Genomic DNA, 67,526 nt, shown 5'->3' with positions numbered 1-67,526 from the left:
AGTGGACAACTGTAAAGAAACACTTTAAGTTTTAAAACTTTTGCAGTATTGATAAAGAAGGGTACTGGACAGCAAAGAAACACTTTTAAGTTTTAACACTTTTGCTTGTATAATGCCACGGCCCACGATAAGAAAGAGATTTTTATTATTTATTTTATATACATATTAGAGATTTTTATTACTTATTTTATATACATATTATATATATATTCTTAACGGGTTAACGGATTATCCGTTAAGAAAATTGAATAATCCGTCCCCAAACCGATAAGCCGTTAATAAAAATATTTCAATCCGTTCCCCATCCGTTAAACCGTTAACCCGATACCAATAAGTCATTAAGCCATTTTTGCGGTTCGGTTTTCGGTTTTCGGTTTCGGTTCGGTTTTGAACACCCCTACTTACCACATGTATCTCGAATTTTTAATTATAAAAATTATTTGGAGAAGAAAAGTACACGTGAATTGCGCGCCTACCTTTATTTACAATTAAATTTAAGTTGCTATTGCTTCTTTTCTTTTTATTCAGTTATTTCGAAGAAATGCTTTACCTCAAAAATGAGATAGGGTGGACAGGAGCGGAACTAATCAACTAAAGCATTAAGGAGTGCGTGATCACGGCCCTCGACTTGAATTATACGTATGTGTATGAAATTATTTAAGATGTTAATAAATATATAAATATATTCAAAATTCATTGGCTCGATTAATTTAGATTCGTACCGGATAAATTTACTAAAAAATGTAAGACGCTTTCTATCAAAAAGTTTTTCTTTCTCAAGACTCAATCAATTCACCACCTCTTTGCAGTAAAATTGTATCTTTTATGTCAATCAAGTCGTAGATTTTTCAATCTACTAACTTTGTAATTTTTTTTATATTCATCTCAAGAGTAGGAAATAAAAAAAATTGCACTGAGTTTACCCATTTGTCAAGATCTCAAGATATCAATATAATGATCCACATATTATACTAACCAAAGCATTGAAATCGTTTTGGGCAAGCACCGTCTCCTTCATATGGACGGCAACAAAGATAATTAAAGCTAAAATCATTCTGATTAATTAATTAATTAATCCACTTTAGGCATTGTCAAGGAAACACGAAAACGATCTATGTCTAATAAATTATTCGCAAATTAAGATCTAAATGATTGGCAATTTGACAGATACTGCAACCACATATCCAAGCAAGAACAACTAAGCACGCACTATTTAATTTGAACACTATAAATCCTAGCTACTTCAATCTATAACAATCAATATCGTTGACTTTTTGCAAAAATTTTGGGGCTAATTTTTTTTATTATGGATAATTAACAGTCAGCGAAAAAAATCAAATTACGGTTGATTCTCTAAATACTGATTGGTATAAGAATACAGAATACTATCATATATAACCAATATCACCTAATACATAATTGAGGCAAAGTTAATTGATCGATAATAATAATTATAGTGAATAACTCAACAAATGTCTACTTGTATTAAAGTTATTAATTTTCGTCGAGCTTGTTTACCCTAAAAACGGATAACAATTAAATTTATATGTTGTTTTAAGGATACGTGAATTAATTCAATACAAACGATAAATTGCGTTAGGTTAAACAGATAAATGACGTAATAGATTGTCAAACCGCTTAAGGAGAGTGATTCCAGACTCAATGACAGCCTTAATGAGATGTCTGCCCTCAATCCCGGACTCGCAATAACGAAGCACTGGTGAAAAAGAATAAAAACTTTGAATAATAGAGAAAATAAAAGTATATTGCCTTGATATGCGTGTTATATTGTCTTTGATGAATAATCATACCCCCTCCTTATATAGTAGGGGAGTTTTACCCTAAGTACAATTATATAAAAGGTAAAAAAAATCTTATGTTTAACCAATCATCGGTTCTCTGCCGATACGTGTCGAGATTCAGGTCGTGATATCCGGCTGGTCACAGACATCACGACCTTTTGTTGGTCGTGCTCGATTACCTGGTAGTGCTCTCAGAGGCCTTTGGGGTTCGAATCGAACTCGGGGTCATGGCCCCAATACTCTCGAGGCCGGGTGTTTTGCCTGGACCCCGGCTCGAGGGGCTCCTTGTCTCGATTTTGGTTCCTTGTTGTCACGTCTCTTTCTTTGTTTGCTTCATCGGAAGCCGAGGCGTCTCATGGGAAGAGACAACAACTTATACAGTGATACGAACATTTTAAGAGCAAAATATAAAATTGGTTGGTAGGTTGAAACTAATGTTATTCGCTAGCTAAAAGTGTATAACATATTTGTATTATATATATATCTTAATTATCGGTTATTATTTTTCAAAACGACTAAAAATACATAATTAATCTTCTAAAATTGGTGGAAAATTGATATAATATCTAGAAAGTGTCAAATGAATGAAGCGTATGGAATTGACTTATTAGCTGTGAAACAAGTGCGTGTGAATAGGGCCAATGGAATGTGAACACAGAGATTAATTCAACCTTCGGTTTTGACTAACTATATAAAATGTGTCTGATAATTAAATTAAATTAATGGGTTAAAATATATAAACATCACTTTCACGTGTCGTCGCACTCATTGATATCTACTTGACTTCTAGATTATTTCACGTGATATAATTTTGTTTGCTTTACATACTCCTAATGCTTTAATTTTTCTCCTATTTTTCGCACATTATCGATTAATTATGCTGTAAAACAATTTAAACAAGATCTTAAAATTGAATATGTAAATTAATTCTTTGTATGCAAAAAAAAAAAAAAAAAATAAATATATATATATATATATATAGCTAGATTGTTGCTGCATGCATCAGTTATTTGCATTTTGCTTGTCATAAAAAAAGGGGATATATGCATTTTGCTTTCTCACTGTATGCACTTTAAACAAATTATTGAAACATAAATCTCCAAACAATTTCTAGATATCTTTTTTCATCAAAATGACTCGTTTTTTATTCACGCATTAGCAAAACAAAAGAATCGTAAATTTCTCTTGAATAATAAATTGTTGCTGTAATTATGAACAATACAATCAAAATATAAATGTCGTGAGTTTTGAATAAAAAAAGTTATAATATAAATATTTTTTCATACGCATGTATAAAATTTGATCTTGAAGATGCATTTTCAAAAAATTCCAAAAAGCTATTTTTCAAAATTTTACTAACTCACTCACAAAATTTCAAAAACAATCCAAAATTATTTTTCTCCCATTTTTATTTGGTTTGGACGATTTTGGAGAGCTTCAAGGGGAGATTTTCATCGAGCAATTCTAGGTAAGTGGTTTCTTCCCATTGTGAGTTAAATACATGAATTATACATGGATTGGAACATGAAAATTAGTATAAATTATGGGATTTTGGTAGAAGACCTAGAATTTGGTATTTTAGAATTTTGACCACGAAAATGGGCATGGAATTGAGAATAAACTATATATTTGAGTTCGTGAGGTTATGGGTAAAGTTATCTTCGAAATTTCTTTTTGGAATCCGGGCACGTGGGCCCGAGGGTGATTTTTATCGACTTTTCGATCGGGGTTAGAAATTATTATAAATTGGATTATATTGAGTATTTGAGTATATATTAATGGGTTTCCATAATTATTGGCTAGTTTTGGAGCATTGTGCATCGATTCAAGTTGTTTGAAGGGCTCGGAAGCCGGTTATGGAACTTCAGAGCGAGGTAAGTCTCCTTTCTAAACTTGTAAGAGGGAATTTACACTATAGGTGAAATAAATCAATATGTGCTCCTATTTGTGGGGGGCTATGTACGCACGAGGTGACGAGAGTCCGTGCATAGCTACTAATATGCTTAAGTTCGGGTAGTCTAGGACCCAAAAATATGCTTTATTTGTAATACTAGCAATCTTATTGTCAATTTAAAGTGCTTAAATCATATCGAACTTTGTTAATAAATTTCTAAAAGGCTAGACATCGTTTTCTTGACTTTTTAAAGAGAAATTCGTCTTTTTCCTTGGATAATTGCCCCTTGATGAATTCTTGATTGATTATTTGAATGTGTTATCTTTTGTAGAACGGGCCGAACGCCTCGGTAGATTAAATAGATGCATTTATAGTTCGCGTCATTCGACCCTCTGGCAGTGCACAGTTTAAATAATTATTGGATCGGGCCGTACGACATCGGTATGACTTGAGCATGCTTGTATTGCTTGCCTTGAAATTTATAAATAACGATATTGCCTCCCTGGTCTAAGATAAACTAATAATTTGATATGGCCTCATTGGCCGGAGATATAATCGTTAATAGTGGGAGATAAAATTTGGAGATTCCTTAATTATGAAAGAACTGTTTACTTACTTCAGAATAATGGGCTTGCAACCGTATTAATTAATCCATGTCTAATTTACTTATATTATTCCATTTATTTATAGCCCATAGTAAATGTCGAAGTCGACTCCTCATCACTACTTCTTCGGGGTTAGGCGGGATACTTACTGGGTACACATTGATGTATGTACTCATACTACACTTGCTGCATATTTTTTTGCAGGTACACATATGTTTAGCGGCCTTGTGGGCGCAGAGGCGCGATTATGGTGGAGACTTAGGGGAGTTGCATTCTATGCGACGCTCCACAGCCAGCAGAGTCTCCTTCAGAGTATTGTACTTTCCTTCATGTCTAAATTTATATTCTGGACAATTACTGTATTTTATTTTAAATTTCTAGAAAAGGCTCATGCACTTGTGACACCGGGTTCTGGGATGATTATGGGATGTTCAGTGTTGAAATTAGAAAATATTGTTATTTATTTTATAAATACATCTTTTACTTGATAAATTGAAGTGAATTTACGATTTTAAAAATATTAAAATAAGAATTTAATTAACTATTTAGTGTTGGCTTGCCTGACAGTGATGTCCGGCGCCATCAAGACCTTTAATGAATTTTCGGTCGTGACAAGACTAAAACGTTTTATCCTAGGAGAAAATTCATCATATTAGGTTTTTTTTTATCTTAGGAGAAAGATTTATCAGACTAAGATTTTTATCCTAGGAGAAAATTCATCATACTAGGTTTTATTTATCTTAGGAGAAAGATTCATCAAACTAAGATTTCTATCCTAGGAGAAAATTCATCAAACTAGGTTTTCTTATCTTAGGAGAAAGATTCATCACATTAAGATTTCGATCCTAGGAGAAAATTCATCAGACTAGGTCTTTTTTTTTTGTTATCTTAGGATAAAAATTCATCATACTAAGATTTTTATCCTAGGAGAAAATTTATCAGACTATGTTTTATTTATCTTAGGAGAAAGATTCATCAGACTAAACCATTTTATTCTAAGAGAAAATTCATCAGATTAGGTTTTTTATTAATCTTAGGAGAAAGATTCATCAGACTAAGATTTCTATCCTAGGAGAAAATTCATTAGACTAGGTTTTCTTATCTTAGGAGAAAAATTCATCAGACTAGGATTTCGATCCTAGGAGAAAATTCATCAGACTATATATTTTTTAAAAAAAATTATCTTAGGATAAAGATTCATCAAACTAAGATTTCTATCTTAGGAGAAAATTCATCAGACTAGGTTTTCAATATCTTAGGAGAAAGATTCATCAGACTAAGACTTCAATCTTTTGTGCAACTGTATGGCTATCTCTTTTAGTCTCTATTGACTTTCTTTCTTTTCAGCTTGAAATCTCCTTGCATTTCTTTCATTCCATACATGGTAGACAATAGCAGCACATAGGAACTTCATGATCTCTGCTCGTGGCCTGTTGTTTCTCATCTTTTTGCTTATCCAATCAATCTTCTCCTCCGAGTTGCTAATTCTCCTATTCTCCCCTAGCCACCTGAGTAATGCACTCCAAATTTGGGATGAGTAGGGGCACTGGAAGAACAGATGTTGCAGGTTTTTCTCAGCTCTAGTGGTACACAAGACACAGTCAGTTTGGACATGTATGCCCCATTTATGCAATCGATCAACAGTAGCCAATCGACCCAGTAGTGCCAGCCAAATAATGAACTTATGTTTTGGTATAGTAGTTGGTCCCAACACTAGCCCTTTCCATTGAACTTTCTGAAGATGTGGAAGAAAGAGTAAGTAAGTTTTTTTAATGCTAAACTTGTCTTTATCACAACAACTCTGTAATGTCACATTGTAGTCCATGTTCAGGAACCATTTCTTTGCATCCAATATTTTCCTTACCAGCCAGCAGGCCTGCGTATGTGTATTTAGTTGCTGCAATTCTTTCCCTTTGATATAGAAGGTATGAATCCAGTTTATCCAGAGTGCATCATTCTTGGTTGTTACAGCCCATAGTAATTTACTGATAGCTTCCATATTCCATGTATGAAACTCTATGAAGTTCAGACCACCTACTAAGTGTGGTTTACATAATGTCTCCCATGTAACCAAGGCTCTCCTTGAGCTCCTATGACTGCCTGTCCATAGGAAGATTCTGCAAACTCTAGTTATGAGTTCCATTACCTTCTTAGGAATTAGAAACACCTCAGCCCAATAGGTTTGCATCTCAAATATCATACTTTTAATAAGTTGCACCCGTCCACTATATGATAGGAATTTAGTTGACCGTCATCTTATTCTTGCAACCATTTTCTCAACCAGTGGTAGGCATTGTTGAACTGTGATCTTCTTTGAGAAAAGAGGAACTCCCAAGTACTTGAATGGGATATCTCCCTATGAAAATTGAATTTCATTCAATAGTTGTTCCTTAAGCTATTGACCGATCCCTGCCACATACAGTGAACTCTTTTCCAAATTTACCTTGAGACCAGATACTGCAAAGAAGTGATGGAACTGTTGAAGCATCAACTTTACAGATTTTGGATCATCTCTGCAACACATAATTAAATCATCAGCAAAGCATATATGGACTATCTCCAACTTGCTGCATCTTGGGTGATAGTTGAAGTCTGGATTGTGTCTCAACTGCTTGAGGGATCTATTCAAATACTCCATCACAAGAACAAATAAATATGGAGACATTGGGTCTTCCTGCCTTAGACCTCTCTTAGCTTGAAATCTGGGTGTAAGGCCACCATTGAATAATAAAGAATAGCTCATTGTGCTGACACACTCCATAATTAGGTTTACAAACTTCCTAGGCATCCCATATTCTAGTAGGACCATTCCGAGGAAACTCCACACAACTGAATCATAGGTTTTTCTAATGTCTACCTTTACTAGGCATCTAGGAGACACTCATTTTTGTGTGTAACCCTTAACCATTTCATGCGCCACAATCACATTATCTAGAATGTTTCTTCCCTCAATGAATGCTGATTGTGAATGCCCCACCAAGTAGTCAACTACTAATTTTAACCTATCAGTAATGACTTTAGCTATTAGTTTGTACAGTGTAGTGCAACAGGCTATGAGTCTGAATTCCTTCACAAAGGTGGGGTTTTTTACTTTCGGAACTAAAGTCACAATAGTGCAATTTACTTTCTTAAGTAGTTTACCAGTTTGAAAGAACTGTATTGTAGCCTTTGTTACCTTCTTCCCTATCAAATGCCAGTACTATTTGAAGAATTCAGCTAGGAATCCATCAATGCTAGGAGCTTTATCAGTTGAGAGGTCTTTCAGAGCCTGAAGCACTTCTATTTCTGTTACTTCATGTATAAGGTCCAGTTTTTGTTCATTAGTGAGACAAGGTCCATCTCTTGCTATGGTTTGGTCTAGGCAAGGCATTTCTGCTGCAGCTGTTCCCAGTAAGTTCTGGAAGAAACCTATAAATTCTTTTTGAATTAGAGTAGGTTCATGCAGTTGTATTCCATGTTCTGTGCAAATAGAGGAGATTTTATTTCTAGCTTGTCTAGCTTTCAGTGTTGTATGAAAGAATTTTGTGTTTGAGTCTCCATAAACTAGCCATGTTGCTCTAGATTTCTGTCGAAGCACTTTCTCGTGTATAGTTATCCATTTTTCTAGTTGTAACAAAGTATCCTTTTCAGTTATAATGAGTTGTTCATTGAATAGATCTACACTTAGTTCCAACTGTGTATGTTGCAACTTATCTTTCAGTTCATTCAGTTTCCTCTCCAATGTTGATATTTCTCTATTCATGTGGGAGGTTTCCAACTCTATCAACTTAAGTTTCCTCTAGATTGCATACATAGTATGTCCTTGTATATGTTGTCCCCAAGCTTTGTGTGATTCCTTGAAGTTCTCCCGAGTCAATAGTACATTGAAAAGTCTAAATGATCAAGGCAATTTCTGTTTGGCCACCTTTATTCTGATAATGATTGGTGAGTGATCTGAGCATTCTGGATGATGGTAGAATGCTTCCAGCTTTTCATACCTCATAAACCATAGATCATTACCAAATGCACAATCAATCAAACTGTATATTCTATCCTTGGTCTCAAAAGGCAATCCATTTACTCTATCTTGCACAGAGACGATTGTATTGAAGTCACCTAGGACAACCTAGGGATCAGACGTCAGGGTGCTAATTTGCTTTAGTTGTCTCCATAATTCTTTCCTCTAATTTTGTGTATTCTTTCCATATACAAAGATCATGTGGCAGGCAAATTGTGATTCCTTGTCCTCAACCTTACAATGTACCAGTTGCATATGCGATAGCAAAATAGTTACTGAAACATTGTGAGGTTTCCAACAAATTTATAGTTTGCCTTTAGGGGTGACTGTATAGTCTACATGTATCAGCCACTCAACTCCTAACTTTCTTTTTATTTTTTCTGCTCTGTTCTTCTTTATTTTAATTTCTAGACATCCCAGCAATACTACTTTATTTTTAAGCAAAAAAGATTTCAATTCCTTTTGCTTAAAGGGCTTGTTCAATCCTCTTATGTTATGAGCAAATGATCATGGGGGATCTTTGTTTACAGAATTATCCCCTTTTACCATACTGGTATTAGCTTTCTCAGGTTGTATCCTTAGCGCATTGAATCTGTTCTGGCGTAGGAATTTTTCAACATCTTCAGTTACTAATGGAGATCTCGACTTGGTATCATTATTTTCATCTATCTTCTGCTTACCCCTGTCATTGCATAATCTTTGAGTTTCATGGATTTCCTCCATAGCATTCACTTCCTTGTAGCTTTCCTTTGGTCCATCGTTTATCTTTTCAGTAGCATCAGCAGATGGCTCTGTTCTAGGCTTGGCTTTCCATTATTGTTGTTTTACTTTCTTATGTTGTCTCCTTGGTTGTTGCTTGTCAATTGTTACAGAGTGTGTCTTAGTTTGTGCTTTGCAGTTTGCTTTGTGCTTACCAATCTGCAAGCATTCCTGGCAGTACTCTGATTTCCATTCATACTCAATTGGTTGCAAAATGCAGCTACCATCAGGCTCTTCTAGTATTACTGATTCAGGGAGAGGCTGGGCCACATCCATTTTAATAAGCACCCTGGCATAGGATATTCTTTCTTTTTTTGCTATGAGCTTATCAGTACAGATTGGTTTCCCCGGGCAGCTAGCTATTCGTTCCAAGTTTTCTGTCGCCCAATACTGGATGGGTAGATTTGGGAACACTGCCCATACTGGTATTGCATTCAGTGGTTCTTCAGCTAATCTGAAGTTTGGTACCCATTGCTTCAGAATCATAGGCTTGTTGTTGTAAGTATAAGGGCCATTTTGTAGAATCTTTAGTTTACCTTCTTCATTGTCAAATCTAAATATGAAATAACCTTCATCATGGAGATAAACCTGAGGAGTTGTGACATCATTTTGTACCCCATAGACGAACTTAAGCATGTCTTTAAATGTAGGGTTACCCCTAATTACATAACTAATTAGGGTCGACCTCCATTTTTGATTTTTCAGTTCTATGGCATTGGCACTTAACTTGACAACTTTAATTCCATCCTTCAGTATAGGGGGAAAGTAATTAAGTTCCTTCCCTAAGTTCTGAGCTCGATTGCCTTTGACTATGTCCACCATGGTTGGCTTGACCGCACTGGAGTTCGCAGAGAAAGTTAGTTTCCTTGCTGCAGTGTTAGCTCCTAGTTGCTGGTCTTCTATCTCCACTTGTATCTTTTCTGGAATCTCCAGTTGATCTCGATTTTGGGCTTGTAATATCGTTGGAGCACTATCCATACCCATCACCCATTGCCCTAATTGAATTTGGGCTAAGTTTTGTGGTATGGACTATGTTAGGACACTTGCACAAGCATACACGTAGTTAAACACTCTTATCGGATAAGAGGTGTTCTTGATATTGTTGAGTATAGATGCACTCCCTTGTTTACTTGCCTTCTATGTGAGAATGGCTTTATTGGCACGTGAGCCATTAGTGTAGTTATGAGGTGTTATGAGGGCACAGGATGCCAAGTGTTAGGGTTCATGTATTGAGACCCGTGAGATTGTAAATTGTCCGAGGTTTGGTACCTCGTGTAGTTGTTGACTAAAACCTGATGTAAAAGCGGTTGTAGTTACTGAGTTATTACTTGTCCTTGTTGTATTTGTGATTCCGGATTTAGGTTGTGTTCCATTCACTTTGTCTGCGTCATTTTCATAATATTCCGCTGATACTTGTTGTTTCTTGCTTTAATGCCATTACTGTATTGTGAGTCATATTGCATAGTCTTTATGTAGACATCATACTTCTGTTATTCATGTACTTATATCTGTTTAGTTTATTAGACCAGTGGGTGTCTTGACTGTTCCTCGTCACTACTCCACCGAGGTTAGTCTTGATACTTATTGGGCACCGCCGTGGTGTGCTCATGCTACTCTTCTGCATATTTTTGTGCAGATCCAGGTACTTGTTCGTTAGCTAGCTGGGTGGATTGTTGTTATGAAAATTCAAGGTAAACCTGTCGCTGCGTTCGCAGGTTTCGGAGTCACCTTCTAGTTTTCGTTTTGATATACTAAAAAGAGAAACTTATACCTTTACAAATAGGTAGTGAGAATATGAAGGACTAGTTATAGAGTCAAATGTAACTAGTGGATATATATAATTATACTTGGCTGAAATAAAACTTTTAATTTTGACCAAAAAATAAAAAAGGTGCATTCAAGTGATAAGTACTAACAAAACAGTATTAATCAAGTCCAAGAAATGCCAGTTTGTGAAGTCTAAGACGCCTTTCTTGAGAAAAAACGTAGCACCTAATGTCAAATCATTTCTAAAACCGTCTTATATAATCTCCAACGACTGCAAATAGTGATGTGTCCTACAAAACATTCTATCTCAATCATATAAAAATTATTTCCTAAAAAATAAAATGATAGAAGATATTAGGACTTTTTATGTCTTGCAAATGGATATATTCTTGACAATATTTATGGGGGGTTTGCTCTTAAAGTAAAGGAATATGAATTGATTGGTGCTCAAATTTTTTGGTTCTTTTCATTCAAACACAACCGTATCTTCAAATTACTCCCACTTGATTGCGACTTAATATTTTCTTTTCACAAAGTTGCAAGGAAGGACGTATGAAGGCTCTGTCACACAGGGCTGAAGTGAATAGTAGAAGATGATAGTATCCTATGTATAGCGCACTATCTCATCAATATATATCGAAACACGCTTAGATACAATTAAACTAAAAAGTGATCAAAGGTATTGTAATTCTAACTCGTGACACTTTAATTAAAAAGTTAATAGGATCTTTTAAACTTAAGTATTCAAAAGCTTTTGCAATTGTGTTATCAATAAGTCACAATTATGAGACAGCTAGCATCTTTGGCTTGCACAACTAAAATTAAATGACTATAGTGCATTAGGCAATCTGCCAAAATAATAACTTTCAACATACACATCTTCTGTTTATTCTTGTCCTTTAACTTTCTCATCTTTATCCAAACCTAGAAGATAAGAAAACTTACTTATCTTGGTCTGAGTTTTTTCTTGCACTTATTGCTAACAACAAAACAATAATGCAGCACCATAAAAATCATTTGGTGCAAAAGTGACTACAAAAATCTTGGACTAGAACTCTAAAGAAAATTGCTAAAAGTGTCCCACTAGCAATAAATTATTTTAAAATCTAGACAAGAATGGTTACAATTGTCAATGGACCCACACCCACTACAAAATTTAACCTTGTCCATATAGTTGCTGACTCATTAATGACCAAACGCTATGATTTCTCATTACTATATTTCCTGGAATCTCCTAACTATGTATTCACCCCTTTTCTTTATATAATAATTCCAATTTTTTATATAACTATCATATATATATATATATATATATATATATATAAACGGATCTAAAATTTAAATTTTTTATTTCTAATTCAAAATTTATTACATTCTGATTCTATTTATTAGTTTCAAAATCTATTACTCTGTTGTAATGAGTTAACGAGTTCTTTTATAATATATATATATAAAATCTAAACTAAAGTTATTGAATATTGATGAACATATACTATCTTTTCACTAGATTTCCAGCCTTGATTAATTCAAATTTACGTTAAGTGAGTCAAATAAGAATATAGACTACTCCCTATCTAGAAGTTGTTCATTTTCAAGGCTAAACATATAGTTAACTATGAAGGAATCTTAACCATCCTATCAAGTCCGGTCAAATCCCAATTTTATTTTGTAAAAATAGCATGAGCTAGTTATTTTTCGAGTTGGTAATTATAAAATAGTCAGCGTTTGTAAAATCATTGAAAAATAGCCACTTATTTTGTTGCAACACGAAAAGTTTCAGCATAATATACTGAAGATTGATGTACCTGTGTATGGACCCAGCACACGAAAAGTTCAGCATAATATAACAAAGATTGGAACACCTGCGTATGAACTTCCAGCATATTATGCTAGAAGTTCACATGTAAAAAATACAAACTCCGATATGGAATATTTTTTAAATTTTGAACAATATTTTCATTCAAATTTACATTTACATCTAAATAATTAAATTTCGATTACTTTTGAATTTGACTATTTTTTAACTAACACAAATTCGACTATTTTTAATTTCACCCTTTTTGTCTACCTAAAGTTTATGCGCTTTCTGACGTGGCACAACATTTTCTTTTCCTTTATCCAATAACCTTTCACCACGTCATTTTCAACAACCCAAAAAATCATACTTTACTATCCCCTAACCTCTATTCTCCACTATTATATACCCCTCCTCTTACTCTTTTCCAAACCTCTCCAATTCCTCTTCTCTCCAAAAAAAAAAACGTTTCCTATCAAAAACTTCATTAACATCTTTCTCCTTCTTCTCATTATTTTGAAGGGTTCAAAAAATCCTAACATGGATTTCCCAGAGATTAACATGATCAGCGATTTTGAAGCAGGTGTGAAATGTCTACAAAACCCTTCTTTAATTTCTCGATTCTTTTCACTTTCAGAAGTAACCCAAATTTACGGTTTCTGGAAATGGGGCGCTTTAATTCTTGCAGTTGTAGCCACTTTTAGCAGCCTAATAAGAAAAATCAAAGTTTTGTTCGTTTACGTTTTTACCCTTAAACCTTCCGCTGAACCTCTCCTTCAATACCTCGGTGAAGACTTCGATATTTCAGACTCCGACGATGAAGACGATAAATGCTCAACGCCGCCGTCTTCCGACGATGAAGACCTCATCGATCGGCAAATTGATGAAGATTTTAGAGTTTCTGGTTCGAGTTTCTATTTTAAGGAGCAAGGTCAAAATTGTAATTTGAGACTCCGACGGCATCGCAATAGTTTTGAACGGTTCCCGTGGACGGAATTTTCTGCCGGAAAAAATGTCGTGAAGCTTTGGGATAGTTTAGCGTTAGGTTTAGATTATGAGTATGATGATTTATCTAAAAGTGTAGTATCGTTATGGGATTTGAATGCGGAACAGAAAATTAGCGATATTTTTAGCGGTTCTTCTCAGGTTCCAGCGGTGGCGACGGCGTCACCGTTGGTGGTTTTGTCATCGGAGGTGAAAAACGATTGCAACGGCGTCGTTTTAGCTGCGTACGATACGAGGATGAAGAGTCAGTCACCGGCGATATGTGCTGAGTGGAGGAAAGGTTCAGGAAAGGTCGTCGGAGTCAATGCCGCCGATGCTGGGAAAGTTTACCTGAAAAATGAAGCTGCCGGATTTTTAACGGTTGGTGACCTGAGGAACGTTAAGTCACCGTTAGTGATAACGGACGGTGACGATGACACGTGGTGGGACGCCGACGCCGTTATTATCGAGGAGAAGTTTGACGGTTCAAATTGAACGAGTTTCACTGACTCGGTGAATGAATGATTTAGAAAGGGTAAAATCGTAAATGATAAACGTTGTGGCGAAATGGGAAGGAAGGAACATTCGTCCGTGTTTGCCTGTAAATATATTTATTCCAATAATTATTGGAAATGATAATTTAATATTTGGTCAAGCTTACGTTTCTTCTACATTTAGTTTGTTATCTCTATATGAATATTTTAATCTGATTTTCTTCATTATTTATTGTTAATTTAAGTTTTAAAATTTGTCGGTTTTTGGTTTGCTTAGGCCTTAGCTGGGTGATTCTACCAAACTATTTGATTAGTTCGGATGCAGGAGTTCTTTTATCATTTTAAATATTTTCAGATCTATTATACAATTAAATAGCTCAGCTTGTTTAAATAATTGGATTATTTTAACTACCCTTTTATGAAATGGGTGGAGTAACAAATAGTAGCAATAGAATAGCTACTATAATTATTGGCATTTAATGGTATTTCTTCGATCCTGAAATAAATCACCTAAAATCACTTGGTGATCAGGTTATGATGTGATAGTTGAGGCTATTTACCTTTTACTAAAAAATCTACTTCTTTTGTTTCGGTTTACTTGATCTTATTTTCTTTTTTAAAACGATCATTTTTTAAACTTAAAAATAATTATGATTAAACTTATAATTTGGAGTAATAAAGAACGTTTTAACATTTATTGAGTTTATCCAATAAAAATTTGGATTAATCGAGAGCCAATAAACTTTTAATACATTATTGTTAAATAAAAGAAGTTGCTCGCAATGGTTGGCTGAGTGGTTTTTCATCTGGGAGATTTGAGATCGATTTTCCTCACTAGCAACCTCTTCAATTAGAACTGGTTGCACAATGCGATTTATATTTCTAGTGTGATTTGTGAGCTATTGTACAAAGTAGGTTATCAGTGTGTCATAAAGATAGCGATTGAGAATTTTTCAAAGATTTTTTTTATTTTTAAAAGAAATGAATTTCCAATAATTACAAATGTTATGTTGATGAGTGGGTACATGCTTTTCATACAAGAACCAAACACTTTCAGCTGTCATCCATAATTCAACAACATGAACCAGAAACACTTCAAATGTCTCAACTCACAATAAATTATATCTTTCTTACTCAGGTCCGACTCTAATGTTGTTTCAAATAAGGCTTTTGCCTTAGGGCCCTAAATTTTGGGGATCTCATTTTATAGAAATAATAGGTTTATAGGTCTTTAAAAAATAATTAGTACTTTTCATACAAAAAAGTAAAGTTTTTTATAACAGTTGTTTCATATTAACAATGTCTCAAAGATAGATCCAATGGGTTGACTGTATTATTAATTGAAAAAGAATTATTAGAGGAAATCGATTATAAAACAATTATTAACAACTTTGAATCTCGAAAAAATAGAAAAATATACTTCAAATAAAAATATATATCATAACTTTCTTTTAAAAATTTAGGCCCCACATTAAACTTTGACTTTAGGCCACACACGTGTTTGAGCCGTCCATATTCTTACTGTTTTCTTTTTCCAGATTTTAAACTATTTATGTGAATAAGATTTTAATCATTTTATTTGTTAATCCATCTAACATATTTTTTTTTACTTGATTTCGATAAAGGACGAAACATTTTCAAAAATTCGGTTATCACGTATTTATTTATGCATAAAATATTTTATAAAATGAATCGAATTAATTCAAAATAAAACAACAACAACAACAATAACATATCCAGTGTAATCTCACAAATGGGGTATGAGTAATTCAAAATAAAACTGAATCAAATTAATTCAAAGCAGAGCGAAGCGGCATATTGTACACCTTAATTTGATTTCCCCTAATTCGATTACCTGGATTAATGACAGGTTTGTATTAAATACAGTGACATTTATAACTATCAAATCCTGGATCCGCCTCGTATTATAATAACAAGTGACGACCACTTATTTTCTTCTTTGTGTCATGGTTGCATCATGCATGGTTGGGGAATCGTTTTAAAAAGACTTACGGGAAGGAAGAATTCAAAAAGAAAAAGAAAGCAAATAACAATAAATTATTTATTTCAAACTATCAATTTCACGAATAGAAAATCGAAAGTAGCTTGTTTTGAACAGACCAAAGATTAAATATGTTGACAGTGATCAAGGAGGTAATGAAACTAAAATAGAAGAATTAACCCAAACAGCCGTTCATCCAATTGCTTAAATTAAAAATAGCCGGCGGATGTATAATATATGCATAATTTATGTATTATATGTGTATAATTATGTATATTCAATGGATAATCTATGTATATGGCTAGAAAAAGTAAATAATAAATATGGCCGGCTATTTGTGTAAAGATTCCACTAATAAGCGAACAACGGAGTAAAACAAATCTTGAGCTTGTAGCACTTACCAGCTTTTGTACAAATTGTCCTTTGATTCCTTAATGAAATTTAAATAGTAGCCTTAAAAAAGGTCATTTCTGCAAATGCCCCAAGTATTGAGGAAATTTTGTGCCTCAAGGGCAAATGCCTGAATTAGTGGAAATGATACCAAGTAATCATTTTTAAATTAGTTTAAAATATATCAAATTTAAAGATTAACCAATTCGCTCAAATTTCAGGATATAGTGTCCTGAAGTTTAAAGCTCAAGGTTAAAATTTCAGGACATCGCGTCCTAAAGTTCGAAAACGTGTCCATAAATTCGAATGTTATGTCCTGAATTTCAAATTAATAGTTCAGAAATTCATGACACTTAGTCCTAAATTCAAAGTTAGTAGCTCAAAAGTTTAGGACACTAAGTCCTGAATTTCAAATTAGTAATTCAGAAAATTTATGACAAATCATATTAGCAGCTCAAAAATTCATGATAGTTAAACATGAATTTTAAATTAGCAGCTCAAAAAATTAGTATATTTAGCCCTGAAGTTTTAATGAATTGGCTAAATTTTAAATATATTACAAATTGTGGATATATTTTAAATAACGGGCTTAAAAACAGTTAGTAGTGCACTTCCCCCCTGAATTAAAGGAATATTGGATATGGACCTCCACTTATTTGTGATGAAGACATATCATATGTATTATCACTTTTAGCCCGTGTCAGAAATTATTTACATATGGTAGCCGAAAAAGTGTATAAAATTTATATATTTTTTGTATATAACAGACAATATATATATATATACAAAAATATACAAATTATATACATTTTGTCGATTATTATTTTTACAGCGGCTATACAATATCATTTTTTCAATAGCAAAGCCCACGAAACATTATTGATAGCCCTGAAGCTATCCCAGAGACTTAGCCCAAGGCTGTTAACTAGCACAGAATATTAGCCCGTATTCCAAAATTAAACTGTGATTATAGGGATGGCAAGCTGTGCGGGCGGGTGCGGAGCGGATTCTATTTCAACGCGCAAAATCTCAACCTGCCCCACATATCTCTTTTAACTCGCATCCACCTGCCCCGCTCCAAACCCGCGTCCACCCGCACCGCCCCACACCGCAATGTTTTTTCTTCTTTTCAATTTGTCTTATTTGTATTTTTGCTTATCAATTATAAGCATACATAACTTAAATGCTACAAGAGAATATGACAATAAGGACCATTTTACATGGAAATGCTTTCTTTATTCTAGTAACTGGTTGGGAAGGTTGAGAATTTTCTCGAATTTGTTTTTCCTCCAGATAACAATATTTTAAAGAAAAAATATTGACAATATTATTTACAAATAAAATGGTATTATCATGAAACTTTTGAGTATTAAAGATTGATAATACAGTACAAGTATTAGTTGGAGGGGTAATTTAACATTAAGATAGTTGTCAACAAAAGTGAGCAAAATTATCTTTTTGGTGAAAAATGTTTACCTTTAAAAAAAAGTTAACCAGCGAAACTAAAAAAATAACTTACTTTTTGAAAATATTTTGATCATATCAAACACTCAACGATGTTGGCCTTCAAAGTGAAATTTATTTTTCTTTCTAGTACTAAGACCTATACATATGTCATGATTTAAATCTCTAAAAATAATTTTGTGTCATGATATATATGGATCTATGTGAAAATCCAATAACAGCGCTTTTACATGTGTTGCTTCTTAAAACATAATTTGAAGAAGTATAATTTTATACAGAAAATTAAAAGAATATAAAATAGAATCAAATGAAGCATGTAGGAAGGCAAAAAAGCAAATTACAAAACCTGTGCACAAGGGAGATAATAACAACAAATTACAAAAGCTATTTACTAAAAGGGCAACTTGTCCGAAAAAATTAAAGCGTTTTGTTCATATTAGTAAAGATCCTATTAATTCATCCATCACAAACGAAGGAAAAGCGAGAATAAATTCCATAACAACAACTACAAGAACTTGAAAAGTTATAATTTCTTAAAAATTTAAACTCACACCCGCACCCGTACTGCACCCGCAAAAAAATAAATTTCTTTTATTTTAACCCGTCCCGTTTCGTCCCACACTCGCATATGTACAAACCTGCCTCGCCCCGCATATGTCTAAACCCGCCCCCGCCCCGCACCCGCACCGTCCCATTGTCATCTCTATCAGTGGCGGATCCAAGTGGTGGCTAGTGGGTTCAATTGAACCCGCTTCATAAAAAAATAATACTGTGTATATGCATAAATTAGGATTAAAGCTATTTAAATTTTGTATAAATATTTTATTTGAACTCACTTGACAACTACTATTTTACGACTAAATTTATATTCTTCTAAGATTGAATCCGCTTGCACAAAACTCTAGGTCCGTCACTTATCTCTATACTATGAAGTTGAAAAGGTAGCCAGTTCTTGGCTAAATCAAGGAAATTAGTAAACTAATCTTGTAACAAGCTGAGATTATCCCCTCATGTCGAATAGTCTTATAATCTACAGCTTTCTATGTTAGTTTTATCATTTATGAAGCGCTATATTTATTAGTAGGATCATTTCTTACTCGAAAAAAAAAAAGAGTCCTATGTTTCTCCAAAAATTGTTTTAATGGAGGTTGGTATAAGCTATAAAATGCGCAACAAATTAAACCCAAAAAATACTTTAATGGAGGTTGGTTAGTGGATAATTTCGTAATACTTGATAATTAGGCTAAAATTCCTTGTGGAGCAACTCTTTGGGACAATAGTATAGGGAAATTACTAGTTATATTAGTCCATAAGTAAGTTAGCACAAAAATTAGTCAATTCATAAAATATTAGCCAATTAGCTATTTGTAGCAAAAAAAAATTAAATATTTATTTTCTTTTGAGTGAGTGTTGTTGGAATAGATTGGATACATCTTAAAGGAGTTTAAATCTCAATTTTGGGATGATTTCGTAGAGTGTTTAGGTAGTTTGAATTGAAAATTCGAAGTAGAAGATGAACATGTAAAAAGAGGATATGTGTATCACACAGTGTATTATTTGTGTATTACATATGTATCAAATTTGTATCATATGTATATCCATGTATACATGTGTGTGAGATACATGCATAATACATGTTTGAAGTCGTAGATAAAAAAATTTGAACTCGATTTTAACTACGAATTGTGATACCAAATCAGTCCAAATCATCTCGAATCTTCCTCAAATTTTGTATATTGACTCATCTATACGTTTTCAATGAATTTCAACCATACCCATTGAAAAAGATCCCTTTTTGGTTAGATTTTTGAAATCTTGTATATATTCATAAAATTTTCTTTCCGTCTTGCATCTAATGTTGCTGATCACGGTTAAAAATATAGAAAAAAATCTTTGTATAGCATTTTTGGAGAGAAATAATCCTTATTTATTTGAATTTTTAATTTTTGTATGCACTTGACTAATTTTGGTAAGTTTATGATTAATAATGGCTAGAGGTTAATAAGTTTAGAATTTATTTAGCACATTTCCGTAAGATTCCCTTTTCCTTGTAGAGCAACTCCTTGGGACAATAGTATACAGGAAGCTTTTATGGGAATTTTTTCTTTCCTATGCAATATTTGAAACTTATTTATCAAAATTGTTCTAATTTTATATATTACCCGCCCTAAATAAGGATTACTTACAAATTATATACATTCCACCTTAAAAAGCTCTCAATCCATTATTAGTGCCTTCAATCAAGGGATTTAGTTACACCCCATTCCTTTTTTCTCTCCTCTCTCCCCTCTTCTCTCTAGATCGAAAATATTTAGCAATCAATTCCAGTAGCAGCTTTCATCACAAAAATTCAAGGATTACGACATAACAACTGGGTTAACAACAATTAACTTAAAAGAAAATAGATATTTTCATCCCAAAAATTTTAAACGGGAAAATTGATTCAATCATTAAAGTCGATTACTTCAATTGTCTCAGTATTGAAAGTCATTTTATTGGTGAAGTCGAGAAAGGAAACTAAAATTTGCAAAGTTTCAATTAAAAAATCTCAAAATATTCAATTTCAACTTTGAAATATGAAATTTGTTAGTTGTTTTTGAGTGGGTGTGGCTGAAATTTATCGAAAATACTTGGACAAAGTTATATACAAAAGTTGAGAAAAATTAAAAGTGATTTGGACTGGTTTGAATCAAAATTCGTTACTGAAATTGGTTGAAAAATGTCTTTACGACACATGTATCTCAAATGTATCTCAATATGTATCTTGTATGTATTTTGTATCTGATTTGTATATATTTTGTCTGTGGTGTGTGCTTCTTCCTCTCTAAAATTTCAATCAAAACTTACTCTCTTAATACAATTTTGATACATATCTACAACTTTATGTAAAAAGATAGTATTGATAACTTAAAGATAAATTTTATACAATCATTCATACATTATACAACTATTTTTCATCTTTCATACAACATTCAAATAGAAAAATATATGTAACTACAATAAAATACAATTTACATACTGTTATAATACTACTTTACTGTAATTTCGTAAGTATATTTGTCATGCGTTCTTCTTCTTCTTCTTCTTCGAGTTTTAATATGAAATTCGGCAAAAATCAAGTCTAATATTCACCAGAACACCCTCAAAAATTGAGATATAAACTCCAAACAATATTCCCAATTGTTTGCAATAATACCCATTCGAAACAAATAATGATTTTTGAAAATCTAAATTCGATTTCAAAGCTTCAAAGCTTTTTAATGTCTGTCAATGGTGGAGAGTCAAACACCTTAAAAATTTATTGATTGACAATTGCAATTTGAACACCAGTGTGCAACATGAAAGGAAATTGCTAAGTTAAAACGATGGAAATCCATTGATGAATTCCATTAAAACTCTATAAAACAAGAATTCATAAAATAACAAAGAACATCAAATGAAGAAAAAATTGGGGAAAAAACAGAGAAGGAGAGTAGAGAGACGAAGAGAGAGATAGATAGAGAGAGTGGGCAAGTATAAAGGGATAAGAAAATAATATTTGTACATAATTGATAAATTGTACATGATCATGTAATTAAATTGAAATTTGAGTAGGGAGGGTAATAAGGTTTCAACTAGTATATAGGAATATAAAAATCCTTATTAATTTTTGTTTACAAGTCTTGCAAACTAAGGTTTCTGCTTCTGAGAGAACTAGCAATTTCAGTACTATTATTTGTTGAGATTTTAAGCTTATGTAGCTTAAAGAGGGTGAATGAGAAATGGAGGAAAAATAAAATATTTGAGTTTCCCTCATTGGCAAAGGGACATTGTCCCATATTGGAGGAAGAAAAGGCTTTTGATGGGTATATATATAATTGCTCTTCTTCTAGCTCTTAAAGAGTTAAAAAGAAGGCAAGCCTCGTGCCGTCGTCGTCGTCGCTCGCTCGGCTTGGCTTCGGCTTCGGATTTGGTCAAAGATCGATTGATTGATTAATCTTTTTGGATAAAATTCCTTTTAATTATTTAATTAATTAATTAAATAATTAACGAAACAACAGCCATGGTTGTTTCTGAAAGGTTGCAAGCCTTTTCAGAAACAATGTCAGCAACTCTATAAATATACTTTGAATCCCAAAATCTTTCCTTACGAAATTTTCTGATCTTCTTCTTCTTCTTCTGCACAAAAATTCCAGTGTATTTTACAGCCTTCGAGTGGTTTGCTGTTCACCGGCGTTTTGGTACCAACACTCCGGTGAGTTAAATCGTTCTATCCTGGGAGACTGCTCCAAAAAGTAAGAAGAGAAAGAGGTCTTCTGGACAGACTAAGGAGCAGAACAAAAAGAAATTCAAGGGCAGCTGCTATAATTGTGGAAAAACCGATCACAAAACCCCTGATTGTCGTCTCCCAAAAAAATATAAGAAGAAGGGACATACCAACATAGTGGAGAAGAATGATGAGATTGATGATCTGTGTGCAATACTTTGAGAATGCAACCTAGTTGGAAATCCGAAGGAATGGTGGATTGACTCTGGAGCCACTCGACATGTTTGTGCTGTCAAGAAAGCATTTGCGACTTACTCTACTGCTGGTCCCGAAGAAGAGCTTTCCATGGAAAATACTGCAACAACCAAGATTGAAGGTTATGGGAAGATATTCTTGAAGATGACTTCCGGCAAAGTGTTAACGCTCAACAACGTTCTTCATGTTCCTACTATTAGGAAGAATTTAGTTTCTATTTCTTTACTTGTTAAGAATGGATTCAAATGTGTATTTATTTCTGATAAAGTTGTTGTAAGCAAGAATAAAATGAATGTTGGGAAGGGCTACCTCACTGAGGGCCTCTTCAAACTAAATGTAATGGTTGTTGACAGTATGAATAAAATTTCAACTTCTTATTTATTGGAGTTAAATGATTTATGGCATATTCGTTTAGGACATGTCAATTACAAAACCTTGCGGAAGTTAATTAATTTAGAAGTATTTCCTAAATTCGTGTGTAATAAATTAAAATGTCAAATATGTGTTGAGTCTAAGTTTGTAAAACATCCTTATAAGTCTATTGAAAGGAATTTTAATCCTTTAGACTTAATTCATACTGACATTTGTGATATGAAGTCGACACCATCTCGAGGTGGGAAAAAGTATTTTACTACTTTTATTGACGATTGCACTCGATATTGTTATGTTTATTTGCTTAATAGTAAGAATGAAGCAATTGAAGTATTTAAGCAATACAAGATTGAAGTGGAGAATCAATTGAATAAAAAGATCAAAATGATTAGAAGTGATAGGGGTGGAGAATATGAATTTTCGTTTGCAGAAATATGTTCGGAATATGGAATTATCCATCAAACTACTTTATCTTACACACCTCAATTCAATGGAATTACGGAAAGAAAAAATCAGACATTAAAGGAAATGATGAATTCTTTATTAATAAGTTCTGGATTACCACAGAGTTTTTGGGGCGAAGCTATCCTTACAGCTAACCGAATACTCAATAGAGTACCCCACAACAAAACGCAATCTATTCCATATAAAAAATTGGAAGGAAGAAAACCCAACTTGAAATATTTCAAAGTGTGGGGGTGTCTAGCAAATGTACAAGTTTCTTTACTTAAAAGGGTTAAAATCGGACCAAAAACTATTGATTGCATTTTCAATGGATATGTTACAAACAGTAAAGCATGTCGGTTTTTGGTTCATAAATTCGATAATCCCGAAATTCACGTTAATACGGTAATGGAATGTCACGACCCCAAATTATCCCTCCGTAAGGAGTCGTGATGGCACCTAGTCTTTACGACTAGGTAAGTCTAATATTGCAAAAAATATAAATAAACACAACATTTTAAAGATAAACAACATATTATAAATAGCCAAGAGTAGTACCACTCGGCATATACAAAATAATTTTTCAAGACCCGAAATATCACTAAGTCACAAGCTGCTATAATCTATGAAGCTTTATACAAAAGTCTGAAGATAATAAAGAAAGTAACTAGGCGAGGGAGTAGAAGGGGACTCTGAAGATCTGCGGACGCAAGCAGAAGTACCTTGAAGTCACCTAGAATCAGCAACACGTACTAACCCCGAGGTTGATGGCTCGCACCTGGATCTGCACATGAAAACATATGCAGGGAAGGGCATGAGTACACCACAATAGTACCCAGTAAGTGCCAAGCCTAACCTCGGTCGAGTAGTGACGAGGTCAGGTCAAGGCCCTACTGGAGTAAATATAATAAATTAAACAGTAAAAGATATAAGTAAAATTTACGGTAACATAGTTAAAGAAATTCTCAAAAATTTAACAGTTAAGGAAGCCCTCGGCTCAAAACAAGGTAAGCACAGTGGGAAAATCTCTCGGGATACTGTCCCGTAGTTTCAAATGAATATGCAGGACAGGGGGATCTTTCGGAATACGTCTGTAGTCCCAAAGTAAGTATGCAGTACAGGGGGATCTCCTGGAATACGTCCGTAGTCCCAAAATAAATATGCAGTCTATGGGGATCTCCCGGAATACGTCCGTAGTCCCAAAGTAAATATGCAGTGCTGGAGGATCTCTCGGAATACGTTAGTAGTCCCAAAGTAAATATGTAGTACAAGGGGATCTCCCGAAATACGCCCGTAGTCCCAAAGTAAATATGCAACGCAAGATGAAATGACAGGTATGCCATCGAGTTATACAGTTTATACTGGACCCAGATAAGGCAAATAAGGACTTAGCTAAATATGACGCACAGAGTGTCAATTAGGCAGTTAAAATACGTAAACATATTTTTCTAGTCTAAACTACACAATTAAACATATTAGTACGACTTAATAAGAGAAGCAATTTATGGTTTAAAAAGGTTAAACAGGATTTTTGCAATAATAGCCCATGTACGTACTTGTCACCTCACGTACACGGCGCCCACACACCAAATAATATCAAGATTTCCTAAGGAGTAAATCCCAAACACAAGGTTAGGCAAGCCACTTACCTCGAACCGCTCAAATCACCTCGATAACACGTTCTTGCCACGAGTATTCGACTCCAAATGGCCCAAATCTATTTAAATAAATTGCATAATGTAAATATAACTACGAGTAACTAATTTAGCTAATTAATTCGAAGCTAAAGCGTGAAATTAGGAAAATGCCCAAAAGGTCACCCCGGGATGACGTCTCGAAATCGGGTAAAAGTCGCAAAATACGAACACCCATTCACTCACGAGTTTACTCGTGCCAAAATTGCTCAAATCCGATACCAAAATCTCGATCAAAACCCTAAAATTCAGCCTAAGAATCTTTCTCAATTTTTCGCCCCAAATCCGAAATTAAATGATGAAATAAACCATAGATTAGTGGAATATAACCATAAAGGAGTTAGGAATCATTACCCAAAAACTTCCTCCAAAAATCTCTCCAAATTTCGCCTTCTACCGAGATCTCAATCAAATTTTTGTGTTATGAACTCAACCCTCGTTTTTGAACCTTAAATTCTGCCAAGGTGTGTTCTTCATCGCGAACGCGATGAACAATCTTCCACTGGCCCAAAATTTCTCCTTCGCGAACGCGAGGGGACTTTCGCGAATACGTACCTTCCACTGACGGACCCTTCGTAAAAGCGGGAACCTCTTCGCGAACGCGTAGGCTTAATGCCTGAAGCTTCCTCTGCCACGTTCCTCTACGCGAACGCGAGGACCATATTGCGAACGCGTAGGCTTAAGGTCCCACACCTTCACGAATGCGGGAACAACATCGCAAATGCGAAGAACAACTTCGCTGCCTTTCCCAGATGCACTACGCGATCGCGAGGCACCTCTCGCGAACGCGATGAAGGATTTTTCTCCAATAAAACACTAGAAATCTACCACTTCTCTAAGTCCAAAGATGACTCGTTGAGCATCCGAAACACACCCGAGGCCCCCGTGACCTCGACTAAACATACCAACCAATCCTAAAACACCATACGAACTTAGTCGAGCTCTCAAATCACATCAAACAACGTTAAAATCACGAATCACCCTCCAATTCAAACTTGAAACTTCAAAATTCTACAACCGATGCCGAAACCTATCAAATTACGTCTAATTGACCTCAAATTGTGCGTACAAGTCATAATCAATATTACGGACCTACTCCAACTTCCGAAATCGAAAAACAACCCCGATATCAAAAATTCCATTACCGGCCCAAAACTCAAAAAATTTGACTTTCGCCATTTCAAGCCTAAATAAGCTACGAATCTCCAAAATACAATCCGGACTCGCTCCTAAATCCAAAATCACCTAACGGAGATAACAGAACCGACAGAATTCCATTCTGGAGTCGTCTTCATACAGTTCTGACTATGGTCCAAATCCTAAGGCTTAAGCTCTCATTTACGGACTTAGTGTCCAAAAACACTCAGAAACTCAAAACCGATCATTCCGGCAAGTCACAATAGCAGAAAAAGATTTGGGGAAAGCAATTAATAGGGGATCAGGGCTATTACTCTCAAAATGACCAGCTTGGTCGTTACATCCTCCCCCTCTTAAAACAATCGTTCGTCCTCGAACGAGTATAAAGACATACCTAAAACTGTGAAAATATTAGGGTACTGGCTGCGTATATCCTACTCGGTCTCCCAAGTCGCCTCCTCGACCGGCTGACCCCTCCACTAGACCTTTATTGAAGCAATTTTCTTTGAACTGAGCTTTCTGATCTGCCTCTCCAAAATGGCTACTGGCTCCTCAACATAAGATAGATCTTTGTCCAACTGGACTGAGCTGAAATCCAATACATGAGTCAGATCACCGTGATACTTCCGAAGCATAGACACGTGAAATACCGGGTGAACTCCTGCTAGGCTAGGAGGCAAGGCAAGCTCATAAGCAACCTCCCCAACTCGCCGCAATATCTCAAAATGACCAATGAACCTCGGGCTCAGCTTGCCCTTCTTCTCGAACCTCATAACACCCTTCATAGGCGATACCAGAAGCAAGACCCACTCACCAACCATAAATGCCAAATCACGGAAAGTGAAAGCCGATGGCACTATTGACAAATATAAGGCAAGACTTGTTGTCAAAGGTTATAGACAAAAGAAAGGTCTTGATTACTTTGACATTTACTCGCCAGTAACGAGGATAACATCTATTAGGGTGTTAGTGGCACTAGCGGCCGTGTATGATCTTGAAATCCATCAAATGGATGTTAAAACAACTTTCTTAAATGGAGAATTAGAGGAAGAGATTTACATGGAATAACTTGAGGGTTTTGTGGTTCCTGGTAAAGAAAAAAAAGTGTGCAAACTTGTTAAGTCGCTTTATGGACTTAAACAAGCACCCAAATAATGGCATGTCAAATTTGACCAAACAATGTTGGCAAGTGGGTTTAAAATCAACGAGTGCGACTAATGTGTTTACATTAAAAACACTCCAGGTCATGAAGTCATTTTTTGTTTATATGTTGATGACATGTTGATAATGAGCAAAAACATGGCAGATATAAATGCTACTAAGCGCATATTGGCTAGCAAATTCGATATGAAAGACTTAGGAGTTGCTGATGTGATCTTAGGAATCAGAATTCACAAGACTCCACAAGGTCTAACATTATCAAAGTCTCACTACATTGAAAAGGTACTTGACAAGTTCAAGTATTTGGATTTAAAAATTGCCAAGACTCCAATTGGCGTGAGTTATACACTTCAAAAGAATGAAGGTGAAAGTGACTCACAACTGGACTATGCAAGAGTATTGGAAAGTTTGATGTATATCATAAATTATACGCGACCAGATATAGCATGTGCTATTAGTAAACTGAGTCTGTTTACAAGTAATCCCAATCACATACATTGGATGGCAATGAAACGAGTTTTGGGGTATCTCAAACATACCCAAAATTACGCTTTACATTATAACAGATATCCCTCCGTGATCGAGGGATATAGTGATGCAAATTGGATCACTGGATGATCTGAAGTTAAATCCACAAGTGGATATGTTTTTACAATTGGGGGTAGAGCAGTGTCTTGGAAATCATCCAAACAAACATGCATCGCCCATTCTATAATGGAATCTGAATTCATAGCTTTAGATAAGGCCGGTGAAGAAGCTGGATGGCTCCGAAATTTCTTTGAAGATATTTCATTTTGGCCCAAACCTCTGGCACTTATTTGTATACATTGTGATAGTCAAGTGGCAATAGGCAGGGCAAGGAGCGTTATGTATAACGTAAAATCTTGTATACGATGGAGACACAATACCGTTAGACAACTACTCTCTAGTGATGTTATCACAATTGACTACGTAAAGTCAAGAGATAACGTGTCAGATTCACTTACAAAAATCCTATCTAGAGAGGCAGTTGAAAGATCATCAAAGGGAATGAGGTTAAGGTCTAGGACAAGTCATCATGGCGGTAACTCTACCTAGAAGACTGGAGATCCCACGCGCTAGGTTCAAAGATATCAAACAAAGTTATGAATGACGGTTCAACATTGTCAAATAACTCAACCCATTCTCGTGACGAAGACAATGTTCAGAAATCGAGGTAAAGCATTAAGACTTTTTGATGAGTCAACAAAGCTTAAAGGTTTTTAATGATTTGCTAAGTCTGGCAGGATATGACCAGATAGTGTGTCTATAGGATTACACGTTTAGAAATCACCTATGTGAGTGTGAAATGTAAGTCGCTTCAAGGGGAATGAAAGTAAAGGCCCATTCTCTAAGCACTCATGAAACCAAGCAGTGTTCATGGCTGAAATGAACACAACCGTGAGAACCATAAATGGTTAAGGATTGATTGTGTGACTTATGTTGTCTAGGTATACAACAAAACTCGACAGTTCAAAGATATCAAATCTACCGATTGACCGAGTATATCCGATATAAGTTCACTATGGAAAGTTCAAAGGGAAACCTACTTATCTAGATGCAATTAATTCTTACATGTAAAACACACACGTGTCCGTGCATTCCTTTATTTTATAGCCATTCCCCATTCATGTGGGGGATTGTTGAGATTTTAAGTTTGTGTAGCTTAAAGAGGGTGAATGAGAAATGGAGGAAAAATAAAATATTTGAGTTTCCCTCCTTGGCAAAGGGACATTGTCCCATATTGGAGCAAGAAAAGGCTTTTGATGGGTATATATATAACTGCTCTTCTTCTAGCTCTTAAAGAGTTAAAAAGAAGACAAGCCTCGTGCCGTCGTCGCCGTCGCTCGCTCGGCTCGGCTTCGGCTTCGACTTCGGATTCGGATTTGGTCAAAGATCGATTGATTGATTAATCTTTTTGGATAAAATTCCTTTTAATTATTTAATTAATTAATTAATTAATTAATTAGCGAAAAATTCAATCCGCAATAACCCATGACCCGCGACCCGGTCCGTTCAGACCCGTTTTCTTCCCCGGATTATTTTAAATCTGTTTTCCTGCAATATTTCAAACAACCTGTTCCAACAGCCATGGTTGTTTCTGAAAGGTTGCAAACCTTTTCAGAAACAATGCCAACAACTCTATAAATATACTTTGAATCCCAGAATCTTTCCTTACCAAATTTTCTGATCTTCTTCTTCTTCTGCACAAAAATTATAGTGTATTTCACAACTTTCGAGTGGCTCGCTGTTCACCGACGTTTTGGTACCAACACTCCGGTGAGTTAAATCGTTCTATCCTGAGAGGATATATTCCAGCACCTCGGGTACTTGAGGGAAATAATTTCCTTAAGGACACACTGTGTATTCAGTGGGCTTGATTTATTCCTATACTGTTTTTCCAGAATTTATTTCGTTAAACAAGTATTACTAACTTTCTGTTTTGTTTATATATTTCAGAAAGTTTAATGGTTTAATTATTTAGTACAACAATACAGATTTATAACATTGTTAGGGCCCGTTTTGCCATCATTTTTTTTCACTATTTTTGATATTTTTTTCAAAATTAGTGTTTGGGAAAAATATCAAATTTCACTTGAAGTTGAATTTTAAAAAAATTCGGAATTTGAAAAACTCTAAAAAACTATTTTTCAAAATTTTCAATTCAAATCGCTCACAGTTAATATTTCGTAAGGGGTGTGTAAAATCGAAACATAATACATAATATAAATAATATAAGACAGAAGAGTAGTATTTATATAAATGTAGTTACGTGAGTTATAAAGCATACAGTCAAAATGCGTCACAGAATAAGAACAATGTGGATATTTTTAATTTTATTCATTTATCTTGGGGAAAGGAACATTACCAGTTGCAAGAATATTAAAATGCTGAGCATGCGCAACAAACATACCTCTGATCATTGTGCTTATAAACACAGTCATGATAGTAAAAACAATAGCACTTTGTTATGGGGGGAAACACTTCACGAGTCTAGAATATGAAGAGTTTAATTATGCACTAACAAGATATAAATATGACATAATCACGTCATTTATACAGTAATTAAGTAAATTTCTATGTTAACTATATTTGTTAAACGGAGATATATAAAGTTAAATTCGAATAGAAAATAGTACATGACTTAACATGGACGGATTTAGGGGGAGCGAAAGGGGGTTCACACGAACCTTCTTCGCCGGAAAATTACACTATACATATAAGGTAAAATTTTATTTGTACCTTTGTATATTATATTTTGAATTTTCTTGACATAATCTAAAAGCATAGCTTAATAGTAAGGTCGTTCAAAATATTTATCAGGTTGTTGGCTCAATTCCCAATAGACAAAGTCTCTTTTTTTTTTTTTTTTTGAATTTCTTAGCGAAAATTTTGACTCCACCACATTTGAGGCTTCCATTGGTTCAATAAATGATCATGCGCAAAAGGAACCGCACGCGAACTGACTCAAACCCACTTCACTATTTCTTCTTCTTTGCTTAGCCCAGTAGGCTCTTCATTTTCTATTCTTTGGTTTGGGTGATATAATATTAGCATTTCCAATTTTCAATTGTTGAGTAAACAAGAAAAGACTTCCAAGGTACTCATTCACTCTCTTCTCGATATTTTTGTCTTTCACTCTTTTTATTCTTCTAGGATCTCCCATTCTTCCACCATCATATCATCCAAGTGGCGGATTTAGGCGCAAATTATGATGCACGTGAATTTATGTTTTTTTGCTGGATTAGATATTTTATGTATATATTTTATAAAATTGATTTAATATTATTTGTTAAATTTTATGTCCCAAAAATATTAAATGTTATATTTGGCTGAATGTTAAGTTATTTATCTAAAAACGAGTAATCAATTCCCGCTAAATACTTTATTTTTTCTCATTTTTTAATAGTCACCCGTATTCTAGAAACCTTAATTTCGCTCTGGTCACCCCCTTATACGTCCTATTTTATTTCTTCACTATGATATTACTTAACACTAAAAAAATTTTACTTGTTGCATTTTGAGGGACAAATTAAGTGAAAATTGACTACCTATTTTATACTCTTCGCACCGTGTGTTATGAGACATCATTTTCTTCTTTAATCTGTTTTAAAAAAATGATATATACTTTTATATATAAAAATAATTTAACTTCAAATTTTTATTTTTAATTTCAATGATATACTTTTATAGCCGTAGAACTATCATGATATATTTAAAGACTATAAATTTCAAAATTCTTCCTTCATACTCATTTAAAATCCTGCATTTAAAGTGAATACTTTTCTTGTATAGTAGTTTCAGAATATCCAAATTTGACTTGGAATCAATTTCATATTTAATAAACGGAAAGTAACAAATAAATTATCGGATGAAAGAAGTAAAAGAAAATATTTATAAAAATATATATAGCAGGTTGGCTGGGGCATGCGCTGCTATTTTAGTCTAAATTTCATATAGTTGGTTTGTTCTTTACTACTGTAGCGAATATATTTAGGGACTGAATATTATGATTTCCTTAACTAGAGGTTACATGCATACCACTCTTGTTTGCCTTGACATGTTTTGATAATCTTAAACTATTTTATTAACACTAGCTCCACTAATTAATTCTGCATTGTGATTATCATAATCTGAAGTATTTTCTTTAACTTGCGAATAGACTTACCCACTATTGATATTATCCGCTTTGAGATTTAAAATGCGTCATTAGGATCTAAGAGTTATTTACTTATATACTCAGTATTTCTTCCGTGTTTTGTCGATGTGATCGAGATTCGCCTAGGGTGTCACATGCATCCTCAACTCTTAGGGACTCAACATCTTCGCTGAGTTTTGCCCCATAATCATTCAAGATTGCATGCGGAGTAACTACCATGTGTAACAATTCTGCCTACTAGTGATATTGTCCGCTTTGAGTCTAGACTCGCACGACTTTAAAACGTGTCATTGGGGTCTAAGACTTATTTACTTATATATTCTCATCATCTTTCTCGTATTTTGTTGATGTGAGATTCGCCTAAGGTGTAACAACTTGCTTCTTCATTAATGATGATTTCCTAAATTTGATGTACTTGACAACCAGCTTGGCAAGAGTGAACATGTTCGACTGCCAACGAGGGTAATCAAGAGCTATGACAAGTTTGTCTCTTCTCGTATAAGTCATCAAGACTATATCTCTTAAAAATATACTATGATATGGTCGAATGGAATCAAATTAGATTTAGGTTATCTATGTAAAATGGTTATAATATACTTGTAGATACTCATATTCAGCAATTTAAGAAAGGGCATTAGCAATATAAATGCTTGTTAAAAACCGTCTATGGATTATATATCATAAGTAACAACCTCTTGATTCATGGAATAGTTGCTAGAATCTTGGGATCAGTTGCTAATTAGGAAATTTCACATAGGTTTGCGTAGTATATATTGAGCGAGCCGCTTAGGGCGTAAGCATCGTAAAGTTGAGCTCCACGCGTAAGCCTAACGGCGTTTGTAAGTGCTCTGCCCAGGGACGAGTCCCGACTTTCCAAAAAAGCCTTTTAAAACACCGCTAAAACACCGCTAGCCTCACATGATCTTGAGACTTTTATCGCGCCTTCAAGATACGCTTGCTTGGCTAATCTATTATATCTTAGGATTAAGACCAAAGTTTACTATTACATTTAGTCTCCGAACTTGGCAAACCATCACTCTTGTTTTGCTCATACACGAAATCAAGATTTGAAGTTTATGAATTTTGAATTTGCACGGAACACTTAGATCGTCTTAGTTATTGAGTTTTAATTAAATATTTATATATATTTAATAAATTTCCTATTAGAAAATATAGTGTTTAAGCAAAAATGACTGGACTCGACAAGACCCACACCTAATAGGCTAGCTCTGGACTTTTGCCTTGGCATATTTCATGATACCAAACCATTTTATTAACACTGACTCCATTAATTCATTGTAATTATCGTAATCTGAAGTACTTTTTTTTTCCCCAACTTGCTTCTATAATGGATTGTTTTTCTATATTTTGAAATACTTGAAAACCAGCTTGGCAAAAGAGTAACATGTCGACTGCCACTGAGGGCAATCTAAAGTTATCACAAGTTTGTCTTTTCTCGTATAAGTCGATATTTCGTGTTCTAAAAATATATATGGGCGAATCAAATAAAATTAGATTGGATTTAGGCAATCTAAGAAAGATGTTTATAACACTTGCGATCGACGGATCAAAAGTTTTGAATAGTTGAGATTACTTAAGTATATTATTGTTGGTCAATATGAAATTAAATATTACCCCTGACTTGAGTTTGTCATCGATGAATTTTACTTCAAAATATTTGTAGCCCTGTTTTACACTAACAATATAGTTTAACATGTAATTTTCTTATAAATGACCTGATTATATAAATATTTTTTACACTATCAACGCATAAAACTTAAAATTCTTCACACCATATGCAAGAGTTGGGTTAAACACAATCATCAAAAACAACTTTGGAGTAAATGATTTTATAAATTTTAAAATTTATCAAAATTTATCAGAATTAATTTGTCTCGTATATATATATATATATATATATATATATATATATATATATATATATATATATATATATATATATATATATATTTATTGGTGAATCGAATAAAATTAGATTGGATTTCGGAAATCTAAGTAAGATGGAGCTGGCTTAACTCATGAATTTTCATAGATATTGGTCCTACATTATTTATTCATTAGGACCATCACATTCCCATTTTCATATTGCTATATGCTAATATCATAGGTTACCTATTTAAGGTAAGTGATGACCAATCATAAAAAACCAAGGCATTTGTGACAGAAGAATAGAGAAATCTATAGACATTTGATTGCTTTGTGAACCTAATCTTTCAATTATGTCACCAATCCGGATTTAGAATTTGAAGTTTATGTGTTTCTACAATGATCTTAAGTTAATGAATATCTATACATATTTAATGAATTTCTTAATATATATTTAAAGTATAGACAAAAATTATTAAATTCAGATGAACTCACCATCACTACATACCAAATTTTATTACAAGAAATTGTGTGTTCCCCAAAAGATATTGTTTGGAGTTTGTATAGGGACATTGACCACTTTGAAGATTTTCTGGTGTAAGTTTCCATAATTGTTTTGCCAGAAGTTTCAGAACCTTTAAGTAAATAATATGGCTTTTCTATACCATAATTGACAATGGGATAGTTGTCCTTACTGAACTTCATCCGGTCCACTTTAATAATAATTCATTCGGTCCTTTTCGGTTATTTTCACGCATATTAAAAAAATTATTTTTTAATATTAATTAATAATAAAATTGATTATATTAACCTTGCTATCTTTTTAATTTATTTATTGAAAATATAACAGATACTTCGAGACTTTTTACTTCAAGAACAACTTAAAAAAAAGAATTTAATTCCTTCTTAATATTTGAAAAAATCAAATATTATGGACTATAAAAAAATAATAAAAAATCAGTTAAAGTAGACCGAGAAGATATAATATATTGTAAACACAAGGGTAACAGTTTCAATAAGGTGACCCGTTTGACAAGTGACTTCTTTGATTTGATAGGGCGACTGAAATACTCGATTTAGAGCTATGCGAAACAATTGAAAAAGGAGATTTGGAATCCAGCCACTTAATTAGACCATATTTCTTTGTTTAACAGAGGATGATCTGATCTTATAGAGAACCTGCAATCTTCCCATTTGATTACTTAATATCCTTGTGACTATCTGTAAATCTGAAGATACTACTTCAAATATAGACACATTAATCAGTTCAATAAGAAAGAGAATAGAATAGAGAAAAGAGGCAAAATCTTGGGTGCAATGTTAGTATAATAGATTCACTACTTATAAATGTTCCATGTGGATATAGATTATTCTTTGGTCACGTTGATTTTAATTTTTAGCATAAATCTTGTCGTGCGTCTTTAAGATTTGCACTATTTAAAGATGTCAAATCTTGCAAAAGAGAGCTTCATCACGTTTTAGATTACAACAACAACAACAACAAAAAATCGGTATATTCTCACAAGTGAGGTCAGGAAAGGGTAGTGTGTACGCATACCTTATCTAGTAAAGGTAGAAAGACTGTTTCCAATAGACCATCAGCTTAGAAAGAATGAGAAGAAGAAGGGGAAGAAGGAGGAGAAAGAGAAAAGGGAAAGAAAAAAATGGGGGGGGGGGGCAACAGGAAATACGATAACAGAAGCAAACTAAATCACATGACGAAGTAACGATCTACTTAAGAATATGCAGGAACGTGAGTGCTACTAAAGTAACTGGTAAGAAAAGGAGAAACTTATAACTACTACCTACTAACATTCTACCATAATCCTCGACCTCCATACCTTCCTATCAAGGGTCATGTTCTCAGTAAGATGAAGCCGCGCCATATCATGTCTAATCACCTCTCCCCAATACTTCTTTGGTCTACCTCGACCTCTTCTCAAACCCGTCATGGCCAGCCTCTCACATCTCTTGACAGGAGCATCAATGCTTCTCCTCTTTACATGCCCGAACCATCTCAGCCTAGACTCCTGCATCTTGTCCTCCATGAAGGCCAATCCCACTTTATCCCGAATAGCTTCATTCCTACTCTTATTTTTTCTGTTATATGATAAGTGAGAATTTTGAATACTTATTAGCGCCTTTTAGCTTTCGTTTTAGTCCAAAAGTATCTAATTGTGTTCCCGAAAACTGATAAAATATGCTTACCTGCAGGAGTATTGGAAAATGAGCCACTACGATGAAATCCAACTCAAGGAGGAGTGATCTGAACAAGGACAAAAATCAGGCACAGAAGTTCAAGTGCGGACCGCAGATTTTTATCTACGGCCGCTAAATATGAAGGAAAATCAACAGAGCCCTAGTGCAAAATGCGGACCACATAATTATTGTGCGGTCGTAGAAGCTACGTAAGAGCCAAAGTTCAAAGAGTTTCATTTCAAGCTCAAGAAGAAATGCGGACCGCACAATAATTGTGCAGCCGCAGAAACAACTATGCGACCGCACTCAGGAAATGTGCGGTCCGCAGAAGAGCCTAGTGCGGACGCACCCAGAATTGTGCGGACCGCAAAACATGAGAGATGCGGTTGCAATCCAAAATTGTGCATCCGCAGAGTCAACTCCTGTCAAGATCTGAAGAGAAGTGCGGACCACACATATAATTGTGCGGCCGCAGAACCTTCGAAAGGGTAATTTTGTCCAAAAATTTCAGCTTTGTATAAATAGACTACTTTTATGAAATTAGGTCAAGTTTTGAAATATTGAAAATCCTGTAGCCGTTTTTACTTGCTTCTTTAGGCAATTTTAGCTTATTTTGGTGATTTAACATTGGATTTTTATCTTTTAATCTTGCAATATGAGTTTTATCATCTTTTCTTCTCTATTTTTCTCTATACCCATTATGAGTAGCTAGATTTTTAGTTAGGGTTATGACCCAACCCTAGTGTGTGAACCTAATGGGTGTTTGATTTATGGCGTGTTTATTATTTAGCCTTGTTCTTGCCTTTAAGTATAGAATTAATGGTTGCAAACATTAGTTTATGCGTATTTGACTTGGTCTCTACTTAAGAAAGAGAGACTTAGTCTAGGAAAACTTGGCTAACAAGAATTTGGGATAAAATCAAGAGATTGTTAGTCCCAATTAAAGGGTTGAACATAGATATAGTAAAACTCGACTTGAGTATTTTATCAACTGTTTTGTTCAATATCTATTTGGACTTGAGAAATCCAAATCTGGCAAAATTACTCTCTTATCGAGAGGTATTGAGTGGGTATTTGAGTATTGATTGCTATAATACACCCCGACCAACAAAATAAGCTTTAAAGTTTACAACCCGTTAGGCAAATACCTAGGTGAAGGTCATACCCCTTGAACTTTTTATATATTTGAAAACCACCCAAAAGTAATATTCTCTAGTTTTATATCTTTAGAATTGTAATCCTTAACGTAATCTTAGAAGTAAAAACAAAACCATATTTGTAGAAGTGCAACCAAGATACTTCACGTGCTTTATCCAAATATATACCACTAATCCCATCCCAACTCCCTGTGGATTCGATCCCGACTCCTTGTTGGGTATTATTATTGTAATCGACCGTTTCACAACCCCGAATAGAGGCGTGACTTGTAGGAGATCAATTTTTGGCGCCGGTGTCGAGGAGCATAAAAACGAATTTAGCTATATATTTGATTTTGTGTGTGAATTGTCTTCTTTTCCTTCCGTGTTACTAATCATTTTGGTGAAACAATTGTAGGTGAAACAATGGCTCTCAACAACAATGATCCTCTCGGAAACATGCATTTGGGGGATGTGGACGTGGTCGATGACCAAGTTGAAGAGGTTTCTCTTGAACCTAAAGCAAATAGACGAGGACGACCGCCTCAAGACAACATTCCCGTTCAACCCCCACCTCCACCAAGAGTGGCTTCACACTAGGTGTTGCCGAATGAAGGGTATGCAAGTACCATAATCCCGCCCCGCATTAGGGAGGGAAACTTTCAAATCACAAATGTTATGCTCACATTGCTAGAGCAACGTGGATTCTTTACCAGGGCTTCGAATCAAAATGCGTACAAACACTTGAAAGGATTTGTGGACACTTGCTGTGGGAGTAAACAAACAAACGTCTCCGAGGATGCTTTAGGGTTGAGGCTATTTCCTTTCTCTCTACGAGGGAAAGCCTTGAATTGGTTAGAGAGGTTGCCAAACCATTCCATCCATACATGGGATGAATTGGCAGAGAAATGTATTTCCAAGTTCTTTTCTCTCGGGCATATAACTACTCTTAGAGATAAGATTCTAGCATTCAAACAAAAACCCTATGAGCCTTTGCATGAGATATGGGAGAGGTACCGAACTATGGTGAAAGAGTGCCCAAACAATGACATGACGGAGGCTATGATTCAACAAATTTTCTATAGGGGATCAATACTACCAATCAATGCTTGATCAACCAACTTGCCAGTGGAAATTTCATGACAACGCCATATGTGGAAGATTGTGAGATCTTAGATGAAATGGCGGATACTTCATCGGCGTGGAAAAGTAGAGAAAATGTTCCTCAAGGTGATTCAAACGTGATTCACCTACGTAAATAATTGCATGATCGTGGGCAAGCAATTTCTGAGTTGACCACCACAATGAATCAATTAGCCAAGGCTTAACTTCAACAAGTTCAAAGTCCTAAGCAAGTCAATGCAATGGAGGGAGTTAATATGATGGTAAACAAGAGAAGGCAAAGGGTCCTCAAGTGCAAAATCGTGCGGAACATTATGTGCAAGAAGATAATGGGTTTGATCAAGATGAATCTTACAATGAACAAGAAGAGGAAGTAAAATATGTGAAAAACTTCCAAGGGCAAAGAAACAACTCTCAAGGCCCGAATCAACAACAATGGCGACCTCATGGTAATCAAGTAAATTGGAATGGTCAAAATAACCAAGGCAATTGGAGTGTCAATAGTCAATGATATTGGGGAGGCAACAACCAAGGGAGATAGAACAATAACCAAGGAAATCGGAGGTCGGGATTTCAAAGGCCCCCGATGTATCAATAACCGAGCAACCCACCTCCTTATCCTTCCCATGGTCCAAGATCTTCCAACAATGAGATGGGACGAATTGAGAACATGTTCAAACAAATGATGGAGAATAATGCCGACTCTGATGCTCAACTAGCCTCTCACAACACTTCAATTCGCAATTTGGAAGTTCAATTGGGGCAAATTTTGCAAGCTTTAAACACTCTTCCTAAGGGGGCACTACCAAGTGACACGGTGGTGAACCCAAAGGGCAGGAACAACACGGGATATGCCATGGCCATGAATACAAGGAGTGAAAAAGGTGGGGATGCACCCACATCAAGTCAAAGGAAAATTGTGGATGATGAGCAAGTGGTACAAGAAGATGATATCCCGAAGAATGTGGTGCAAGAAAATGATGAAGTAAGAATTGATATTGATGACAATGTGAAGGAGACTCAAGAGGAAGTGGATCCGTCTAGGGAGCACATTATTAACATACCGAAACCGGTAGTGCCAAAGGCTAATACACCAATTCCAAGGCCTCCTCCTCCATATTATCAAAGGCTTGCCAATAAAAATGGTGATAATCAATTCAAAAAGTTTATTGACATGATGAAGAGTCTATCTATTAATGTACCATTGGTTGAGGCTTTAGAGCATATGCCTGGTTATGCAAAGTTCATGAAGGACTTGGTGACAAATAAGCGGTCGATGAATTGTAAAACTATAAAGATGACTCATCAAGTGAGTGCAATTGTGCATTCAATGGCTCCTAAATTGGAAGATCCTGGCGCTTTCACAATCCCTTGTGCCATTGGAAGTGCCGACTTTGCTAAAGCTCTTTGTGATCTTGGGGCAAGTATCAATTTGATGCCCTATTCGGTTTTCAAGACTTTGGGAATTGGGCAACCAAGACCCACCTCTATGAAATTATAAATGGTGGATCGTACCATGAAGAGACCGTTGGGTATAATTGATAATGTGTTGGTTCGTATTGATAAATTCATTCTTCCGGCGGATTTTGTTATTCTTGATTGTGAAGTGGACTATGAGGTGCCGATTATTCATGGTAGACCTTTCCTTGCTACGAAAAAAGGCTCTTGTTGATGTGGAAGCCGGTGAACTTACTTTCCGGGCGGGTGATAAAAAGGCGGTGTTCCATGTGTGCAAATCTATGAGGCAACCGAATAGCAATGAAGTATGTTCATTCGTGGACTTGGTGACCGATATGATTATTGATGATACTAGTGCCACGATGAATGTTGATGATACTTTGGAGGCCGTTTTGCTTAACCTTGATGATGACGAGACGGATGGCTATGTGAAATGCGTAAACTCATTGCAAGAAATGAGGTCGTACACTTATAAACTCCGCAAATTGTCCTTGGATCTTGAAAATCGAAAGACTCCTCCAACAAAGCCCTCAATCGAGGAGCCTCCCACTTTGGAGTTAAAGCCATTGCCTCCGCATCTCAGGTATGAATTCCTTGGCCCTTGTTCTACTTTACCGGTTATTCTTTCCTCTTGTTTGACTAACGTGCAGGTAGACTCCACATTGGCGGTGCTACAAAAGAGGAAGAAAGCTATTGGATGGACATTGGCAGATATTCGAGGAATAAGCCCCCCATTTTGCATGCACAAGATTAATTTGGAGGAAGATTCCAAATCCTCCATTGAACATAAAATGAGGCTAAATGAAGCAATGCAAGAGGTGGTCAAAAAGGATATCATCAAGTGGTTAGATGTAGGGGTTGTTTATCCCATTTCCGATAGTTCGTGGACCTCTCCGGTGCAATGTGTCCCAAAGAAATAGGGCATGGCGGTGGTTACCAATGAACAGAACGAGTTTATTCCTACAAGAACAGTGACCGGGTGGAGAGCATGTATGGACTATTGCAAGCTCAACAAAGTCACAAGGAAGGATCATTTCTCACTTTCCTTCCTAGATCAAATGCTTGATAGATTGGCCGGTCATGCTTTCTATTGTTTCCTTGATGGGTATTCCGGCTACAATCAAATTCTTATTGCTCTGGAGGATCAAAAGAAGACTACTTTCACATATCCTTATGGTACTTTCGCATTCTCGTGGATGCCATTTGGGTTATGCAATGCACCAGTGACTTTTCAAAGGTGTATGATAGCTATCTTCACGGACATGGTGGGGGATTTCCTTGAAGTCTTCATGGATGACTTTTCGGTGGTCGAGAATTCTTTTGATGATTGCTTGAAAAATTTGGATAAGGTCTTGGCAAGATGTGAAGAGATGAACTTGGTGTTGAATTGGGAGAAATGTCATTTCATGGTTGAGGATGGCATTGTCCTTGGCCACAAAATTTCAAATAATGGCATTGAGGTCGACAAGGCAAAAATATAGGTGATTTCTAAACTTCCACCTCCAACATCCGTGAAGGGAGTGAGGAGTTTCTTGGGTCATGCGGGGTTTTACCGGCGTTTCATCAAGGAGTTTTCCAAAGTGGTGAACCCCTTGTGTAAGCTTTTGGAGAAAGATGCCAAATTTCATTTCAATGAAGATTGCATGAAGGCATTTGAATTGCTCAAGTTCAAATCGACAACTACTCCTATTATCATCTCCCCGAATTGGAGCTTGCCTTTTAAGCTCATGTGTGACGCTAGTGATATGGCGGTCGAAGTAATTTTGGGGAAACGTGTCAACAAGATCTTTCATCCGGTCTACTATGCTAGTAAGACCATGAATGATGCCCAACTCAATTACACTATGACCGAAAAAGAGCTCCTTGCTATTGGTTTTCTATAGAGAAGTTTTGCCCGTACTTGATGGGTACAAAGGTGATTGTCCACACGGATCACGCGACACTTCGGTACCTTATTAGCAAGAAAGATTCAAAGGCTCGGTTAATGAGATGAGTGCTTTTATTGCAAGAGTTCGATCTAAACATCCAAGATCACAAAGGCAGTGAAAACCAAGTGGCGGACCACTTGACTCGTTTGGAGGAGGAGGGGAGGCCACATGATGGCCTTGAAATCAATGACTCCTTCCTCGACGAGCAACTTCTAGCCATTTCAATGACCGAAATGCCATGGTTCGCTGATTTAGCAAATTATCTTGTGAGTGGTATTGTACGAGATGAGTTCTCTTTAAACCAAAGGAAGAAGCTCAAATAGGATTGCCTAGACTATTATTGGGATGAACCGTACCTCTTTCGTATTTGTACCGATGGCGTGATTAGAAGATGTGTGCCGGAGGTGGAACAAGTTGAAATTCTTAGGGCTTGTCATTCTTCACCCTACGGTGGTCACCATGGGGGAGCAAGAATGATAACCAAAGTGTTGAGTTGTGGATTCTATTGGCCTACTCTCTACAAGGACGCAAGTGATATAGTCAAGAGTTGTGATGAATATCAAAGGGCCGATGGGATTTCAAAGAAAAATGAGATGCCCATCACCACCATGTTGGAAATTGCGATTTTTTATGTGTGGGGTATAGATTTCATGGGACCGTTTGTAAGCTTTTGTGGGAACACCTACATTTTGGTAGCTGTGGATTATGTGTCAAAATGGGTTGAAGTCGTTGCTCTACCCAACAACGAATCTAGAAGTGTGGTGGCATTTTTGAAAAAGAACATCTTCACAAGGTTTGGTACTCCGCGGGCTATTATAAGTGACGATGGGTCGTATTGTTGCAACAAAACTTTTGATACCTTGCTTAGCAAGTATGGTGTCACTCACAAAGTCACGACCCCCTATCACCCTCAAGCAAGCGGACAAGTGGAAGTCTCCAACCGGGAGATCAAGAGTATTATGTCAATAACAGTGAATGCCAACCAGACGGATTGGTCAAAGAAACTTGACGATGCTTTATGGGCTTATAGGATGGCTTACAAAATACCGATTGGGATGTCTCCATACCGGTTAGTGTTTGGGAAAGCTTGTCACCTTCTGGTGGAACTTGAGCACAAGGCATTGTGGGCTTTGAAGAAGCTAAATATTGAGTGGGATGTCGCCTCCAACTTAAGGATGGCACAATTGAATGAGCTAGATGAATTTCGGTACCATGCATATATAAGTTCATCCTTATACAAGGAGAAGATGAAGTACCTCCATGACAAGTACATTCGGAATAAGGAGTTTAAAGAAGGTGATCTTGTGTTATTGTTCAATTCTCGGTTACGGATGTTTTCGGGAAAGTTAAAGTCTAAATGGAGTGGCCCGTTGGAAGTTGTGAGTGTGACACCCTTTGGTGCATTGGACTTGAAGAATAAAAATGATGAAGTGCTTAGAGTCAATGGTCACCGGGTGAAGCACTATCTTGGAAAGGTTAGTGATGGCCACGTAGTGGCGGTGATTCATTTCAAGTGATTGATGGTAATCTGCATCGTGCAGCGACGTTAAATCAAGCGCTTCTTGGGAGGCAACCCATGTTTCCTTTTCTTTTCCTTTTTCTTCTTCTTTAGATAGGTCTTGTTTTGTGCTAACTGGTTTTGAAGTGTGTTGCAGGAATGAGTGTACTTTGTAAGAACTGTGCTCAGGAAAAGTAGCTAAGTATGAAAAAAGTGCAGACCCCACATTTATTGTGCGGATCGCACAATTTTGAAGGCCATAACAGAAAGGGATTTGCGACAGCACAATTCTTGTTGCGGCCACATAACTGGAGATCAGAAATTGCAAACTCTCTGAAGTTGTGCATGTCATAGAAATGGACAAAGTGTGGCAGCACAAGGAAATGTGCGGTCCGCACAAATATCTGCGGCCGCACTCAAAAATGTGCGTAACGTAGATCATCAAAAGGGTAATTTGTAACAGGTAAAAGAGTGTAGACCGCACACAAAATTGTGCGGCCACACTCAGCTCTTGAGTCCTTGCCCTAACCGGCTAACTATAAATAGTCCCTCCTCACCACTGTTCAAACTTTACGAACTCTGAACAATTAACACAAAGGAAAACACAGTGCACTCAATTAATTCAAACATCTCACTCTTATTTCATCATCTTTGATTCTTCCTTGCATCACTACATTACTGGTATGTTCAACTCATCATTAAATTTTTCAGTTTGCTTAATTTTGTTCATAATTAGTTTAGTTATTTTTAGCCCTAATGTCAAAATTCATCATTATGTGAGCTTACAATTGTATGGGTAACTTCTTATTTGCTAATTGGGGGATGGGTAAACTGTGTACCATGTCTAAATTGCCAATACCATGTCTAAATTGTGCATGAATTGAAAAATCCTAAGTGACTGCCATTTGTTTTTGAATTGTGTGGCCGCACAAGGAATTATGTGGTCCGCAGATCATTAGGCTAGGGCAAATATTGTGTGTACTGCACTCAAAATTATGCAGTCTGCCGAAATTTAACCGCGGCCGCAGAAACGTGTGTGTGACCGTAGACCGGTCAATTCTCTTACTTCAGAGAGTTATTATTTTGGAGCTTGCAATTGTGTAGCCGCACTCAAGATTGTGCGGACCACACTTCAATTGTGCGGTCGCACTTAAAATTGTGCAGACCGTAGAACCATCAGTGCAGCCGCACTTCCAAAATTGTATGGTCCGTACAAGCCCATCTGCGTGTGCACCCAAAAATGTGCGGACCACACTTCCCCCAACCTGCATACTATTTGTCTATAATTGTCTGATACTTTGGATTTGAACTATAACTGATTCGTATTGCTATGTATTGCAGATAATGGTTAGATCACGGGGGCGAGGTGATACATCCAAGGGGAGGGCCCGAGGCCGAGGCAGGGATACCCTACCACTCTCCGTGAAAAAAGTGATATCTAAAAAGGAAACTGTAGGGCGAGGTAGGGCTGCAGAGCCCTCTGAGTCATGTTCATACATCCCGTCTAGGGAAGCATCAGAGGGCCACTCTGTGGAAGAACGACCTGATGCCCAATCTCTGTCACAGCAATTTCCATGGAGATACCAGCTCCGAAATGAGCCTTCCACCTCAGCAAGCACTTTTGAGGGTTCGGATGATGACAATCAGGGTTCAGAACCCTCATCTACTTATTCCCCCTCCGCAGAAGAAGCTCAAAAAGAAATGCGGACCGCCCAATAATTGTACGGCCGTAGAAACAACTATGCAACCGCACTCAGGAAATGTGCGGTCCGCAGAAGAGCCCAGTGCGTCCATACCCAGAATTGTACGGACCGTAGAACATGAGAGATGCGGCGGCAATATAGAATTGTGCGGCCGCAGAGTCAACTCCTGTCAAGATCTGAAGAGAAGTACGGACCGCACATATAATTGTGCAGCCGCACAACCTCCAAAAGGGTAATTTTATCTGAAAATTCCAGCTTTGTATAAATAGACTACTTTCACGAAATTTGGTCAAGTTTTGAAATATTGAAAGTCCTGTAGCCGTTTTTACTTGCTTCTTTAGGAAACTTTAGCTTATTTTGGTAATTTAACATTGGATTTTTATCTTTTAATCTTGCAATATGAGTTTTATCATCTTTTCTTCTCTATTTTCCTCTATACCCATTATGAGTAGCTAGATTTCTAGCTAGGGTTGTGACCCAATCCTAGTGTCTAAACCTAATGGGTGTTTGATTTATGGCGTGTTTATGGTTGGGTATTTATTATTTAGCCTTGTTCTTGCCTTTAAGTGTAGAATTAATGGTTGCAAATATTAGTTTATGCCTATTTGACTTGGTCTCTACTTGAGAAAAAGAGACTTAGTTTAGGAAAACTTGGCTAAAAATAATTTGGGATAAAATCAAGAGATTGATAGTCCCAATTAAAGGGTTGAACCTAGAGATAGTAAAACCCGACTTGAGCATTTTAACAACTGTTTTGTTCAATATCCATTTGGACTTGAGAAAGCCAAATTTGGCAAAATCACTCTCTTACCGAGAGGTATTGAGTGGGTATTTGAGTGTTGATTGCTATAATACACCCCGATCAATAAAAAAAGCTTTAAAGTTTACAACCCGTTAGGCAAACACCTAGGTGAAAGTCATACCCCTAGGATTTTATATATATTTGAAAACCATCCAAAAACAATTTTCTCTAGTTTTATATCTTTAGAATTGTAATCCTTAACGTAATTTTAGTAGTGAAAACAAAACCATATTTGTGGAAGTGCAACCAAGATACTTCACGTGCTTTATCCAAATATATACCACTAATCCTATCTCAGCTCCCTGTGGATTCGATCCCGAATCCTTATTGGGTATTATTATTCCAATCGACCGTTTCACAACCCCGAATAGAGGTGTGACTTGGAGGAGATCAGTATACCCACTCATCTATCTCAACAGCCTCATTTCTGCTACTTTCATCTTCTGTACATGTGAGTTCTTACTTGGCCAACACTCCTCCCCATATAGCATAGTTGGTCAGACTACCACTTTGTAACATTTACCTTTAAGTCTCGGTAGCACATTCCTATCACTTAAGACGCCAGACGCAAGCCTCTATTTCATCCATCCCGCTCCAATACGATGTGTAACATCCTCGTCAATCTTCCTGTTACCCTGGATAATAGACTCGAGATATTTCAAACTATCTTTCTTGGGGATAACTTGAGTATCAAGCTTCACATCCACGTGTGACTCATAAGCCCCGTCACTGAATCTGCACTCTAAGTATTCTGTTTCAGTCCTTCTCAACTTGAAAGATTTAGACTCCAAGGTCTGTCTCCAAACCTCCAACCTTGCATTGACCCCGTTTCGCGTCTTGTCGATCAATATTATATCGTCGGCAATTAGCATGTACCATGGAACTTCCCGCTATATGTGCTGCGTCAGCACGTTTATCGTCAAGGCAAATAAAAATGGGCTAAGAGCCGATCCCTGGTGCAGCCCCATCACAACTGAAAAGTGCTCCGAGTCTCCTCCCACCATCCTCACCCGAGTCTTACCACCATTGTACATATCCTTAATCACCCAAGTGTACGCTACTGGCACGCTGCTAACCTCCAGACACCTCCACAAAACTTCCCTTGACAGTTTATCGTACACTTTTCAAGGTCGATAAATACCATATGCAAGTCCTTTTTCCTTTCCCTATACTGCTACACTAATCTCCTCACCAGATGAATAACTTCAGTAGTTGAGCACCCTAACATGAATCCGAACTGGTTCTCAAAAATAGACACGGTCCTCCTCATCGTGACTTCCACCACCCTCTCCCAAATTATCATAGTGTGGCTCAACAACTTTATACCCCTATAATTATTGCAATTTTAGATATCACACTTGTTCTTGTACAACGAAACCATTGTACTTCACCTCCATTCCTCGGGCATCATTTTCATCTTAAAAATTACATTAAACAACCTAGTGAGCCACTCCAAACCTGCTCGACCCGTATTTTTCCAAAACTCCACTGGAATTTCGTATGGCCCCGTCTCTCTGCCCCTACTCATCTTGCGCATAGCCCTTTCCACCTCCTCCACCTTAATACGCCTGCAATAACCAAAATCCCGCCGACTCTCGGAGTGCTCCAACTCACCTATCGTAATACTTTTGTCCCCATCCTAGTTCAACAGTCTATGGAAGTACATCTGCCATCTGCGTCTAATAGGTGCCTCGTCCATTAATACTCTGTCGTCCTTGTCCTTAATACACTTCACCTAGTCCAAGTCACGGGCCTTCCTCTCCCCCACCTTGGCCAACCGGTACAACTTCTTGTCTCCTCCTTTGCTCCCAAGTTCCTCGTATAGACGCCCAAACGCCGCAGTCTTAGCCGCTGTGACCGCTAATTTTGCCTCTTTTCTTGCCTTGCTTCCACTATACCTTGGACCTCTCCATTCCACCACCAATCCCCTTTGTAGATAACCCTTCGTAACCCCTAAGTCCTCTCTCGCAGCTTCCCGAATGTAATTAACAGTCATGGCTCACATACTAGTTGCATCTCCCCTACTCTCTCAGGCCCTCACAGCCAGAAACTTCTCCCCCAACTCTTGAGCTCTGTCCTTAGTCAAATGACCCCATTTGATCTTAGTTTGCCTGCACACCGCCCTCTTTCTCTTGCTCCACTTGATCTCTTGGTCCATTACTAGGAGTCTATGTTGGGTCGTGATGTTCTCACTCGGGATGACCTTGCAATCAATGCATAAACCTTAATCACATTTTCTATAGAGGAGGTAATCAATCTGGGTCTTAGCTACTGAACTCCGGAAGGTGACCAGGTGCTCCTCCCTCTTCGGAAAACTCGAGTTAGATATCACCAAATCAAAAGCACTAGCAAAATCCAATAGTGTGGAGCCCCCCTCATTCTGATCCCCAAAGCCGAACCTACCATGCACATTGTCATAACCCCTAGCATCAGCCCCAATATGACCATTAAAATCCCTACCATTGAACAACTTCTCGATGTGTGGGATACCGCGTACCACTTCATCTAAATCCTCCCAGAATTGTCTCTTGACCTGCTAGTCCAAGCCTACATGAGGAGCGTACGCGCTAATGGCGTTTATAATAAACCCTCCCAACTACTAGCTTAATACTCATCAATCTATCGTTTACCCTCCTAACCTCAACCACGAGCTCCCTGAGGTCCCTGTCAACTAAAATACCCACACCATTCTTGTCCCAGTGCCTTCTGAGTACCAAAGTTTAAACCCGTCCACATCCCGAGCCCTCGTACCTACCAATCTAGTTTCCTGGACGCATGCTATGTTGATCTTACTCTTCTGAAGAATCTTACCTAACTCTACAGACTTCCCCGTCAAAGTCCCTATGTTACAGGTCCCAATTCTCATCTTAGAGGCTCCCTTATCCCCTTTTCCGCCCTTAGTCCCTGCCCCCGCCACCCCTGATGACATGATCTTACTCTTCCATCGTTTACCACAGCCACTATAGTCTAAGTGGTCTTAAATAATCACTAATACTCAAATACCAAATAGCAAAAATAAAGGAATATAAGCTACGAATTCGAAAGCTTAAGAACCCAAACGAAACTACAAGTAAGCAAATAAGAATTCCATTAAAAGCTAAGGCACCAAACAATATTTCAGACAAACAAATAGGCACTGTACTAAAACTAACTAATGCAATTATGTAACTCGCAGGAAAGGAAAACAAAGGAAGACAAGATATCCAGAGGTACCAACTTCGGGTGGGTAGAACCTGGATTATTGATTTGGATGACAAAGCATTGTTACAACACCTGCATGTGTCAATTTCAGGCCTTCCATACACTGCCACACGCCTCCGCTGCCGCTGGTCGTCACCGTCGAGTTGGTACCTGCACACAGCTGCTGGGCCCTCTACAAGAGGAAAAAAGAGGCGATCTGGAGAGCATCGGCAATGCTCCTTGGCCTATATCTGGGTCGCCACAACCTTCTTGAAAGAATGGTAGAAAAAAATGGAGGAAGAAATGCGGGGCGGACTAGGGATGGATAGAAAATCGAAAGAAAAGGGAAGGATAAAATGGAGAAAGAGCGAGGGAGGGGAAGAAAACATGGGCGAATTATTTTTTTTTTTTTGGGGAGGGGGTGTGAAGAAGAAGGGGAGGAGAAGGGTGGAAGGAGGAAGGAGGAAGGAGAGAGAGGAAAGGAGAGAGAAAAATATAAAGTGGACGGCACTTACCTGTGTCCGGTGACCGCCGGTGGTGGCGCAAGAAAGGTGAGAGGGGACATGACCATTAATGGGGAGTGAAGAGAGACCAAAGTCCAAATAAATCTTTCATATTGGATTCCTCGAACCATAAAGTTTAAAGTGTATAACTGAGAACGTGCAACCAAATATTTTGTCTTCTCTACTGTTGGGTAACGCCAACATCCTGCCTACAATAAGGTCCTCAAAGGAGGCTGGGGTGGTCCGAGTCGGAGTCATGGTCGAACATGGTGTTTGCTTGGTGAACTTGGATAAAAAATAAAGTTACGCCCTTACTATCAGCTATAATTTTTAGCATGATGGTAAACGCTTAATCCTAACATCTACTTACTCTTGATGAATGTTCTATGTTACAACTTACAATGATTTTAACTTTTAGCGATCACTTTTTAACAAAGGAATATGAATTCAATCGTTATAAGTATACGTACAGTAATCAATATTTTTGTGATTGTTAAAGTCAATTTAGTTAAGCAATAGTAAGAGGATAACATCTGGTCCATACAAAAGTATAATATTTGGCTGTCATTTCCATACATTTTTTTCATTTGGCATACGAGGAAATGCAGAAAGAGACACGAGAGATTGCGATCCTTGTAACCGTCGAGCCAAAAAAGCAGTCCAGTGCGCAAAGCATTTTGTGTTTATGCAGGGTTCGGAGAAGGCTCGGACCCGAGGAGTATGAATACCCTAATGCCAGCATTAATGACTGCTTCCACGGCTCATACACGTGTATTATAGGTTACCGAGACAACTTTGTCATTACTCCAAAATCCCTTCCTATAACCGTCGAGCCAATCAATTATGAATATACCATAACAAAGTTTAGAATAACAATGACTTACTAGTAAAATCCAATTAATCACTAAACTAAGAGTTCTTGTGGATCAACACATTATCTAACTGGTTTTTTAATTCCATTTTCTTGATTGACCAAGAAAGTGATAGCACAAGAAAGATTAATTTTCAGGTGGAGTCCTGGTCCCCCTCACTTGAGTTTTCACAATAAAGCTTTTTAATTGCATGCTGAACCCTTTGTTAATAGACACGACAAAAATAACAACAATAATGACAAACCAGTATAATCTTACAAACGGAGTATAAGAAGAGTGGGGCGTACACAGACTTTACCCATACCTTGTATGAGGTAGAGATATTGTTTTCGATAGATCCTCGATTCAAAATTGATGTATAATACAATATGATAATTTAAGTCAAGAGTGTAATCAAACTATACCCCCATTTAATATATTATTTCGTGTGATATTGTCCCATATGAAAGAGTTTATAAGCTATTTAGTACTCTCATCTTCTTTGAGATTACTTCGTACAACAATAATTTCATCTCAATTTCAAATAAGTTGGAGTTAAATATATAAATCTTTCGTCATAATATTTCCTCATTTGAAATTAGTCTTGTATTAGGCGCAAGTTTGCATAAGGGATAACAGAGTGAATATCCCCCCCCCACCCACCCCCACCCTAAAAAAAACACCCGTTAATGAAGTTGCCAGTACTAAAAGAGCAAATGTTCAGAATTAGAATGATTTTAGGATCCGTTAAGACTTAAAATTCAGTTCAATCTAAAAATTTGGAAAGTTACATTCTTTTTGGTCCAAACCTTCGAAATCTTTAATTCCTCCTTGCTGCTGATAGAAACACGCCAGTACTCCTACTGTTATACTTTTATTAATTATATTGATTCTACTATATATTACTACTTAGCAGATGATAATCTGTGATAGGCTTGGTAACAGACAGGTTCAAAATTTTAAGTTTACAAGTTCTTACAATGATCTCAAGTAAATATACAATAATAATCGAACTAATAAACTAAGTTCCGAGCTAAATATTCTTATCTATTTGATGAACTTTTTAATACAAATACAGAATCTAGGCAAAAGTTATTGGGTTCACAAGAACTAATAACTTTTAGATTAAATCCGCCCCTGTTTGATATAATTTCCAAACATTAGATAAATAAATTTTGTTTATACCAATTTTAACGAGCTTCAATGAGAAAAAAAAGAGAAACAAATTAAGATCTAGAAGTATAAATAGGTAAATTTGGGCAATAAAAATAAATATCTAATTAACCGTGATTAAGCAATAAATCTTGTATACGAAGTACCGACTATTTGAGTTAATTTTTTAACTAAATAAAGAAAAGTAATTTTTACATCACCAAAATGAATGAATTAATCATCTCAACCCCTAACGATATATATATATATATATATATATATTTTATTTTATTATTTTATGAGGTGATGTTCAGAATAGTTTGCACACGTCTTAACTATTCCACGAGATACCTTAATCCCTATCGTTATATCATGCACGGTTTTAAACTCAAAAAACATAATTTAAAAAAAGAGATAATGAGAAGCAAAAAGGAATTAGAAGAGAAAGAGAAAAGACTGTTTCTTGATTTTCTTTCAATTTTTAGTATGTTTTCATATGTAAAAAGTTGGAAGAGAAAAAAATAAAAATAAAAGCCGCCAAAATTGGTCGCCACTTCACTCTTCCCTTTGTCCTCAACCCATCACCAAAGAACCCCCTCCCCCCCCACTACCCAAAAGCCTCATTACAAATTTTTTCTCCATAAAATTACTCCAAAAAAATAAAAATAAAAGGGATAGTCTTTTCCCAATTTGTTTTAAAAAAAACAAAAAAAAAGAAGAGAAAGAAGAAGGGGAGAAATAGAGGAGCTGGCAAATAGCTGTAGAACCAAACCTACTCACTCAAACAAAAAACGCTTCACAATCTTCACGCTTGGTTTCACCACTTGTTTCTCCCATATCTCCGTCGCCGGAACCGGGATCTTGGTATTTCCCGGCGTCATCGCCGCCGTGAATGCCTCCGTGGCATCAACTCTTTGTAGGTCCCACCCAGCTTCTCTCAGCCGTTGGATCTTCCATATCTGCTTCTCCGCTAGCTGCCGCGTGTTCTCCTGTATTTCCCTCACTGCTTCCTCGTACAACCTGCATTTCTCCTCTACCGTACAATTCTTGTACTTTTGAAAATACCTCTCCATCTCCGGCACCCCTATTGCCTTTCTCAACCCGCTGTGTCGACTCGCTGAGTTTGCACCGGAAAATCCGTTTTTCTCAAAAAACTCTTCCAATTCCTCATACATCCCGGATTTCATCATTTCATCAACTCGTTTAAATAAATACTGATTCAAAACCGGAGTTAAAACATCCACCCAAATGAAGCAACAGTTATAAAGAAGCTCTTTTGATATACACTGAACCGGGTTCGATTCGTTGAAAACGTCGAGTCCCGGTTCGAACCGGTTTGATAAGAAAGCGTAGATGAATGAGTTGGACCCACCGACGATTAACGGGAGCTTGTTACGATTGATGATGTCTGAGATTCTGTCCGAAGCAACCCACCGGAAATCAGAAGGAGAAAACTCCGACGAAAACTCGCCGAGTAAATGGTGAAATACGCCGCGACGTTCAGACATTGAGATTTTGTTTGTAGTAATGTCGAGACCTTTAGAAATTTGGATTTTGTCGGAGTTAATGATTTCTGAATTAGGAAAATAACGAGTGGCGAGGTCGATAGAGAGTTTTGATTTTCCAGAACCAGTAGCACCCATTACGACGACGATTTTGTTCTTGTTCGTGGGTCCCACCACGGTTCTACCCGTGGCCATGTTACGTATCCATGTGAGACGATTTGGAAGAAAAAATTTGAGATTTTTGCTGTGATTAATGTATGATGATGAGTGGAGAAGAAGACAGTGATGAGTTGTTGATACGAATGATTTTAGTAATCTTCTCATAAGGAAGTGATGATATTGAATAATGAATATGATTAAGCTGAGATAAGCAGAGATTAGAATACTGCTAATGCTGCAACTAATATGTACCATTAACATACGAAAAACATGACAAAAACACAGAGGGAAAATGGGGCACCTGAGCACTATATGGAGGAGGTTGGGGTGGGGATGGGGGTGGGTTGGATAGTACTATAGTACTAGTATTTCTGTTATGAAAAGAGGATGAAGATGGAGTTTTTTCATATATATATATATATATATATATATATATATATAGTGTGTGTGTACTGCTAGCTCTAGCTACTGATATATTCTTGAAACCATCAGTTTCTTGAGTGTTTCTTTTCTATATATATATATATATATAAAATGTACATAGTGTGTATAAAATATATACACAGGGATCTAATATTTATTGGTTCTATAACTTCAGTGACGAGTACTGATAAATATTTACCTTTAACATAGCTAGGTTCTTGGCAGTACTGTTGTTATTTCTGCCATTGAAATGAAGAAATGTGAGTTTTACTTATCTGGTTTTTGGGTGTTTGCTTTTATGGGGGGAGAAGTGAAGAACGAAGAAGGAATGTGGGAGGAAAGGTGAAGTAATAGCAAAGCAGTAGTGGGGTTGTATGCAGACCAGGGAGGAATCATGTTAGTTTGCCTTGCATTTTATAACTTGTTTCATATTTATATCAATAGTAACATACTGTGAACAATTTGAAAAGGAAAAGAAGCAGAAATAAGACCATTGAAAACCAAAAATTGACTACTTGAAGATGGCACGGTGGTAAAAAGAAGTCACTTTTTCAATTACAATGTGATCAAGGGATAAAGAGGTAAAAGATAAAAGAACTATATTGTTAGGGGAGGTAACAAATAACCAATGAAACAGTTGAGAAATATGGGAAAGTAACAATACCTAATAAAATAAAATAAAATAGTTGAGTACGCGAAGCTAGTCCAAACACTAATAAAGTTACTTAATAAAAGAATACACTCAAGTAAATAATATGAACACTACCTGCATAGTAAAAATATAGTACCATAATATTAGGAATTTATTGTAATCCTTCCAAGTATTTTGGGTGGGTGTTCAAATGGATAGGTTAGGAATAAAATTGTTCGGGTCATTACAATTTAAAATAAAGTAAAATTTACGGGACACAACAAATTCACCCAATATATGTTTGGGCCAAGTTTGAGTGAAAAAATGTGAAAATAGCATGGACTAGCGTCAGGTGAGAATTTATGGTCTACCAAAGGATTCACGTCAATTCATGGTCTTAGACAAAAATTATGTATATTATGTGTAATATTTATATAATTTGTCTAAATACTATCTTTGTGAAGCCTGGTTAGATTTGTAGTGTTGGTTCACTGGTTAAGTAGCTGAAAATTTTCCGTAGGGACGAGGGATCGATTCTTGTTGAACCCATCCTCTAAAAATCCTGAGTTCGCCCCTGTAGCTAATATTTAATAGAAAAAATATTCAGTATTTGCAAATTCATTGAAAAATAGCACTATTTTATGCGGAGATAAATCGACAATACAATAGCTGAAACACAAAAGGTTCCTGTATAATATGCTCGATTATGGAGCTCCTGTATATAAACTTCTAGCATATTATATTGGAATTTCAACATATTTTGCTGGATTTCATATGTAAAGAAATTGATTTCTATCATATTATGCTGGTGTATACGGGTGAAACCATACCCATAAGCCGACCCGGTTCTCGATAAAATAAATCGAGCAAGGAATGCAATGACAAGAAATCGGAATCAAGGTAAGGGACTCGTCAAGTCAGGCACCGGGGGCACGACGCCCGCCCTCGAGTATATCGAGGCCATGACCCTGGGATCGGTCTAAATTCCTAAAGACTCTAGTGGGCATTATTGGGCAATCGAACACGATTAACAGAAGGCTGTAATACCCGTGACCAACCGAGTATCACGGCGTAGATCTTGGCACGTACCGACGGAAATCTAGTAATTAGTTAAACAGGAGATTTTTACCTTTTATGGAATTGTACCTAGAGTAGGATTCTCCTACTATATAAAGGGGGTCTGATTATTTATTGAACACATTGTAACACGCATCCTAAAGCAATACACTATTATTTTCACTGTTATTCATAGCTCTTATTCTCGTTCACCAGTGCTAGCCATTGTGAATCTGAATCGAGAGTGGAAATTTCATCAAGGCTGGAATTGTCCTACTCACGTGGTTTGAATTTACTATATCTTTTTTTGTTTAATCTAACGCAATTTATCGTTTGTATCGAATTAATCCGCGTATCCTTAAAATCACTTAAAAATTTAATTGTTATCCATTTTTAGGGTAAACAGTTTGGCGCCACCATGGGGTTAAGGATAATAGTGGTAATTTGATACAAATTTCTATAACGCACCTTATTTTACACTTGTACTTTGAAGTGTCTTTAATTGCAGGTCAAAGTTCAAAATGTCGAACTCCCAATCTGCACCTCTAAATATGGATGCTAAGTCCGGTCACCACGCCGAGAACAAAAATATGTTACCCAGGAACGAGGTGCCACCTGTCGATCCCATCGGAGTTCCGGTCGCGGACCCGATCGACATTAACTCACATGTGGCCATCAATGCGAATCTTCCTACCGATCCTGAGAACAACGTCCGCCAGGGAGTCCGATTGGCATCCCAAAATACACACGATAGTGAAAAAGATGGGATCAACTTGTAAGTGATCTTCGAAATGCTAAAGGCCCAACACATAGCGATAGCCCAACTGCAGAACCAAAGCCGTGCCCCCCAACAGAGTTGAGCCCAAGCCGTCCCGAAAATCACTCGCAGAAACGAACCAATCACTGTGAGGCCGAGTGAAGCTGAACCCGGGGCTAACCCTGAAATTATAAAAATGCTCGAGGAACTGAATAAACGGGTAGAATCGAAAGAAAAGAAAATCTAAGCTGATTACAAAAAGGTGGAAACTTACAATTGCAGGGTCGACCAAATCCCATGAGTGTTATCGATATTGAAGGGCCTGGATTCCAAGAAGTTTGTTCAGAAACCTTTCCTTCCTAGCGCTGCTCCGAAGCCAATCCCAAAGAAGTTCCACATGCCTGAAATTCCTAAGTACAACGGAACAACCGACCCAAATGAGCATGTGACCTCTTACACGTGCTCCATCAAAGGGAACGACTTGGAGGATCATGAGATCGAGTCTGTCCTGCTAAAAAAGTTAGGGGAAACTTTGTCAAATGGATCTATGATATGGTATCACAACGTACCCCCTAATTTTATTGAGTCGTTTTCTATGCTTGTAGACTTCTTCGTGAAAGCACACGTCGGGGCCATCAAGGTCGAGACCAGGAAGTCAGACTTTTTCAAAGTGAGACAGAGAGATAATAAGATGCTCATGGAATTTGTGTTCCGGTTTCAAATGGAACGAATGGACTTGCCTCTCGTCGCAGATGATTGGGCCGTTCATGCCTTCACCCAAGGACTCAATACTCGAAGCTCGTTGGCTTCACAACAGTTGAAGCAAAATCTGATAGAATATCCGACTGTAACTTGGGCTGACGAACATAATCGGTATTAATCAAAATTAGGGTTGAAGATGATCATCTTAGGGCCCCTTCCAGGTCCGTTTATCCCGTTAGAGCTATTGACATGTCCAAAAGAGACATTGATCGTGAACCTCGATCAAATAGGGACTAGTATCAACCATACAACGAAGACCGACAAGGTAATGGGTCCAAACAAAACCCCAAGAGAAGGGAAAATAGAAGCGATCGAGGTCAAAATAACCGGGGACTCATGAGCAAAAGTGGTTTCGACAGGCCCATCGGGCCTAAGGAAGTGCCAAATTTATCGGAGTACAACTTTAACGTCGATGTTGCTGCCATTGTATCTGCAATCATACGCATCAGAGACACCAAATGGCCTCAACCTCTACAGTCTGATCCAGCCCAAAGGGACCCCAACCTAATGTGTAAATATCACGTCACTCACGGCCACAGAATAGAAGATTGTCGACACTTGAGAGAGGAAGTAGCCCGGTTATTCAACAACGAACATCTCCGAGTGTTCCTGAGCGATCAAGCCAAAAACCATTTCAGGAGAGGGACTCTAGTAAATAGATCGAACAGGAGGAACCTCATCACGTCATTAACAAGATCATTAGTGGAGTCGACATCCCCCGGGGGCCGATGTTAAAGCGCACCAAAGTGTCTATCACTAGAGAAAAATGGACTCGAGATTACGTGCCATTAGTAACCTTATCTTTCAACGACGAGGACGCTGAAGGCATCGTACAACCACATAACGATGCACTAATAATATCTGTACTCATAAATAAATCTCGAGTTAAACGTGTGTTAATTGATCCAGGTAGCTCGGCCAATATCATCAGATCGAGAGTCATAGCGCAGCTGGGTCTGCAAGACCAAATTATGCCCGCAGTCCGAGTTCTAAATGGATTCAATATGGCGTGTGAGACCACTGAAGGAGATATAACACTACCGGTGAACACCGCCGAAACCATTCAGGAAGCAAAAGTCTACGTGATCGAAGGAGATATGAGATATAATGCTCTGTTCGGGAGGTTGTGGATTCACAACATGATGGATTCACAACATGAGGGCAGTGCCCTCGACACTTCACCAGGTGTTGAAATTTACAAAGGCAGGAGGGATTAAAACAATTTATGGAGAACAACCGACCACAAAGGAGATGTTCACAGTCAACGAGGTGGTCCCGATATCCACACTTTCTACACTAAAGGATCCGAGTTCGGTCTCTAAGGGAGGGAACAAATAGCAATCATTGACACCGGCCCCGACTGAAATGGAGAAGTAGGGGACAGATGGGGACGATGACTATGAAGTTCCCAGATCCTTCATAGTCCCCGACGATTCCGACGCCACCAAATCAACGATCGAAGAACTGGAGCAAGTCATATTGATCGAGCACCTGCCCGATCGTAAGGTATACTTGGGCACGGGGTTAAATCACGAGCTTAGGAAAAAACTCATTAAATTCCTTATGGCTAACATAGATTGTTTCGCTTGGTCCCACTTTGACATGATAGGGATTCCGCAGGAGAAAACTACTCATAAGCTGAGCCTGGATCCGAAGTTCCACCTGGTCAAACAGAAAATGAGGCCTTAGTCCGAAGTCAAGCATGCATTCATCAAAGATGAGGTATCTAAACCCTTTAAAATAGGGTCCATCCGGGAGGTTAAATACCCGAACTGGTTAGCAAACGTAGTGGTAGTCCCTAAAAAGGGGAATAAATTAAGAATGTGTGAAGACTACAAAGACTTGAATAAGGCATATCCCAAGGACTCTTTCCCTTTGCCCAACATCAATTGCATGATTGATGCGATGACCGCCCATGAGATCTTCAGCTTTCTCGATGCCTATTCCGGGTATAACCAAATTTGGATGGACTCGAGTGACCAGGAAGAAACGTCCTTCATCACTAAGTACAACACCTACTGCTATAACGTAATGTCATTCCGACTAAAAACTGTTGCTGCAACTTACCAATGCCTAGTAAATCGAATGTTCGATGAACTAACAGGAAAATCAATGGAGGTTTACATTGATGATGTCACACCTTGTTTTCTCGCGAAAGCGGGTTTCGACATATGACAACTCTTTTAAATGGGTATTGAAAGAGAAGCGTCGCCACCTAATGATATTTAAGGTGCATTAGGGAACCTATTTGCAAATAACTCTGTTTGACTAGTCCGTGTCACCAATGATCGGGTAAGGGATCAAATTACCTCAAAGAGAAGGTGTTAGTCACTCCTCGAGGTGCAATACTGTGGGTCTCGACCAAACTTTAGACTATGTGGATTATGTAATTAAGTTAGGTGATCAAATAAATAGAAGGAAAATTCAGAAGTTGTAGAGTCTTATTAAAACATATGAAAATCGGTAATAACTACAAAGGGACAAACTATATTGATCTATGTTGAATGACTAAGTGTAAATAACACGCACATAAAAAAAGAGAATGGGGGTCATAAGTTCTTTAGCCTAAAGGATCACCCCGTGCAACATAAATAATACTTCGTAACTCTCTTAAGGTAGAGGTTGCTCGTATTATTCAGTGGGCACAGACTATCATCTCCTGCTACACGATTACTATGTTGGAGTTATTTACTTAAAGGCATTCTAATTCAATTCTAAGTCGTACCCTGTGCGTGCTGATAAGTGCGTTTTACTTGATTTTTAATATATGATTTTCTCTATAAAATTAAAAAAATTATCATATTCTTCCCTAACTTTTAGTAAATTATGTAGGAAAGATTGCAAAATAAGTGATGTAGAATCAAGGAAGATTTTAAGAAATAGCGCACCAAAGGAGAAAAGTAAGATGTGATGGAGTAAATAAACAAGGCCCAAGAAGACAATGGACGAATCGAGACTTTTATAATAGACCCATAACGAAACTCATAACCAAAGCATAACTAGTTATGGAGTGGTTATAAAATGGACGTCTCAGAAATTCGGAAGGTGTCGAGAGAAGGAGAGCTCAGTAGACAACTGAATCCATTTAAGAGCTTTTCCTTTTCATTTCATTCAGTTGTTCAGTACTTTGAATTTCTGCCCAGTCATTACTGTGGCTTTTGTTTCTAGTTCCTAATAAATTTTAGCTTTGAAAATTATTCTATATCCTGCTTTTAATTAAATAGGGGGAATTATTCTTTCTGAATATTTCTTTCTATTTTCTTATCTAATGGACAAGAATATTTTCATTAGCAATACTAGCTCCGGTATGGATTAGCCTATCATGTGTTGGGAGAATGACGAATCTTAATATATTTTTTATATAATAGTAAATTATTCCTCAATTTCACATGTCTGAGTTGAAACTTTTTATTTAAATCTTATCTGCTTTATAGTTAGGTGTCATTTAATTTGTAACATCTATCTATTTCGTACTACATATTAACTTCTTACTAATTCTGTAATCGAAAGAGGCGGAAGAAGTAATATAGTAAATTTTGGTATTGATAGATGTTAACTTCTATTTAGTGACATCTAGCTCTTATATGTTAAAATTAATTTTACACTTATTTGTAGTCGAAAGAGGCGAATATTGTAGTAATTAGTTATAACAAGTAGGGAAACCGAAAGGGACTTACTAAAAAAGAGTATGCTTTAGTTCAAGTATATATTTCTGACTCTGTAATATTATTATTTTGTTGATTAATTTGTATAACCGAAAGGAGTACAATTAATTGTTCAACTTAAGTAATAATATATAAATGTAATCGAGAGAGGCATTTATGCATTTGTGAGAAATAGAAATTGAAGAATAAGTATATCTATTATATAATTAAAATATTAAGTAAAGTCAGGATCCCAACACCTTTTATTATATTTGTGAAAAACAAAACATTTTCTATTTTTCTATTCATGCATTCTTAGTTTGTTAATTGACCACTCAACTCTCTCTGGTTTTCTCAAATAATAATTAAACAAGAAACATTTGTAGAATAGATAAACCAATCTCTGTGGGTTCGACATCTTTCTATATTATAATTTGACAGAGTACGAGTCAGAATTTTATATATGCCAGACACTCGTCACGTGCACTACCCGTCCCATGCCTATGGTCAAGGAGGCTTTGGACCTACTATCAGGTGGTTCTAGACTTTACTTAGGTTTCTCAAAAATGATAAAACTAGGCGACATTCAAAACAGATAGGACTGCATACTATAACAATAAAAGGCTCGATCGAGTCAACCTACACACATAAGCACGAAAGCACGCAAACAGATTTCTGGTCAGGCAGTAGACATAATTAAGACGTATTAGAATCCTTAAGTCCTGTAGGCATAATTTTTATATAATTTCGGTATTAAACAGGCAACACTGTAATTTCTGGATTAACGTATAGGCAAATTAGAGCATTACAAGTCCTATAAATATAATTTCTACTCGTTTGCATAATAAGGTATTGCAAAACAATCCAGAACTCTGAATTGCAAGCACTGATTTTATAGGTATGCGTCTTAGGCAGGTGACATTACCCTATAGACATGAACTCGGTGCCGCTGGCGAGCGTAAGGGAACGGCCCCGTGACATGTGGTATCAGAGCTGATTAAGGCCATACTATTCTATGGCACAATGTCAAGGAAAGGGTAGAGATGGCTAGTGCATTTTGGATGTTAGTGCGGAGATCATGTCAAAGCAGAGATTGATGTTCATATGCCATCAGAGATCGAGAACCCGATACTGCTGGTCGAAGAAAGAAATGGGTGATTCCATTTTCTTTCGAAAGTCTAGGGTGCTACTGAATGAGGTGATATGCTGATGAGTCGGATGGTCAAGAGAAGGCCATGTTTGCCAGGTCATGCAACCATATTGCAAAGAGTGGGAGCCATGGACTATAAACATTCGACATGATCATAGAGGAGATCTAGCCAAGGATGCGTGCAACGCATCAGTTATGTGTCTTCCCTATGGGATAGACTTTTGGACTGCCTAAGGGCATTGCCAAGGTGAGGAGATGAATTCGAGGGTATAGCAAAGATTCAGAATTGGGCGGATTTCCAAGTTAGAAGGTGTCATCATTCTAGAAAGGGTTACGCCGAATGATCGGAGACCGTTGAGAGTTCAAGTGTGAGACACTACTGAACCGGGAAGCCGTGCTAGCAGGACCAAGAGAGTACCAGTATATAGGGAGAGTATTGACGTACTACCGGGAGCATTGGGTACTTGATGAGGAAGTGACAGTTGGAAAACAAAGAGCTTTGTTCTGGAATGTGGTGATGCTATGACTTTGAGAATGTAGTACTCATGGAGAGTCGTCCCAAGAGCTGGCCAAATTCCAAGTGGGATGACAGCGCTAAGAAGTATCCTCCACATTGAGTATGGGAGGATCCTGCCTATGCAAGAGGTATAAGGGCGAAGTTCTGAGTTTGGAAGTCAACACATATTCAAGGTAATGAGGGCAAGGGAAATCTATGGGAGCTATGACGGAGGGCGTTTGAAGGCTATGTGAGCGATTAAGTTACTAGAGTCGCGCCAAAGATCACGTTAATGTGCTTAATTGTGAAGGGAAAGCTTCAAACAGACATGAAGTCCGTGAGGGTCATGGTGTAGTTGACTAGTGTGGGTCAACTACAAAGTTATACACTAGAGGGGTGCAAGTGCGGAGGCACTTTCCAAGTGAACACCGAAAGGAGGTGAAGTGCAGAGGCATGCTTGGAAGATACTTGGGGGAGAAGTGCAAGGGGCGCGACTCCTTTTGAGATAGGACTTCGAGGAAGTCCAACCCACAGGACAAAGGGAGCCACGAAGTACATACCTGAGGGGGAAGACTCCGGGATTTCATAGGCCATGATGTGTCATCAGGGATAAGGACAAAATGAGTGTGGGAGGATGTCACAACCCACACTTTGGGGTTGTGACTTCGGCCAAGAACTGGTGAGAAATGACACTTCTGATTGTTCTACGTAGATCTGTCTACTCGGGCAACTTGAGCTTTTTAATTTTAAGCATATATAAGGGGGGTATATGTGATGAAAGCTCCGACCTGTTTCCCCATACGTGCTTCCACCAAGACGTATTGAACAAGATACCTTGGGGGAAACCTCAAGGGCCTGCTTGGGTAACTCAAAGGAGTGTCCTAGGTATCCATATGAGTTCGGGAACTCTATGGATGATGCGACGCCTTCAGGCTAGCGTTGGGCACCAAAGAGGCACTGGAGGATCGATGTGTGGGACGGCCAGCTCCGCAGGCTGCTGAATGTTGGAAGGAGACCTGAGTGCCAATTGGATACTTGACGCACCTATATTAGGGGCATCATGTGTCGACTTGTAAGCATGGCCTGGGTTCAACAATGCAAGCAAGGGTGCGTTGGCCTAAAGGTGCAGTTGTGGGGCGACATTGCACTATTCGGGATGGAAGCGTGTCGCGAGGTCTATGTATGGGCATGGCACGAAAGACCCACATGACAATGGCAAAGGACTAAGGGTTGCCTTACCCGAGCCAAGCACGAGATAGTTGCGGATGCACTAGACGAGTGTCAAGCTTGAGGATTGGGCTGTGCACGCGGGAGAAATGCTCAGTCTTAGGCTATGGACAAGACATGTCCTAAGCCAATCCCCCAGGGCGCGCATGGATTATGATCCAAATATGATGCGCCACGACATGAATTGTGATCCTAAGATTAACAAATTATAATGACATGGTCGATAAACTCCCCTTTGGGGTATATACCACAATAGTCTTCTCAAGAAAAACATAAGGATTCAAGGAAAGTAGAAATGCTACTAAGGAAACCTATTATAGAATCTTAGGGTCAACAATATCACAAACTCAATACCACAACTAGTCAGTGAATAAGTACTTAATACAAATTGATATCAAAGATTCCCTAGGCCTTAAACCTGAGCAATCCTAGCATTAGCAGGCATGAGTCTACATAACAGGATGGTAGTAAAGCAAACAACTATAATGAGGATTGGGGTTCACAAATAGTAGAGTAGCATGCTTGTTTGAAAAGTTCAGAGTTCATACAGACATGACCAAAGTTACGCCTAAATGGCTTAGCATAGAGAAATACAGTCGAGCAAATTATGGGCATGAATAAGTATCCCAAGAGTTTTAATACAATAACTCAGAGCAGTGCATGAACATGGGCAAGCAACATACATAGGAAACTAATGTATGCATAAACATAGTAGACTAAGTAGGTTCAAGATGGTCAAAATATACATAGTTGGCAGACATCCGAGTACAAGATTTAGGCAAGTTTAGATGCTAGAGAATACAAGACTATAAGCTAACTTCAAGGTAGATAGGATTGCAAACAAAGGTAACAACATATTGTAATTATATAGGTTCAGAAAATTCGAACAAGCATGGGATTTAGGTCAAGACCACAACTAAGTGTAGAATTTTAAGAGTCAAGGTACTCACCAGTTGCAAATTAAACGATACACGAAATTAAGCTCCGGCAGTAAATCAACTAGAAATAAAAAACAAGACTCCTAGAAACTCGGTGCGTCAGTGTTTCCAAGGGTCTCGAATGAACCCCGAGCAATGCTCACACTGAGAAGGAGCAACAATTGAATTCCAGTGGCCTTGGCTTTCAGCTGGCCAATGTCTCATATTTCGGAATAGTAGAGTGAAAGAGAGTGAGAGAATAACATTGATTAAGGTTCGTTTAGGGGAATTAGGGGAGGCGTTTATATGGTGTTGAAATTGAATGAACAAACAATGAAAAGAATCAATTAAACATAAATAAGTAAAGAAAATATCGCATGCAATCAGTAACAGAGCTGACAAAGGAAGAGATTGAATTTCAAACCCTAGTTAGGGTTCAACGATTGAAAATTGACCCGTGGATGTGGGGCGAGTTGAATAAACGGGTCCCGATCGGATTGGAATAAAAAGGTCATTTTGTTTGGGCCAGGGCAGATTGGGCTAAGGTTTGGGGGTGTTTGGGCCATTAATTTGGTCAGAAAATTGGCTTGGGATTGGGTTGGATTTTAAGTAGAAGGAATTAAGAAAAACATAATTATAAAAAATGACTAATAAATAGTAAAATATTATTCACGTAGTAAAATGCTTGAAACTAACATCTCAACATTATAAAAATATAAGAAATGCTATTTTAGTATAAATAATATAATAAATACAATTATGTACATAATATAGGCTATTATTGTAAAATTATGTAAAATCGCTTTAAAATACAATTATAATTATATAAAAACAAGTAAAATATTATGAAACATATATGTGGATGAAAATAATTTAAAAGTGTAATTAATAAATATTTGAACAACTTAAATTGAAGAAAATCAATTTCAAAGCCTTAAAAAATAATGAAACATTATTGAGAGTACTTATATAACCCTTGTAAATTAAGTAATAATGCAAAATGATATTTTGAAAGTATATATATTATTTAAAAAATATGAGTAAAAAATTAGGTATCAACAGCTGCCCCTCTTTATCCGGGAATGATGAAAGAGTTGTCGGGTAAATAAAATGATGACCAATTTTGTTCGAAGTGAGTGAGGAATGACGTGTTTTACAAACATGGGGGCCGAACCTAGTTTTTGAGTTTCCTACATGTCCCTGGTATTATGGGAATCAGGCCATATGTAGTTCTGGATCCAACGACGAAAGAAAGCGATGGAAGAGTGGTCGTATGTTTCAAAAAGGTTCTTTTGTGTAGGATAGTGTCGTAAGTAACAGATAATTTTAGGTGGAGCTATAAATGCGAAATGAACATTAAAGACGTATGAGGAAGATATTTGAATGGCTATAGAACAAAAAGTAATCAATTGTTGATCATCGGTTACATTTGAGGTGATTGAAGGATGTGAATGTTGTGAACGGAAATCGGAGCGAGAATTGCTCTTGCTTGTAGAATGGCTTCCTCCCGAGTTACCTGCAAAAATTTAAAACACAATGCTTGCGAATATATACGGGTGATTGCGAAAATATAACCATGATGCAAATTCCCTTTGGACCATGAGAGTTGTCTTTGGACGTTGAGGATGATGTCCTTAGACTATGATGTCCTGGGCCATGAAGTGTATGATAAGGGATTTGCAGGCCATAGAATAGTGTCCTCGGTCCATGAGGATGGTGCCTCCGGACTATGACGCTTTTGAATAATGATATTCAATTTTGAGACATCCTCCGTCCATGGCATGATGTCATGAGGCTATGAGGATGGTACCTTTGGACTATGACGCCTTCGGACAATGTGACGATGTTTTAGCCCATGAGATGCAAGTACGTGGTAATATGGATTGCTTGATAAAGGAATTATGTGATGCTTAGTCGTATGCAAAAACGAGACGCGGCTAGGTTTAGTATTGTATGAGATGAGGGCAATGCTTAGCCCGATGCAAAGAGCGGAGACAATGCTTAGTCTCATGCAAGGAAAGGCAATTCCTAGCCTTATGTAACAATGGATGCCATGTTTAACCTCGTGCAAGGAATGGAGACAATGCTTAATCTCATGCAAGGAAAGGAAATGCATAGCCTTATACAATGATATAGGCAATACTTAGCTTCGTGTAAGGAATAGAGACAATGCTTAGCCTCGTGCAAGGAGGGGAGACAATGATTAGTCGCGGGCAAGGAAAGTCAATGCTTAGCCTTATGCAATAATGGATGCAATGCTTAGCCTCATGCAAGAAATGGAGACAATGTTTAGTCTCATTCAAGGAAAGACAATGCTTAGCCTTATGCAATACTGGAGGCAATGCTTAGCCTCATGCAAGATATGGAGATAATATTTAGTCTCATGCAAGGAAAGACAATGCTTATCCTCATGCAAATGATGAGAAGCCAGGTTTTGGCCTTATGCAAGTAGAGGAAGGCAGTGCTTAGCCTTATGCAAGAATGGAGGTAGAGCTTAACCTCATGCAAATGTTGAGAAGGCAGTGTTTAGCCTTATGCAAGTAGAGGAAGGCAATTTTTAGCCTTATGTAAATGAGAAAAAGCAATTATTAGCTTTATGAAGGTGAAGACTTTGTGCTTTGCGGTGTATATCCCTATGCAGGTAGTGGTCATCGTGCTTTGCAGTGTATGCCTGTTGAGAAATTCTTGACGATGTTGTACCTATCATTCCTTTTCGAATACTTTGATGATGCAATCCCAAATTTTGAGGAAACTCAAAATCTTTGCCCCGGTTTCGTCTTTGGAAGGAAATGGAGTTTTTGTTATAATGAGACTGAATGTAATAATGGGTTACCTACGTACCCCCAGAAATTTGGGTAAAAAAATAGTTCATATTTGAAACTTATAAAATCACTTGAGAGTGCAAGATCTATATGATAGGATAGTCCTCTATTGAAATCCTGGTGAATGCTCCAAAAGGACAGAGTGTGACTACAAGATCGAGCTTAGACAAAATAATTTTAGAAGAGTATCATGGGTGGGTGGGTTGAGATAGATTGGTAAAGTAATAGCGTAGAGAATAAGTGGTATTGACCATTAAGACTGCGATTCTCGGGAAGGTCCCAACGACCTAAGATTCAGGCGCATATTCTGAAGTTAAGCAAACAAAGTGCTAAAAGCAAACACATGGGTCTAACCTCCTTGGACTTTGGATGTTATGCCTTGGATGTAAAGACGCGCAAGATACGCAAGGAAACGAAACTATTAGGCCACATTTGACTGCTAAGACAGAGTTGAATTACTTTAACAAAATAGAGATTGATTGTATGAACAAGCAAAATGCCCTATCTTTTTAAAAATAGAATTTTATGCCACTTATACCAAAAAGTCCGAATAATGATGTGGAGTGGGTTGAATAGAGGACAGTGACAATTGAAGGGTAATCTCATTTTTAAAAAGTT

At 37.0% G+C, this 67,526-nt stretch overlaps 3 protein-coding genes across 3 annotated transcripts; 1 reads left to right on the top strand and 2 right to left on the bottom strand.

The window, feature by feature from the left end:
- Positions 1-5,625: 5,625 nt before the first annotated feature.
- Positions 5,626-6,444, bottom strand: LOC138900399 (uncharacterized). Its single transcript, XM_070187138.1, has one exon. It carries the CDS (start codon positions 6,442-6,444, stop codon positions 5,626-5,628), a length of 819 nt encoding a protein of 272 aa, XP_070043239.1.
- Positions 6,445-13,159: 6,715 nt separating this feature from the next.
- LOC104114255 (uncharacterized) lies at positions 13,160-14,098 on the top strand. Its single transcript, XM_009624646.1, has one exon. It carries the CDS (start codon positions 13,160-13,162, stop codon positions 14,096-14,098), a length of 939 nt encoding a protein of 312 aa, XP_009622941.1.
- A 37,703-nt stretch (positions 14,099-51,801) lies between these two features.
- LOC104098852 (adenylate isopentenyltransferase-like) lies at positions 51,802-53,059 on the bottom strand. Its single transcript, XM_009605683.3, has one exon. It carries the CDS (start codon positions 53,057-53,059, stop codon positions 52,136-52,138), a length of 924 nt encoding a protein of 307 aa, XP_009603978.2. The 3' UTR covers positions 51,802-52,135.
- Positions 53,060-67,526: the final 14,467 nt, after the last annotated feature.

This window comes from Nicotiana tomentosiformis, chromosome 10 (genome assembly GCF_000390325.3).
Source record: "Nicotiana tomentosiformis chromosome 10, ASM39032v3, whole genome shotgun sequence".
Lineage (NCBI taxonomy): Eukaryota > Viridiplantae > Streptophyta > Magnoliopsida > Solanales > Solanaceae > Nicotiana > Nicotiana tomentosiformis.
This window is presented reverse-complemented; position numbering and strand designations above follow the sequence as displayed.

Excerpts from the sequence above, each read along its gene's own strand:
- LOC138900399 (XM_070187138.1), bottom strand. The coding sequence starts at position 6,444 with ATGGAACTCATAACTAGAGTTTGCAGAATCTTCCTATGGACAGGCAGT.
- LOC104114255 (XM_009624646.1), top strand. The coding sequence starts at position 13,160 with ATGGATTTCCCAGAGATTAACATGATCAGCGATTTTGAAGCAGGTGTG.
- LOC104098852 (XM_009605683.3), bottom strand. The coding sequence starts at position 53,059 with ATGGCCACGGGTAGAACCGTGGTGGGACCCACGAACAAGAACAAAATC.